Raw genomic sequence first — 72,089 nt, forward strand, 5'->3', positions numbered from 1 at the left:
TGTGCGTGTGTGTGTGTGTGTGTGTGTGTGTGTGTGTGTGTGTGTGTGTGTGTGTGTGTGTGTGTGTGTGTGTGTGTGTATGTGTGTCTGTGTCTATTGTACTTTACAGTATTTATTTGCATTCACAGGTGATGTAGGTGCGTTACCCTCCTGCGGTCCATCTGATGTTAGTGTCCCCACAGATACTAGCAGTGATGAACATATGCATGAGGTACAGGCAGGTTTGTCAAGGGCTGAATCTGTGCCAATGGTTACCATCCCAGCTATGTCCCCCTCTTCCCCGCACACAGTTCTGCTGCCAACACATACAGCATCACCAGTGGCCATAGAGGAAGGACAGTCAGCATCTGTTAGCGTGGAACAGGAACATGTGGTGGCTACAGAAGGTGTGTCTACACACCATGGTGTCAGTGTAATGACTGCAGATGTGCCACACAGGCATGTGGCTGGTGCTGCTCGTAGGAGGACCTCTGGCAGACATACACCTGCAGGACAGAGCGCAGCAGCTGGTATCACCAGACGCACGTTCCAGACTGTAATGGTGGCACAGGCACGTGCTGACTGGCAGAACAGAGAAGGGCAGAGGCTGCAGAGGGCTGCTATCCATACCCTAAATGACAACATCCAGGCATTGGCAAATGCTCAACAGCAGATTGCTAATGTTCTGGATAGGCGATTAGGTGAAATGGTCAGAATCCTTGACCGAGGCATGGCAATCCATGAGCGGGAGCTGTCTGTGCGGGAACATCTGGTAGGAGTGAGGTGTAGGCCACGTGGACGTAGGCCGGCAACACCACCTAGTGTAGGTCGACGTGAGCATGCCACCTCACATGCCCACTCCCATAGTGCCGGTAGCAGTAGCAGTGCAGCTGGTGCTGTGCTGTCAACACCAGGACACAGCAGGCCACGTGCACGTGGCCCTGGACGTTCTCAGTGGGGACATGGTTCCAACGGACATGTGTCGTCGGACAGTAGCCACTCTGTACCTCCACTTGGTAGTGCCCGTGCAACCCCAGGCAGGCACAGGTCACGTGGCCGTGGACAGACACAGTGAGCTGTACAACCTGCTCTGTACAATCTGGGGCTGTCAATTATACCCCGTGTAGGCCTCACAAATGGCAGAACTGTGTACACACATACACGCACACAGAAAACACAACTGTAGGGCTCCACAACATCCACATGCATTCTGCACAGACATGTCCAGTCAACTCACCGGCCCTTACACACACACATGATGTTATCCATTGGTGCAGCCTATGCCCCTGGCAAGCATATCACCCTGTGCATATGATGAAGCCTGTGCCGCATCCCTGTCATCCACACCATCGGTGCAGGGTTATGCACAAATATTCTGATGCACAGGGTGAACAGCATAGTGAGAGGTGTATGTAATATTACCTGTGTATGCATAGTGAGGGATGTGCATGTTGCAGTGGTTGTGTGTGAATACTGAGAGATGTGTATGTGACATAGGTTGTGTACTGTCGGCATGCACCGGTCATACCATGTAGTGCAGGTGCAGCATGCATTGTGATGTGTTCACGGTATGTGTCTCGGTTACATCTGTAGCACCATGTTGGTTGTGATACCCTGGTTCCCTCCTATGGTGTACTTGCATGTGCCTACAGGTAGCAGTGTTTGCAGTCCCCCACATGTAACTGTGGATTGCTCACAGGCACGTCTGGCAATATCAGCATGCTACATGTACCCTCAACCTGACTGTTGGAAACACCAACATGACACAGATGTCCGCACATATACTGCACCTGACACATGTGGTCAGTGCCACAGGCTACACTGGACAGAGACGTGACATACATAGCAGGACACATTACAGGTATGGTGACATGGTGCAGGGGTCGTACACAGCGGTCTGGCCAATGATGTTGTGAGGTGACACTTGGTAGCTGGAGGCCACACTGTGCAGCAGTAGGACCCTGTAACAGTACGGGAACATGGCCACATTCACGGGGTGTACACCACTATAATGCACACCCCATAGTGTGCAGGTGGGGACCCTTGCCTATGTGGTCATAACCCTCACAGTACTATGCACCCACATGACGTGTCACAGAGAAGGAACATGCACAGGTAGCCAGTATGGCTGGGACCTATGGCATCAACAGGGTAGTGCAATGCATCACCATTACGGGTTTGTCACCACGTGGGGTTAGTGATCATTTCTCACCATATATTAGCATACACCCTCACACCAAGCACCACACATACATACAGACACACACACACTGTGGTGACCACACATGTGTATACGGACAGCCGACGTGTGTGATGCACCACACCGGCCGACGTCATGCTTCCCACACTGACGTATGTACAGATCTCTACAACGGTGTACAAGGATGTGTAACAACTGGGACATATTCCCTGCGATATGTGGCATCTCTGGTCACACATTCAGACACACATGGCAGTACTGGGAATTATACACCTGCATATGATGACACGTTTGATAGACATGCAGCGGTATTGATTGCATTATGTGTACCAACGCTATACCTGGAAAATGTGCTGCTATATGCACACGGGAGGTTGTAGGTGTTACAGGTGCCATGTGACATATAGTTGGTAACACCTGACCGCTGTGTATGCATTATGTCAGCACCGTCACGTAACAGCGACATAGCGTACTGTTTGCACATGGCATGATAGGATGGTGTGTGACACAACTGTGAGCCACCCCCTGCACACATACATCTACACAGGTGGTACACCACGTTATGTACACACATCCCTCCATATGTGCTGTTTGTATGTCACCGTATACGGGTGTCAATGATGGGTCTGCATTGCGACTGCATGTCGTTGGTTGGTGCAACTATGGTACGGACATCGGCCACTGCATATGCATGGTTGCTGCATGCACAGTACAGATGTCACATGTGTCTCCTGTTGCCATGTTTGTATGCATTGCTATTGTTGGACATATGTGTTGACATACATAACACATGGACTGTGGTATGATATCATGGGTGTCACAGGCGACCAGTACAAGGGTATGTGTCCCGGTCAACATTGCTACCCCCTGTAGTGTGGGCATTCAACAGACATGGGCCCACCTTCCATTCATGTGTGTAGCATTGATTAGGCCACTGTTATGCACGAGGTACATCACAGGCTATGTATGTATGTGTTGTGTGTGCAGTCCATGCACACATCCACATAATCACATGTATGACATATCCAGACATGTGTTCATTGGTGTACAGCAACAGTCAGGTGTCACAGCTGTGTAAGGGCCGTGGTATGTCTTGAGCCGACCTGTGCATGTATACTGGTATCATTGCAATGCATAACACCTGTTGGATCCCTGTTGGTGCATGTGTACTCTGCACAGCTGGTGTACACCTCTGTACAGCCCAGTGGTCATGTGTCACATGGTGTTGTGGTACTGTAAGGCTGTGTAGTGCTGCACCGACGACATGGTGCTGACTTGACAGCTACAGTGTACACTGCAGTGTGTACGTGTGTGACCTGCACCTTTGACAGCTGTGATGGCAGCTGTGTGTGTACAGGTCGCTGCATGTGTGACCGCCCTGTGTGTGAGGACAGTTATACCTTCCTGTGCCCTTCTGTACTGTGCCCTTCTGTGTATACACTCCATCTGCATGCACGACAGGCCTTTGCAACAGCTAGGTGTGTGAGCATGCCCAGTATGCTGTTGTGTGGATGGACACACAGTACAGTCCATGTACACTGTTGTGTAGATGGACACACGGTACAGTCCAATCTGATACCTTCCGTGTTTCCACTCCATCTGCATGCAAGACGGCCCTTTGCAACAGCTAAGTGTGTGAGCATGCCCAGTACGCCGTTGTGTAGATGGACACACAGTACATTCCACACTGCGCCCTTCCTTGATTAGACTCCGTGTGCATGCAGGATGGCCCTTTGCAACTGCTAAGTGTGTGAGCATGCCCAGTACGCCGTTGTGTAGATGGACACACAGTACATTCCACACTGCGCCCTTCCCTGATTAGAGTCTGTGTGCATGCTAGACGGCCATTTGCAACTGCTAAGTGTGTGAGCATGCCCAGTACGCCGTTGTGTAGATGGACACACAGTACATTCCAAACAGACGTGTGATACTAAGCATGTGGGCATGGCCATTGACATCCTGTATAGCCATGGTGGTCATCCAGGCAATAGATGTCCATTTTCCATGTCACGATGGATGCCTACATTGAACACACTGGTTGCTGTCACGAAGGGTGTACTGTCTGTGGCGCATCCTGTATCTATTTAGTGTTGTAGTGCTCCGTAGATATTTAGTTGGCCCGATGACAGCACTGCCTTGTTTGTCTACGTCTACCTTGGGTCAGTAATATGCTTTCAGACTGCTCACTCTCTAAACATTCCCTATCGGCATCTTTGCCTTTGCGGATGATGTCAACCACCTAGAAGTATGCCTCTGGGAGTACTGTGTTCAGTAATCTCGGTAGCACATTCTGTATATGCGGAATACTGTAGTGTGATAAGGTAGTTAGGTGTATGTTCAACTCCCGGCCCTGCCAAGTGTGTGTGTGTGTGTGTGTGTGTGTGTGTGTGTGTGTGTGTGTGTGTGTGTGTGTGTGTGTTTGCAGCTGCCTGGAGACACAGTAATGCTTTTACATGCCTCACAACACATACATTCCCTATCGGCGTCTTTGCCTTTGCGGATGATGTCACCCACCTAGAAGTATGCCTCTGGGAGTGCTGTGCTCAGTAATCTCTGTAGAGCATTCTGTAAATGCGTCATGCTGTAGTGTGATAAGGTGGTTAGGTGTATGTTCAACTCCCAGCCCTGCCAAGCGTGTGTGTGTGTGTGTTTCCAGCTGCCTGAGGACACAGTAATGCTTTTAGATGCCTCACAACACATACATTCCCTATCGGCGTCTTTGCCTTTGCGGATGATGTCACCCACCTAGAAGTATGCCTCTGGGAGTGCTGTGCTCAGTAATCTCGGTAGCGCGTTCTGTAAATGCGTCATGCTGTAGTGTGATAAGGTAGTTAGGTGTATGTTCAACTCCCGGCCCTGCAAAGCGTGTGAGTGTGTGTGTGTGTGTTTCCAGCTGCCTGGGGACACAGTAATGCTTTTACATGCCTCACAACACATACATTCCCTATCGGTGTCTTTGCCTTTGCGGATGATGTCACCCACCTAGAAGTATGCCTATGGGAGTGCTGTGATCAGTAATCTCGGTAGCACGTTCTGTAAATGCATCATGCTGTAGTGTGATAGGGTAGTTAGGTGTAAGTTCGATTCCCAGGCCTGCCAAGTGGGTGCGTGTGTGTGTGTGCATGCTCCCGTCCGCCTGGGGACTGAGGTTATGCTTTTAGATGCTTCGCACCACGGATATATCCTGCTGACATCTTTGTCTTTGCGGATGTTGACACGCACCTAGTAGAATGCCTGTGGGTCTGCTGTGTTTAGTAATCTCGGTAGCACGTTCTGTAAATGCGTCATGCTGTAGTGTGATAGGGTAGTAATGTGTAAGTTCGATTACCAGCCCTGCCACGTGTGTGTGTGTCTGTGTGTGTATGTCTGTATCTCTCTCTCTCTCTCTCTATATATATATATATATATATATATATATAAAAATCTATTTTCTGCCCATAACTCTGCTCTTGCATGGACAGCTGACTGTTTCATGTATCGCATATTTGCATAGCTTTCACATACCAATGGGGTATGTTGCAAATCCCAACATTGTCCATGCAACGTCCGTGTTACAGGCGTTTGCTGTATATCTTGGCAGACATCTATCCTAGCTGTACTCTCACTGTACTCGTACACGCCGGAGGCTTCATGTATCATGGCCTAGTTTTGCTGTGTGTATGTCTATTTGTGCTGTGTGCATGGCTGTGGGTATGTCCCACTATCATCATTTGTATAGGTGACAGCCCTATAGGTACTTCATGTAGACCGCTGCGTCATTTGACATGTCAGCACATACCTGCGGACAGTACTGAATGTCCTACTGCAGCGCATTTCATACCTTCTGCATTATCTTGCAGTCGATAATGCTGTTTCCTCACACATGTATCTGTTTCTGATCATACCACTCCACCTCCTAGAGCAAACTTCTGGACAAGGCCTTATCTGATAGTGGGACACATAGGGGCAGTATTGACATGTTGCTCTTACAAACGTAGATAGTTGACACAATAATAGGTTTTGCATTAGTATGGATTTTCTGATGGATTTGGTGTCTTAATCACATGTTTGTCATTATTTCATGACTTCAGTTATCAGGAATGTGCCAGAATGGTACTGAAGTTACGTGGAACACACCAAACATATGATGCAGAACTCTGCACATTCTGCGTAAATCTGTACAGTTGCGGAGTATGTGTCTGATACAAGATATCAACTTTCTGACACCAATACACACACTGTATGGCGGCATCACAGGCCACATGCCATTACACTTATATTGCAGGACACACCCACCCAGAGAGTTGTATTCCTCACACAGGCCAACAGCTGCTTATCCACACTAATTAGTCTATCATGTACCATATGTGTGCGCCGGTATTTGCGCTTTCCGTCAGTGGCAGAGCTCATGTACGAGTATGGGGGACTGGACATTGTTACGGTGACACTGCATGACACCCTGAGGGACACATTACTTTTGTGTCTATTAACCTTCCACATTGACATTCACAGGGCATACGTTGTCATTCACATTTGTCGGAGTACATGCGTATGACTTGTACATGTTTTCTCATTTGTCCTGATGTCTTTCTTCTCACCTGCCCACCTAGTATCACTAATTCTGTACATGTATTTTGGACAAGTTACCTTCATACCCCTAACCTGTACACATTATGGGTAAACGCCCTGACGTTTGACCTTTGCCCTTGTTACATTTGTCATAGTAATGTGCCTTTCTGGTAAATTGCTGGCAAGGCATTACGAACTGTGCGGTTAGATAATAGTGACTGACATTTCCATTACATGATTAGTAATGCTCATAACATTCGTATTCCTGGCTACGCCAGTATTCTCACAATGTTCTGACTTTGTCCGGGGTATATCTAATATAGTCCCTATTTGTATTTCATGTACTATGCCTTAGTGCAGCTGTCTTATTCTGACAGTTTGCCAGTTATGGTTACCATCTTGGTCGTACGCATGTCCATCCATGATAATCGCCTACATGACACTGATATAGGGCCCTACATATTCCCAAAATGGTTTACGCAATATCCAGTGGATGGTTTGCCCCATTATTGAGAATATAGGCATGTGCTATACCCACATCACTCCCACTGGGCGGGCCTACGAAATCTCTGCCAAACAACACCTAGGCCCATTTCTGCATACCCATGATTCCCATACCTGACAACCCTCTACAGTAGCCATTACGCATGTTTAATGTGAGTGGTACTGAAGTGTGGAGACACTTATATGCACTCCCCACTCTCCGGTTATCAGTTCGTACGTCATACATTCTATCGACACATGTGTCATCACCCTTGCACCTGCTACTGTTGCATGTACAGCTATATCGTATTTGCTGAGGTCACTTACTTTGCGTCAATGTCGGTTGACACTACGTATGGATCAATTTTTGGGGTCCTGTAATGGACACCTATATGCATGTTTAAAGTGTAGAACTTGCTGGACTGTCACTTTCTGGCCAATGGTTTGGAAGGCAGCAGTTTATTCACCTTTCGTGCATGTCTGTTTGTCTACACATATTAGCTATAACGTGGCCTATTTATGTACATATGTCATATCTACGGGATATATGTCTGTTGTGTATACATATATACATCTACAATCCTCATTTCATAACTTGCTTTGGTTTATGTCTGTGGATTATGTGTATACACATATATCTATATCCATACGATACCTTTCCACTGTACAGATTGTCGCAGAGTGTACAGCTGGTTGCCTCTTTATCTTCGGTGTGTTTTACATAAACCTGTGTCTATTTGGCAATGTAGTGGCATTTCATTTGAGACTTACGGTGGGAAATACTGGCAAGCAGTTCAGGTTATGACTGCATACCCTTCAGAGAATGCATGCTACTGATACACCCATTATTCTATCCACTTTCTATGTTTGTTCTGGCACATATCTGGGGTTTGTCCCTATTTGTACCGGTAGTTTGCATGCCTTTGTCCGGTTTCATACTTTACTGAGTTAACAGGTTTGAGCCATGTATATCTAACGTGGGGGAAATAGCATTCATTTACTATTCTGTGAGCGAATCACACATGCACAGGCGCACTTGCATTTCCTTATTGTGGGTTATGCGCAGGCGCACATGCATATCCTTATTGTGGGTTACATATGTTTACTAAGTCTTTGTGCTTACATGGGCTTTATTACTTGTGACAGTACCAGTAAATTATCTGTAATCCGGTTAACGGACGTATGCGAAACACACGTTCACCTTTACATATTTAACTGTCTGTACAGCACAGACGCATTCATTACACTTTCACATTATATGTGCTGTTGTCGTAGTTGAACCGGGACTGCATTCACATTGGCCGGATGCTGTAACCACTATACTTTTGGTGTTCTGACTCATTTATATGCACACCCATAGTACATAGCTACATTAACATATGCCTCACCGCTTCACTTACGACACAGGCATCCATTCTCCTGCTGGGAAAAATGCGGTTCTACATGTTACACATTCCCTATTCCCTACTGCTCTGGACCCAAGCTGCATATTTAATCACTGCAGGGATATTCAGAACCCCAAGGCTTATAGCCCTGACACATACAGGTCTTTAATTGTCAGGGTGTTCATGTGGTGATCTGAGTTTAGGCTTGTCCGCCTGGTGAACAGAACTGCCCTGACCGTGTTCAAATGTCAGACAAAGCACATGGACAGGGTTTGTCCATTTTAAACATTTTATCTGTGTTTACAGACACAGGTGTTTGGGCACTTGTCAGCAGCTTTTAATGTTGGCAATACATAATATGGGTGGGGGTGGTTACAATACATAATCCACAGTGAGTGGTGTTCCCATTCACATTTGACTATTTCCTGTATTCATTCATACGAGGATTATTATTTTGCACATGACTTAACTATGAATTAACTACAGGTATGCAGTAGTACAGTCAACATATGTGAAGGTTTGTTACAGTATAAATGTACGGACCTCTGTAATACTCGGGGACTACCCCACATCCTTCACAACATTTCATGCTAATGTACATACTATTATTCTGTGAACTTTCGAAGTTTGTGAGAGCAGTAATTACATCTGTCCCTATTTGTCCACCCATCCTTTTAGGCTTTGTCCAGATTTTGTTGCTGTAATAGGTTGAGAGGTGGTGTCGGTATGTGATTGAGTTGAATATATACTGTCGATAATTCAGTGGGGAGTAGGGTTACCACCTGTTCCTCTTTGAGGGAAGTCCCACTTTGGACAGTTGTGTCCTGCGACGAAACCTACGACATGGCAAATGTCCTGTGATTTTACGACAACAGTATATTTCTTATTTTCTTTACTAGTTGCATGATACAGGTATTTTGTATCTGGAACACATAACTATTATTTGGGATAGCATAAGCTATTCAAATGCTATGAAATAAGCTTTTATCTTGGCATACAAGTGTAATTCTGTCCTTTGCACTGGCCGGGGGTATGTTTTATCCGGCAAATTCTCACATTTCTACAACGGATGTCCCACCTTGGGCATCTGAACAGGTGGCAACCCTAGTGGGGAGACCTGCATGGTGGACAGCTGTTCCATCCTGCGTAGTATGTTTTGCATGTCTGTCTAGAAACTGAGCAGTACCATGACTACACATACATGTTTTGTCCAGATGTGTACAGTACTAGACACCGTGGCGTGTAAACAACTCTGAGGTTTCAACAGGTTACTTATCCCACATGGGATGTACACACATTTGGCCGGAACATGAATGCGCGGGCATTTGGATTTACGTAACTGTGATGGGATGTTTACAAACGTGGGATACATATTTGCAATCCTGACACTGCCTAGGATGATACTTCCTACTACATATGGGAAAAACTCGCTATGTGTAGGTGTACGGATGTGCAAGGCTGGTAGCTGGATTTGGTGGACATTCGGACATGGGTGCGGGTTATGTGCTATACAGGGGTTGTTGCGTATTGCATTTGCATGCATGGGTTCTGCTTTTAGATATCCCGGTTCCGCATATAGCATCCTATGTGTATGTGCCGGTTACGTTCCTGTTCATGTGTATAGCACATTTTAATATACATATGTTTGTGTGTGTTTGGTATACAATTTGGACTGTCAGGTTTCTTTACAGTTGTTTTATAGCCACAACTGCCCAGCTGTGTGCTATCACTACCACTGTGGGACTGCTGGTGACCCTGCCCATGGGGCTAGATGTGTGTATTTGTGGCGCGATGACATGATGCGCTTCACTTCCACTGGGTATACCTACTTACAGTGCAGTACATTACCAGATTTTGTTGCTGTAATAGGTTGAGAGGTGGTGTCGGTATGTGATTGAGTTGAATATATACTGTCGATAATTCAGTGGGGAGTAGGGTTACCACCTGTTCCTCTTTGCGAGGGGAAGTCCCACTTTGGACAGTTGTGTCCTGCGACGAAACCTACGACATGGCAAATGTCCTGTGATTTTTGTGATTTTACGACAACAGTATATTTCTTATTTTCTTTACTAGTTGCATGATACAGGTATTTTGTATCTGGAACACATAACTATTATTTGGGATAGCATAAGCTATTCAAATGCTATGAAATAAGCTTTTATCTTGGCATACAAGTGTAATTCTGTCCTTTGCACTGGCCGGGGGGGTATGTTTTATCCAGCAAATTCTCACATTTCTACAACGGATGTCCCACCTTGGGCATCTGAACAGGTGGCAACCCTAATGGGGAGACCTGCATGGTGGACAGCTGTTCCATCCTGCGTAGTATGTTTTGCATGTCTGTCTAGAAACTGAGCAATACCATGACTACACATACATGTTTTGTCCAGATGTGTACAGTACTAGACACCGTGGCGTGTAAACAACTCTGAGGTTTCAACAGGTTACTTATCCCACACGGGATGTACACACATTTGGCCGGAACATGAACGCGCGGGCATTTGGATTTACGTAACTGTGATGGGATGTTTACAAACGTGGGATACATATTTGCAATCCTGACACTGCCTAGGATGATACTTCCTACTACATATGGGAAATACTCGCTATGTGTAGGTGTACGGATGCGCAAGGCTGGTAGCTGGATTTGGTGGACATTCGGACATGGGTGCGGGTTATGTGCTATACAGGGGTTGTTGCGTATTGCATTTGCATGCATGGGTTCTGCTTTTGGATATCCCGGTTCCGCATATAGCATCCTATGTGTATGTGCCGGTTACGTTCCTGTTCATGTGTATAGCACATTTTAATATACATATGTTTGTGTGTGTTTGGTATACAATTTGGACTGTCAGGTTTCTTTACAGTTGTTTTATAGCCACAACTGCCCAGCTGTGTACTATCACTACCACTGTGGGACTGCTGGTGACCCTGCCCATGGGGCTAGATGTGTGTATTGGCGGCGCGATGACATGATGCGCTTCACTTCCACTGGGTATACCTACTTACAGTGCAGTACATTACAGACACACGATTTTAAATATCATTTGTTCCATGGATGGAAACTCATATTGTGTTGCGTGAATTTCTGTTTGGTTCTCCATTTTGTGTGGCCGGGAACTGTCTTGCATGCTTTGCATACGTTTCATTAACCATGGACACTGATAGGTGCGATTACTATTGCAGGTGGACTATAATATTCAGCAGTTTAGGTTGTTCATCGACAGCCGACATTGACATGCCTCCGGGCGCAGCTTAGTAACGCCCCATGCACTCGCGCACGTGTCCTATGCACGTGGATGTGGTGGCAGCGCACCTTCATTAATATGCATATGGCACTACTACACCATATATACGCCGCACGGCCGGCGCAGGCCTTACACCGGCCTTGCGCCGAGCTTCATGAATCCGGGGGTATGTGTTGAACAGGGTTTGTACATTACTGAGCTTCAAAGATATATCCACAGTGTACCCTACTGGGACATAGAAGATTAACTTGCAAAACTTAAGAATAGCTGAAGTTAGGTTACTTTATAGCTGGACCATAAACAAGAGATGTTATCTCTCAGTTTCAGTGTAGAAGCAGACACATGTCCATAGCTAGAAGTTTTTTGTATTATCTTAAAAGAGAAGTAACTACTAAGTTTAAAAATGTAAAAGTGTTTTATTCTTTTCTGACTTTCAAAATCTGCAAACATCTGAGAGATATGCATTTTTCACAAGGAGATGTCAAATGCTACAATGGGGGTTTTAGCCTAGGAACTGAGTTCAGGTGACAAAAAGTGATGTCATCCAAGCTAACCTAGCAGTAATATTTGATATCAATTTAAGAACTATCTGAGAGAGAGAGTCTGGGCATTTTGTACTTTGTCTTTGACCTAACAAGAACATCCAGTTATCACCAACATCTGCACTTGCCTTGCTGTAAGTAAGTCTAGGGTACAGTAATTTATTTTAGATTCAGACAGGAATTTAGTAAAGTATAGATCAGATATTTTATTTATTTGAGACTGTCCTGCAATGTTGCTTTAAAATATTTCCTGTGATTTTGAACTCAGAAGTCACTGTGTTTATTTATTGAATGTTTTCTTGTTCTTTTATTATTTATTATTAAATCTATTTAAAGCTATCTTTGCGACTGATATTTGTGAGACATATTTAAGCTCTAAGAGCACTTGCATATGCATTTGCTAACACTGTACAGGCCAATCCTAAATAGCCTTGCTCTTGGTCAAACTACCATTTGGATTAATAGTAACATTACACAGTAGGATATTCACCCTTTCTTAAGGGCCTTAAGTAGCCGAAAAGTAGTGGTTAGTGGCAGCTGGAACTACCTTATAATTTGGGCAGAAGGGGGCATAGTTAGTAAACCTGTGCCAGCCTTCCCCAGGTGTGTCTGTGTATTTGTATATAAATCAAATCTCAAAGTGTGTGTGTGTCAGGTACTGTGGCAGGGACGCGAAGCACTGGTTGGACAGAGGGGGTGCTGGAGGTCTTAGCTTGACCACTCATTTGAGATCGCAACTCTATAGCTGTGCCATTGAGGAGTCTTATTGGGGATCTGGAGAAAAGGGATAAACCAGCACCAGACTGACTGTGATCTTTGTGTGCTCTTAAGGGAAATTGCACTTTACTGTGTGTGTACTTGTCATCTTCCCAGTGTGTACATCCCCCCACTGTTTCCAGTGGTGAAGATTGAGGTTTCTTGATTACCGGGACAGTGCAGGGCATCACAGCACATACAGGGGTACAACTGTTCTGTTGAAAGGGGAAACAAAGTTGAGTTGCTGTTATGGCACATACAAGCACAGACTGTTCTTTTGGTGCAAGCAAAAGTGAGTTACTTTTATGTATGGCATGTACATGGATACAGCTATTCTGTTGGGGGGACAAAGCTGTGCTACTGTTATGGCACATACAAGCATAGACTATTCTTTTGGGGTGAGCAAAGGTATGTTACTGTTATGGTGCAAACAGGAAAGGGCTGTTCTTTTGGGGGGAGCAATGGTGAGCTGCTGTTATGGCACAAACAAGGATATCCTACTCTTGTTACTCTCCTTGTTTTGGATCCTGCCTGTTGTTTGATCTTGTGAGGGTTGTGAAGTCAGAAACTGTAATGTGTATCATTACTTTCTAACTTCTCTTGTCAATGATTTTCCAGTACAAACACATGGTGCTAAACTGAGGCATGCAGTGATCATCAGTACTTTTGAGAGGTATGACTGTGACTCTTTGATGCCTGAGGCCTACTACTTACTAATGGACACATATAAGTCAAATAAGTCTCTGCTGTCACATGTTACGGCAATGTTGGTACAAATCTCCCACCTTTTACTTGCTTACTGTAACAAGTGATGAAATGAAAGGATATGCCATAATATTATTAAACAATACACTCCATGTTCAGGACTTACCTTGTAAATGCAGCAGTTGCCACAGCACTATTCCAGGGATGACTCTGTCTGATTCAAGCAGTACACAGCCAATACATGGGGAGGTAAAGGTTGTGTGAGTTGCCTGACATCAATGTCACTATATGTATGTGAGTAGGAGGAAGGTTTTAGACCCCTAGGTGGTGAGTGAGTGTGCTATGTAGTGTCTCTTACCCGATGCAAAGGCATACTGAGCATGTTTATGTCAGCCTATACTCACAGCAGCTGGTGGTTCCCCCTCTCACTCTACATCTGCCTTTAACTGTGGTGACCTTGGCATTGGTGGTGTGCAGTGTGCCCCTTCCCCTTGCTGATCCTGCTGCAGCTCTTTCCTCAGGATTATGCTGTGCAGCATGGCACATATTGTGAAGATTTATGTACATGTCTGTGGACTGTACTGCAGGGCTCCTCCAGATGTATCTAGGCACTGGAACCATGACTTCAGCAGCCCAAACACATGCTCTATGACATTTCTGGTTTGAACATGTGCCTCATTATGGCATTTTTCTATGAGTGTGCACTCATTTCTGATGTGTGTCATCAGTCATAATTCCTGTGCATAGCCTACATCCCCCAGTAGATGACCGTGTGGGATATCCCCCCTAACAACCATCTGGTATAGCGGGGAGGTGTGCAATATATGTGAATCATGGTAATTGCCAGGGTTGCCAGCACACACGTTCAAGATGATTCTCTTGGCATTACACATGACTTGTCAGTTGATAGAGTGGTAGCCCTTAATGTTAATTTAGAGTCTACCATGTTCCCCTGGTGGTGCCTTCATTTCTACAGGAATGCAATCTATGGCACCCAGTACTACAGGGTAGTGCACTGCCTGGTAGAGCTGTTTCATATGTCTGGCCCTTTTCTCACAACTACATGAAAACATATGTGCTCACTGGCATGTTGGAGCATAGCATCCAGGAATTGGTGGAGGATCCAGGATGCTAATGCCTGTGAAACCCCAAGCATGTTCCCTGTTGGTCTCTGAAAGGTATCTGTACCTAATATTCTAATGGCTGCACATACCTTAGTTTCCACTGGGATTTGTTCCCCTCAGTTGGGCTCTGGCTCTGAGCTGAGGTCACAGAGTTCCTGTAGTGTGTCCATGTCCACCCTATTGCTTTCTACAATTTCCATATCATGTAGGTTGTAATAAGTTAAACATGGCCTGAAAACTCTTCCCCTTCTTGGCCTAGGTCTGTTGGCAGCAGCAGGTTTGGCTTCAGCCCCTAGCACATATAAGTGGATTAAAGCAGCAGCCCCTAGCTTTCTGTCTGTGTAGACTTTTCCTGTCTGTACTCCAAATGTTTTGACATACGGAGGAAAAACTAGCATGAAGTCTATATGGATGCTTCATAGCTTGTTAAATAGCTCCACTATGTTGGATTGGTTGATTAGCATGCAGTTCAGCCACTTATGCTGTAATTTGCATGTATGAAACACAGACAAAGACAGATGCAATCCATTAATATTCTACACCATTATAAAAGGGCATACGTGTAGCTAGCCAAACTGATGGTGAGGAGAGATGTATAGGTATGGAAGACTGAAAAAATACTTTTTCTTCAGGATATATCTGCCCACAGGAGTAGTGAACTTCAGCAGGTGTGCTGCCATTTTATTACCTATACACTGCATATGCTGAAATGCATTTAAGAATAGTGTGAAGCAACGTCATTTTATCTATATGCATTAGTCAGAAGTGCACTGATGGCATGGGCCTGTTTGTGAAGCCATTTCAGAGGTACACATGATTGACAATACATGAAAATGGAATGCTATGTGATAAATATGTACAAATGTGTCAGGGACAGGTTCTTTGATAGCACTTTTAACATATCAAAGAGGTTTTGTTAGCAACATGGATAATTTGCCTGCTTTTTTTTTTTTTTTTTGTGGGAGGCAAGGTTGAGTTACTGTTACTGCACAAACAAGACTGGACTATTCTTTGGGGGGGGGGGCAAATGTGACTTACTGTTATGGCACAAACAAGGATATGTTTCTTTTGTTACTCTCCTTGTTTTCCCTCCTGCCTGTTAGGATTTCACATCTCTAGACTGTTTTATGTTTCTCCAGTGGGTAATACTGACTGGCTACCTTTTCTGTTTTATCTGGAAATAGTTATTTTTGTAGTTATGTAATACTTTTGTGTGTTATACTTCTGTTGCCTTTTTGGACACCTACAAGTATGTCACTCCATGGAGACCCCCCATTCATTGATGCTGAAAACTAAGTCATAGTAGATGGGTATCAGCAACATGATGCTTTTCACCTGGAAAATGGATATGGAAATATGGCTCGTAAGATGCAAATATGGCAGCAGATTGTTCATGATGTCAATGCCATGGGTGCCCATGGCATTACTTATGAACAGGTGTGAAACAGTGCCACTATCATGACAACATCTGCAAGGAGGCAAGCAGCTGCAGTGGGCCATGACCAAATGGGTATTGAGGGAGGGCCTGTTAAGGAAACACCCCTAACCCCAAATGAACAGTTACTGGTCAATCTGAGAGCTCCAGACAGCTCTCAGGAGAGTGCAGTACAGCATGTCCTGGATGTGCGTAGAACACCTTCTGAGATAGAAAGCACATCCCAGGAGGAGCTTCCAGGTAAGCTTTGATGTCTCAACAATTGAATATTGTTGTATCGTAAAACAATTGAAATTAATAAGTAAATTCTGTATCACATGCATTTTTTTGGGGTGAGTGAATTGAAGATTGCTACAGTTGTAAGCTTAGTTTGGAATTGTCAGCCTCATACTGGTTCAAAGTACCATTAATGCACATATATAGGGGCAAATGTATTACCCCCTGTGTTACTGTTAATTGTGATGATGTTGTCCTTACCTCTTGTTTAATTTTTTCCAGGACCATCTGGAGTGCAGTGCAGTACATCTTTTGTAGATAGTAAGCCAAATATTTTTATGTCAGTACTGCTGAGCAATTTAAATAAATATTGTAACTTGTGATATTGATCTCTGTCCTCTTGTGTGTATTGCTGTACTTTCTGTAATAGTGGCAGCACTGTTTGTTAGCATATATTGTAATATAGAAATGCAGGTATTAATGTATTCCTGTGTTCCTTGCTTTTTTATTACAGGTGATCATGAGAGTGGGAGTGTAGGCCCTGTGCCACCTGATATCAGTATCTGCAAACTGTGATTATGATGGCGGCTAAACTGAAGCACATTTTGGGGGTGCAGAGGCTGAATCTGACATGGAGGTTGATATACAGCCATCCTCTCCATCTCCATTGGATAGAGCCAGTAGGGCTACACCTACCCCGTCCACTGATCCACAAATATTGGACAGGTGGAGCATGAGGACATTGATCAAGGAAGTGTGGCTGCTGTGCCTTCACTACCTGTTGAGTCTGTCCATAGCCATAATGTGAGAGAGGTGCCACACAGGAGGATTGATAGGGGTTCTCAGAGGGGGCCTGCTGTCCATCCTCCAACTGATGCAGGTGTCACTTCCTGTGCCACTCAGTGTATGTTTAGGGCCATCATGGAGGCACAAGCAATGTTCTCATAGGTACTCCAGACAAATGCTCAAGGTTGTGGATGTGGCACAGTCTGATATGCATGACTACCTCCACTATGTTGCCAATTCACTGGATCAGATGAATGACACATTGGAACAAGGGGTGTCTGTGATGAACCAAGGGGTGTCTGTTATGGAACGAGCAGTGTCTGTGATGGAACATCTGCTGGAAGGGGAATGGTGTTCTCATGGGAGTAGGTCAGGCACATCATCTACTGTCAGCCAACATGGCCATTACTGTCATGGTCCTGGGTGTCCCTGTTAAGGGAGCTCATCAAGCAGACATCGGTCACATTCAATAGCAGCACTGCATCTGACCATGGGTGTGGATTTGCCAGAGCAACTCCTGGCAGAGCCAGTTCTCGTGGTCAGGGATGACAACAACGAGCTGCCACCTCTACTATGCATGGTTCACACCTGTCTGACAGACCAAGATGTAGATCTAGAACAGAGCTTGGTTGTGTTCATGCAGATACTCACACTCCAATTTTACCTGGAGGACACCTACACACAAAACAGTTACTCAGTTTGTCTTACTGGACATTTGTTGTTTTATCCCAATGTCTGCCATCTTTTTCTTCCTACTTACACACACACATCTACCATCTGTATTAGCTTAGCCCCCCCCCCCCCACACACACACACACCACAAGACCCTGTGCAAGTAATAACTGTGCCACATCATTGTTTTCTATCTTCTGGATTCTGGAATACAAAAGCTGAGTCTGATGCTCAAGGGGCATAGCCAACTTATTGCTTAGTATATCTGCATTTGTGTTGTTAAAATGGTCATTGTACCTTTGACTTATATTGGCTTTGGAAAGTTAGACAATTGATACCATCAACATTTCACAATGTTATAGTGAATGCTCTTGTAAGGATGTTGAGGTCAGAAACTGCAATGTGTATCATTACTTTCTAACTTCTCGCTTTAATGATCTTTCAAGTCATTATAAGTCACACCATTATATTCAGATCTTAGGATTGTGTGACAGCACTGTAGTCAAACCTCGGCAGAACAGTAATGCAGTATAATGCTGTCTCCTACACATACCTCTACAGACACATGCAGCAGCTGGAGAGACCACAGGGCTTTCTCAAGAAGTTAACGCAGGACCTATAAACCATATCATGATTTATGTGGATAGATCAAAAGCCATGTCACTGTTGTCTGTCATCTGTCTGGTATAGGATGAGGTGATGTCTGCCTGGTATCCAGACCAGTGTCTGACCATGGTCTGCTGGGGATGGCTGCATATCCAGACATCTGATATAGCTGAGGACATCATCAGTATTCATTGAGAATATGGTAATAACAGTGCCCCACATGCTGAGGTAAAAGGCTCTTATAATGTCAAGCAAGAGCACACATGCACACACAGTTGATTGCAGAAAGAATAAAACCTCTACCTATCTAAGTACACAGGCTGCAGAACGCAGTAGCTAATGCAAGCACTATGGCACAAGTGTGACTTTTGCAAGACTGCAGCTGAACCTATAGTAAATGACAACAGCAGCCAATGCGTGAGACAAGATGTTGGCAGGCCTGCATAGGTTCATAGCTTCAAAGGCTCATACAAGGCTGCTACAATAATGGCCCTATGTTCATAGGTTTATAGGAGGTCATTAGGCTAATGGCCCAAGGGCCTTGTCAAACCTACCCAGGTTGTACCATTGTTCCCTTATAGACCAAGATATGTAGTCCATAATGAGAATCCATGATCAGCACTGAGTGACATAGGTGTAACCCCCGGGGTATACCTACAATTGCCTGTCCATTTATCCCAGTTACACTTAAATATGGTCATTGAGGAGCTCAGTTTCACATGAATTGGGAGTTTGTTCCATAGGAGTGGCAATCACTAAAAGACATATCTGTCTGCCCAGCATGTCCTGTTGATGTCACAGGCTAGGTTAAGGTCCTTGGAGTGAGTGAGTCTTGTCCAATGTGATTTGCAGAGGTACAGCATTTACATTAAGGTAGGGTTCAAGAGTGCTGTGTAGGCCAGCCATAAGTCACCTGTCAGCAGTCTGTATGATACAGAGTACAGTGACACGGCCTTCAGTCTGTCCATGTAGATAATGTGTTGAAAGTTTCTGGATTTTCTTAGTGAGAAACTTGAGGTCTCTCCAGCTGCTGCAGGTGAAAGGGAGCATTGTACTCTATTATTGGTCTGATGAGGGATGAGTACATTGGAGATATAACATCCTCAGTCTTGGAAGCTATGTCTTCACTTAAGAGGTGTGCAATTTAATGGGCCTTCACTACCACCATTGACATATGATGATCAAAGGTGAGGGTGGCATCAACCTGCATTCCCAAATCTCTCACCATTGGGTTAGAACATAGAGAGGTATTATTAATAGTGTAATTTGCTGGGACTTCTCCTTTGCCAAAAGGGGCAGTAGTGCATTATTTTGGGTTATCTTTAAGTCTGTGGCTTTGGCAACAATCATTTATGTATGTAATCACATTGTGTAGTATGCTGACATAATTTGGGGATTCAATGCTTGCACCCAGTTTGCAATTGTCAGCAAATTTGCTGAGCCACAGGGCATCTTTTTATACCTGTTTTTTCTGAGAAATACATTCCAAACAGTAGGGGGCCCAGAACAGACCCTTATGAAACACCACTGGTAATGGTCTGCTAGTAGAGGTGGAATTCCCACCTATGACTGTATGCATTCTTTTGGTGAGCAGGTTGGCTATCCATCTAATGACGTACAGGTTAATCCCCAAGTGGGCGAGTTCTGCAATGATGCCTTCATGGAAAATTGTGCCAATATTTTCGCCAAGTTGAGATAGGTAGTATGTACTGATTTGCCTTCATCCAGAGCTTTGGCGACACTCTCAAAAAATTCCACTAGGTGTAACAGGCATAATCTATCCTTGTTGAAGCCAAACTGGGTCAGGTAAAGAGTTTGAAGTTCACCAATGTCTGTTGAAAAGGTCCAAGGTGATTCCCTCCATGTCCTTGCAGACAAAGCTGGTCAGGCTTATGGGTGTATAGCTCCCTGGGTAGGTTGAGGGACCCTCTCTGTGCAAGGGTGTTATGGTTGCTGTTTTCCCCTCTGCTGGGAGAAAGCCAGTACTTAGACTGTGGTTGAAGAGAGTACTCAGTGGTTCTGTTAACTCTTGCTTTAGCCTGTTTAGTAATCATCCTGGGATGTTATCTTGTCCTATATAGGCTGTATTTTTGGCACTGATGAGTGTGGTTATGACCTGTTGTTTGCACATAATAGGTAGAACACTGTTGAAAGATATTCTATGGGGTATGATCTGTTGAGACAGGGGTGAGAAATTGTTGCCAAAGCCCGGCCTTCTCTTTAACATTACAGACATAGGCTGAAGAATGTCTTGTGATTATCCTTAGCTATGGATGCTAATTTAGTTTTATAATTAGCTTTAGAGCACTTTATGAGATGTCTAATTTGCTTTTTCAAGCTATGGAGGGTGTTCTTCTGCTGAGACTGTTCCCTCTTATTCCTGGACATTATATATTTATTTGCAGTTTGTTTGCCAGGATGGTTCATTGGGCCAAAACAGTCCATTTCAATGCGGTCCTGGGGAAAAAATCTCCATAGACACAAAGTATACAAAAAAAAATAATAATAACAGGATATTATAGTAATCAGAAGCGTATGAAGCGTACATGTAAAACAAAGCATTTGATAATACAATCTAGAAGATAAAGAAATTATATAACAATTAGTGAAGTTTGCAAATATATAGTTCCTATCATTGCTACAAAAGAAGTTAAGTCTGTTACATTAAGTAGGTATATCCATGTCAATTACAACTGTCAGTAGCTATTTACAAGTAACTATATTCCCACATGGAAAATATGAATGGTGTGAGGGGGGGCTATATAGGTTAAGTGAGGGATGAGTTAGGGGAAGAAGAGACAGAGAGGAAAGTGGGGAGGTAGATATTTGAGTTAGGAAAAAGGAGAAAGGATAGGAAGTAATATAGCTACATGGATGTTATGCAGGATGGGAACATGAACATTCCCAGAGTGATGCCAGGTGTAAGTGGAGCAGAGATTTGAAGGTGGTGGGGCAGCTGGTAAGGTGAATATGGGGTGGAAGGGAGTTCAAAAGACGTGCTAAGGAGAAAGAGAGTAGGAGTTTGTCTGCTGGGTGGGCTGGTCTTTTGGGTAGGTGCATTGTAAAGGTTGAGGCTAGAGAAGGGCATAGGGAGGGACTGAAAATGAGTTTTTGAGCATAAACTATTTGGGAGTAGATAAGATAGTTGGGCAACTCTAGCCAATGTAGTTTGTGGAAGGCAATACAGTGATGAGTGGGGGATCTGTGGCCAGTGGAAAATTTGGTGATTTTGTTGTAGCAGGAAGAAAGTTTTGTCTTGGTGGAAAATGATAGGTTGGTTAGGAGTGGGGCACCATAAAGGAGGGAAGGGATGAGATATGTGGTGGAGAGAAGAAATCAGGTAGATGGAGTGAGGTAGCGATTGTGGCAATAGAACATGCCAAGTTTCTGGTGTGTTTATTTAGTATTTGTTTATATGTGTGTATCAAATTTAAGTTGATCATCAGTGAGGACACCTAACAGTTTAGTATTGGATACTATTTCAAGGGAAATGTTATGTACATCATTTTTTTTCTCTTGTTGTATAATCTATTCATGCTAGATGCCCACCAGGGTGGCATGTTTATCATGGGCAAATTTTGATCTGTTCTGGTACAGCTAAGTTTATACACTTGTAAAGGTATTTATACAGGGCATTTGTGTACACCTCCATATAGGTGCCTTTACTGTCAGTGGTGTCAGTAGGTTTGAAACTATATATGCCATAACTTAGGAGGGTATAGTTTGCTCTTCAGGGATTTTTCCACCTTTTGGATCCTGAGGGGGCTCAGGTAAGATTGTTATATTGAACGTGACTGATTTATGGTCAGACCTTACCAGGAAGGGTCTCACATATGGGGTGGTGCAGCGATGGCAAGGTATTCTTCTCTTTGAGTACTAGGTCAAGGGCATTCAAGCCCCTTGTTGGAGTCCAGACTAACTGTTCCAGAGTATTCATGTTTACAACGTGCAGGAACATCAGGGTGTGTGTATTTGAGCTCTTATATGTATTCCAGCCAATGAAGGATAGTTAAGTTGCCCATGCCTAGGATGTTTGGCTGTATTATGAGTGATTCAAGTAAGTCCAAGAAGGCAATGTGTGGTTTTCACTGTGCATGTTGGTGGACCTGTAGCTAACAAAGACATGCATGGAGGGTTCTACAGTTAGTTGGACTTGGAGTAACTCTAGGGTGTCATACTGCTTAACCAGTCTTGAGGTGTACTTGTCTTTTATGAAGATGAATACACCTTCTCTTTTGGTTCTTTCATGTTCATTTTGCAGCCTGAATGTGTGGAAGACATTATAGACTTTCATGGCTGCAGTACTCTCTGTGGCCCTAAACCATGTCTCTGTGACTGCACAAACATCAACATCTTCCCAAGTAAGAACTTTCTTTTGACTGTAGTTTCTGATTTAGACTCCTAGCATTAAGCAGTATATCCTTAAGTTTGTCTTTTGAGGATATGTTTATGTCAGGAACTTTGTTCTTATGACATTGCCTAAAAAACTAACTAAGGGGGAGGCAAGTACCTTGGCCAGTAACCAAAAGGCAGGAAGTGACAGATGAAGACCATCCCTGGCAAAGCAGTGTGGCCTGTTGATCATATTATCCCACCCTGACAACTTCCGGATTCCACTGGACACCAGTAGCTAAACCAATTGTTGAAGTTGATAATTCTTTTGTTTGTATTGAGGTATCATCCTGGGTGATGATAAGCTTAGGACTATGGACATACCTGTCTGGGACACATAATCTTAGAGGTCAGTCATATCTCTCTTCATATAGTCCAGTGAGATATGTCTCAAGTCATTTACTCCAACATGGAGTATGACAGAGGTATAGCTGTGACTGTTGTTCATAGGTTCATAGGTGTGTACTAGGCTAATGGCCCTGGATCCTTTACAAGTCTAGCTCATAGAAGTGCCCTGGCATTGTGCCACCCAATGTTAGTTCCCAGTGCCTCTATCAATCAGAGCCACTGGAGTGATCCCCATGGTGAAATTTCTATTACCCATCCACTCATCAAGATTTCTCTTGAAGAGGGACAGTGAGATTCTCTGCTTGACATGTATGGGAAGTCTATTCCAGAGCATGGGCAGTCTCTGCGTGAGAAACCTGTCCTTCCAGCATGTCTGTTTGATTGTGGTAATGAGGTTGAGGTGTCTGGAGCGTGTGGTGTGTAGGGATTGGGATTTCTTTAGATGTAGCATTTATAACAATGCTGGGTCAGACATGGCTTTGTAAGTCAAACAGATCACCTCTATGTAGGTAATATGAGACAGAGAATAGCTGGAGTCTCTTGAGTTTGTCCATGTAGGACATGTGTTTAATGCCTAGGATCCTCTTCATGAGGTACTTCTGTGGCCTCTCCCGCTGTTGTAGGTGTCTAGTGAGGTGCATGCCAAATGGGGCATTATACTCAATGATTAGACTAATGAGGGAAGAGTAGAGAGAGACAATGATCTCATTCTACCTGGATGCAAAACCTTTGGTAGTGAGATGTGCCACATATAAGGACTTTCTGACCACAGTGGCAATGTGGTGGTCGAAGGAGAGGTTGCTGTCAACCTGCATCCCCAAATCTCTTATAACACCTTCAGTGTTCAGTGGGCTCCCATTGATGTGGTAATTAGTGGGAACTGAGTTTTTCCCCAAGGGGATGATGACACATTTTTTGGTGTTAAGTTTAAGGCCATGGTTTTGACATCAGTCATTGGTCTCAGTGAGGCCTTTCTGTAGGATGTCTGCATCACTTGGGGAGTTACTAATCGCTCACAGCTTGCAGTTGTCTGTGAACTTGGTCAGATAGAGTCCCTTTGTGTTGGCCTGGACTTCTGAGAAGTAGATGCCAAACAGGAGAGGACCCATGATCGATCCCTGTAGGACTCCACTTGTGACTGGTCGGCAGTCTGACTTGGAGTTCACTACTTTCACACAGTGAGAGACTTGAACGCATGCTTGACTTTACAAATCATGGCACCTGACAACAAGTTGACCATGGGTTACTCCTCATACAACTTGATGAGGGGGATATTTGTGTGTCTCACTGTGGATTTGTCTATGTCCAAGACATTGGTTTTCAGGTTTTTTGCCTTAAGGGCTTAATGGGAGAGACACTTATATGGTTGTTTTTATGTGAAGTGGGTTCCCTTGGAAACATCACTTGTGCCGAAGGTTTACATTTCTGAGGTCTCTGCTCTTTCAATAAGCTTCTCATGAGTACCTCTTTGTATGTGGGTTTATATGTTGTGTACTTGGTTTGTTGAAGAGTTGATGTATGTGTGCTGACAACCTGTGTGATATCTGGTTTGTTGTTACCTGAGAGAGATCATTTATTCTAGATTCATTGTATACTTGGTTCTCTTACATATTGCACTGGTAAGTTTTAGGAATACATGGTTATCACTATACGTGAGGCAATAAAAACCCAGCTGTGTAAAAACAGGGTCTATGTTGGTGCATCAAATACAGATTACAATGAACGCCTTATAATTGGACACGAAACAGCGAAACTTTAATGTACTGAAAACACTGACCATTGTAAGACAATTCATTGAATGGCTATAGCTGGCCAACATCGCAAACATAATCAAATAAGGTGGGGGATTCACCCCCTCCCCAAATGTGTGTATGTATGCATGTATGTGTGTGTATATATATATACATATATATATATATATATATATATATATATATATATATATATATATATATATATATATATATATATATATATAGAGCAACATGACACATTTTAATGATAGACTTTAATGATGTGATTTATACATGGCTAATAGTTGGACTGAATGTGATACAATTCCACTTTAAATGAGGGTGAGGTTATTATGGATATATATATATATATATATATATATATATATATATATATATATATATACATGCCAACTCTGAGATTGCACTGCAGTGGGGAATAGGGCAAATTTTAAAAAGGCTTCCTTCACTTACCTTATGCATTGTGGTACTTCCTGGTTGTTGGCCACCTATATCCATTCGATGAATTATTTTACAATGTTAAGCATTTTTGATACTTTAAAGTATTGCTGTTTCATGTTCAATTATAAAGCATTTGCTGTAATCTGTATAGACCCATAAAAACACAGGTGCCCTTATTAAGCATTGCTAGATGATCACTGGGAATGGATACTGAGACATGTTCTTTGGTATGAACATTGCCAAGGTTGCTCTGAGATTTAGGGTGTGTATCAGAGGTATGATGCTGCGATATTGTGTCTGATACAGGGAGAAGATGTCTACAGTTTCTCTCCCAGATTCCACTAAGTAGGATCTTGGATTGGTACATATACCCTTTACCTGACCAATTTGATCAAAGCCTTTCACCATTTGTATCCTCACTGTCTCTCCTCCTTTTAACAGATGAAGAAATCTGCTCAGTTTATCATAGCTGGACTTCTGAGAAGAATGCTTCTTAAAAAGTTGGGCTTTGATTGCTCTGTTGTTTTTAGAATTAGGCACCAGCAAACTACAACTAATAGGCAAGGTTGCTGTGGTTTGCCTAGATAGAAGTCTCCAAGCAGGTGAGCCAAGTAGGTTGTCACGAGGTATATTTCTGAGATAATTCAAGAAGATATCAGTATTGTCACACTTTGACCTCTCTATTAATTGCTTTGCAGTCTGTACTGCCAGATCAGCACGACCATTTGACTGTAGATATTCAGGACTGCTAGTAACATGGATAAGGTCCCACTCTTTAGCAAATCTCTAAAACAATTAACTGGTACAATGAGAACTGTTGTCAGAAATAACTTTGTGGAGACTACCATGGACTGAGAAATGATGTTTCATCTTAGTAATTACAGCACTGGACATTAGGTTAGGTAGCAAATCAATCTCAAACCAGTTCAAATAAGAGTCTACCAACACTAAGTAATGGTGACTTTTCCACTCAAATATGTCAGTAGCTACTGTTGATCAAGGTAGTTCAGGAATTTAGCTTAGCTGAAGTGTCTCTTTTTGCAAATGAAGCTTAGTACTATTGCATACTGAATAAGAAGAAAGCACTTTATCAATATATTTCAATAGAGAAGGCCAAAAATACTAGTCCTGTCACCCTTTTTTGGCAGAGTCAAAACCTGGGTAGCCATGATGCAAAATTTGAATGTATTCTTGCTGTAAGGAAGTAGGAACAGCAACTTTTGGACCTTTGAAAATGATACCATCTTCCATCAACATCTCATCTCTGCATGGAAAGTATGGTTGTACTTCTGGCACTACTCAGGAATGCTTTGATGGCCATCCTACATTGATGAAGTGGTTGGGCTTTTGCAAAATTGGATCAGTCTTTGTATAATCTCTTAGCTTATCAAGATTCATGGTAGAAAAAATATGCACTTTCATGGCATCAAAGTCAAAATTCTCTGCATCAAGCTGTTCTGTAGTAATTCTGGGTGATTTCGATAAGGTTATCAGCCAGATAAAGAAGTTTACCCCATATATAGACCATTTTGAAATTGTGGTTTTGCAATTTGAGCATCATTCTTTGTAGTCTTGCCAGAGCTAAATGCATAGGCTTCTTTAAAAGTTTGATGGTCAGTTTCTGTCTGGATTGCTCACTCAAAAATATAATTGGGTTCCTATAACATTATCGAAAGATAACGTAATCGAATGGCCAAAACATCGAAACGGACGCATTTCAAAGTTTGAATTGTTGGATCACAGTACAGTGAAGATTGGGATATTTGCCCTTTCCTCACTGTAGTGCGATCTTGGAGTTGGAATATATATTTAGTGGGGGGGGGGGGAACAGCCCCCCACAATAAAAGTTTTGAAATGCGGCCGTTCGATTACATTATCTTTTGATAATGTAATATGAACCTAATATAATTATAGAACTTCGAACATGCAAACACATTGTCAAAAGTTCCTTCTTAATTTGAACATACTGCATCTCAGTCTGGGTAAGAGTTCTAGATGCACAGGCAACAGGTGAGCCCTCTTGAAGAATAACTGCACCAAGATTGAACTTTGAAGCATCACAGGAAAGAACTACTGGCTTGTGGGCATCATAGTATCTTAATGTAGGAGGGTTAGCAATTTGCTTTTTGAGGTTATCAAATGCTCTCTGGTGTTGTTCTAACCATGACCATGCAACATTTTTGTGTGTCAGCTCTCTTAAAGGTGGTGATAACTCACTAAAGTCAGAGATAAATTTGACCAAATAGGTAATCGTACCAAGAAAATGCTGTAAAGCTTGGACATTGTCTAGAGTTGGCATCCCAAGAATGGCTGCTTGTTTAGGAGGATCTAGTCATAAGCCTGTACTGATAAATAAATGACCTACAGAAGTAACTTGTGGTAGTCTGAATTTGCATTTCAGAGGATTGAGCTTTAAATTCACTTCACTCTCTCTGTCCAGACCTTTCCTGAGGTTTCTGTCATGCTCTGCTTCACCATTACCTCCAACCAGTAAATCATCAACTATTATTGCACATGGGTAGCCTGAAAAAAATTGCTCCATTGCATGCTGAAAGACTTCACTGGCAGAATTTATTCCAAAAGACATCCTGAAGAATCTGTATCTACCAAATGGGGTACTGAGTGTAGTCAGCACTGAATTTTTCTGATCAAGCATTACTTGCCAAAATGAACTCTTTGCATCTAAGACAGAAAAAAAATAGTGGCATTTGGCATGAGGATTGCAATATCCTCGACTGTATGCATAGGATGATGAGTTCTTTTTAATGCCTTGTTCAAGTCTCTTGGGTCAATGCCTATTCTACTCTCATCTGAATTTTTCTTATGAGCAGCTACCATAGAAGACACCCACTCAGTTTGTTCTGTGACTGGACAAATCACACCTTGTTGCAGCATTTAGTCTAGTTGGACCTTGACTTTGTCCTGCCTAGCTATTAGAAGTCTACTTGCTGGTCTAACCACTGGACTGAACTCTGGGTCTACTTTCATGGAGTACATAACTGGAAGTTTGCCTAGCGTGTCATTGAAAACATCAGCATACTCTGAGAAAATGGCATCAGTAAAGCTGGAACTGGGACATGCACTTACATGATGGACTTCTTTAGTAAAAGAAAGAAGTTTCTTTCTCAAGCTGTCTCTGAGACATAATAATGACTGCACAGGTCTTCTGACTACATACAATTTCAAGCTGTAACTGTTGCCAGCCGAATTGCATGAAAGCACTACTGAGCATTCAGTTTAAATCTCTTCACCTCCATAAGCAACAAGTTTCACACAACTGACAAAATTAAGTTGCTCACAAGCCCTCACTTTAGCAAATGTTTCTGCTGACAGTACATAACACTTTGAATCAGTATTTACTTTGAGCTCTGTGAGTATACCATTGATCAGGACAGTACACAATACTTAATTTTTTACCAGCATGTCTACTGCATTAACCTTTTCACTGACCACTTATACACCATCTGCATAGAATGTAGGGTTGCATATTTCTATATGATCAACTTGCTTTTTTAGAGTGACCTTTCTTAATAAGTGAATGAGGCTTGCTTGATTTATAAAACTTTAGAAAATGGTTCCATTTCTTACACTTGTGGCATTGTTGACCAAATGCTAAGCATGTCTGTCTTTTAGATTCATGTTTGGCTCCATAATTACAACAGTTAACAATAAGACTTCACTTGGGTTATGCTGACTCACTCTTATACTGTACTGAGCATGCTCTTCTTACTGACCAAGTCTTGGAACATGCTAGAAAGCTACGAGGTTTCCATGCAGGGGTTGCTGCTGCCATGTGCTTATGTCTGTTTCTGCTTGCCACATGTTGCATACTGTCTATGTTTGTTCTAGAGGCTGCTGAAACCATGCTCTTATCACTTGTAAGCATATTTGGTGCCTTTCTGTTACCTCATGGATTTGACAAATCTCTATGGCCTTGCTTAATGTTTAATCACTGTCATGAAGCAAAATCTTTCTCACATCAGCATTATTAATACCACACACAAGCCTGACCTTTATTAACCCATCTTTCAAGTCACCAAATCTGCATATTTTAGCCTTGTTTCTCAAGTCAGTGATATAAGCTGCAAAAGTTTCACCTGGCTTTTGGTCTCTTGCACAAAATAAATGTGTCTCTAATGTAACATTTGTCTGGGGGTTACACATTTCCCTAAATATATGTTTTAAGCATTCAGGGTCCTCCCTTGATTCAGCCGGTACCACAATATTGTGGTTTCCCCTTCTCCTGCATATACTTTTGGTGCATACACAAATGAACGCTCTCTCTCAATAGCTTCTGACCCAGCTAAGTTGAGCAAAATGAATGTCCTTGTATGTGCATCTTTGTCAGAAAAAGTTGCTTGCATGAAAATATTGTATTCCTGCTCAAAGACTCTGCAATTCTCTGCTATAGTATGATCAAATGGGTCTATATTATAGTTTCAAAAGTTTCAAACATCGAGCACCATATGGTCGACACCATATGAGCGATGTTTGAAATTTCAAAATATAATAAAAAATAAAAAAATAAAAACTATACTTACCTAAATGCTGTAGGTAAGGGGCAAGCCCCCCTGCATCCCCAATGTGGGGGGCTGCACCCCCACACCCCCGCTACTTAAATATTCTTATTCCGAGATTGCACTGCATTGAAGTAAAGGGAAAATATTTCCTACAGCGATTTCCATGTTATGCGCATGACATTTCGACATTTCGACCAATCTGGTTCGCTCAATATGCTTTCGCCATTTACAATTTTCGATCACGCGATAGGAACCCTGATCAAACACAAATGGACTTGTCTGCAAAATGCCTCTGCCATATCAACACATAGTAGTGAAGGTGCTTGAAATCATATATGAACATACACACAAATATATATGCCAGAACTTTATGCCAGTACTTGTACTTATGCTCAATAGGACAACAAACTCTTGAAATAACTGCACTTTGCCAAATAAGTCTCTGTAGCACAAAAACACTTTGAAATCACTGTACTTTGGGAAACCACTCCTTATCAGTATAAGAAATACTTCAAAATGATTGTACTTTGTGAATAAACTGTACATGACAGAAGAAGCTCAGAGTAAGAAACACTTCGAGATGAATGCACTTTGCAAAAAAACTGTACACAGCACAAAAACTCTTTCAAAATGTCTGTATGTTATGAAATAACTATGTACAGTGTAAGAAACACTTTGAAATAGCAGCACTCTGTGATTAAATGCACACAACACAATAAACTATTCAAAATGGGTGTACTTTGATTGCACTTTGCAATATAACTGAACTTTCCACACAGTAAACTCTTTGAAATTATTGCACTGTAATAAAGCACACACTCTGCTAACACTTTGCACACTCTGAGATACTTCAAACAACTCTAGTTATGCTTTGAATGGCTTTGGTCCATGCAAAAAAGTAGTTTATGCCCAAACATGGTCCTTTACTAAAAAACATGCAGTTGCTTTGCTCTTTAAGCTTATTTTGCCCTTTTTATTGTACTCGTTATGCCCTTTTAATCTTTTATCATGCTCATTACACTTTTTTTTTCTCCGTTTTACTTTAAACATGCTTGTTATGCAAAGCCTAAGGTAATTCTGAGCCCCCTTATGAATATTTCTGCTAGTTTTATGAAATATCATGGTTTTAAACATTTTGTTTAATCAATAATGCGGTTTCTACCTTTTGTTTGCTTAATAATACATTTTGTGCTACTCATTTGATTAATAATGTGTTTTGTGCCTTATAAATACGCCATTTCATATTCTTTGTCAAATAAATAATTTGTGCAGTTTTCTTTACCTTTAGCTCGTTTCTGGCCCTGTTTCATCTGTCTGAGCTCTGTTCTACTCAACCTGCATAGTCTGCCTTCACTTCATCTCTGCACCTCATGGTTTATAGAAGTTGTTCTTTTAATCACAGTTCTGACACCATTTCACTCATCTGGTCAGGATAAAACAGATGAACATTCGTGGGTTCAATTCAAGCAGTCTTATTACATAAAAAACACATCAGAAATGAGGCTTTGTAACTTAAACTTAAATAAAATTTTATTTTATTTATTTAACATTTGTTAACTGGGAAAGTCCGACTTGGAATGAGCCAATTTTCAGTGGAGGGCCAGGGAAAAATGCTCCAGACACGTGTCTTTGTAACGTGGGAGGAAACTGGAGCACCAGGAGGAAACCCATACGAATGCAGGGAGGACATGCATACTTATAAACAAGCTGACTACCACATTCATACATGTTGGCACTCTAGCTGTTTTCTCAAAAGGGCACTGTTTCCTGCATCTGTTCAGTATTTATATGCATGTGCTACATCTGGAAATGCTTCTTAAACGATATACACATGCTCTGACTTCCACACTCCACATCACATATGTAATGTCAAAGGCATGGGATTAATGGTAGTATTATTCAGATATTGTCCATGATTGTGGTTGATTCTTGTAATGTTTGCCATGATCCTTGTCCTGTGGCTACCATGCTGCAGACCTCCATTGGGAGTTCACTGATATTCAGGTATATCAGTTTGCACAGTTTCCCAGTATGCACCCTACCCCAATTGTATATCAAAACCCTGATAGATGTCCTGCGCATTATTTATGTAAGGATGCTTATTTCACATGCACATCCTTCCCATTGTTATGTCACCTTTTGTGACAGTCACAGACAACAAATTTTCATGGTACAGTCTGTACTGTACCATATAGATATGTGTTTGCTGTTGCTGCTACAACCATCTTCCATTGACATGCCCTCCTCTGCTGTACATGTGGGAGTTTCATCTGTCCTCTTCTCCTGTGTTCATTCCCGCAATTCATCTGTGTGTCCCTATTCAATACACACATTTCCTCTGAGTGATCATTTTACATGGCAGTTCCACATCCTGTTACAGATCATTAACACAGCTTTAGTGCAGAATGCCAAGAATGGGATATTGCAATACTCTGCACTGCAGGTACACTGTGCTGTACTGTGTTTGGACCATATACTTCACATACAGCCTGTACAAATACCTGGCATTCTGTTAGTGCAACATATCTGCAAATAGGCCAACTTAATGAGAGGGCAAATAATTAGTAATAGGGACATATTTGACATAGATGTCATATGGGAATGTTTTTTAATGTAGCACTCAACCTCTTAGAGATAGAAATGTGGACACAGCTATAAAAATGGGAGGACAAAGGGCCAGAAATATGGGCAGATTGTTCATATTCCACATCCAAATGAAGTTGATAGAATATATAGGTTGTACATTAGCATGAACTTTTTGAAGAGCGTGAAGTTTGAAACTCAAATGTCAGTCATCAGTTAATGACTACACTCTGCAATGAAATGGCAATGATTTGCCAGGAAAACAGCATGTTATGAGGAAAAGATCACAAATATGAGACAAAAACTGGACATTCTGCACAGATCAGAACAGCTGAGAGGTATGCACTCAAATGTCTGTAATATTGAGTCACATCAGTCCAGAGATCATATATGGCAGAAAGCTACATATTTGATAAAGAAAACATCTGGACATCCTGGGAATATCTGGACAGTTTAGAGGTATGTTTAATAGTCATGTTGTTTTCTTGTATTTGTATGAGCTGTCTGCACTTGAGACTGAAGCAACAACATTTCTTTTAGCTTACACTGTTGTATGGGTCTGAATGACAATAAAGTTTACCTTGAATTTGACTTCACTTGTGTACAGCCCTAGTGATCATTGTGGCATGCTGCACAAATCCGCAGACTGTATGTGCTCTCCTTTAAATGAACTGATACCCACGTTCGCTTACAAGGTTTTGTAACCAGCGATACTGTTGTGAGCCTAGTTTAAGTGCACTGTGCCTCATTAATATGCACTGTGCACTGCTGCTCGCTGAGTACCGTTGCAGCAACATGTAAACTCCATGTAGGCTCTGCATGAAGCATGCACGGAGTTTACTGAATCCACATGAATAGCTTTCAGGTAGTATGGTTTGTAATTATCACTGTAGCTATGAACAGGCCATATTAAATGTCTAGAGTAGACACTTGGCTGATCCTTCAATAATACCTGTAGATATCACCAAAGTTTTATGAGTTAAAATGAAAAAAACAAAAATACTTTACTGTACAAATAGATACTAGTGGGAAGAAACATAAATCATGATGGTCTTAATTCTTTGACAAACATTAATCCCTGATAATTGGTAATGGAAAATACTTGCCGAGTATAAGTAAGAGTAATATCTCACTTTGTCTTATATGACTACAAATATTTGCTGCACCATTTGCAAACAGGTATATTCTTGCTTTGCAGTCCAGTAACATTTTAAAATGTAAGCAATTTTTTTTCAGAAGGATACCCATAGGGAAAAAAATATGCAAGATTACAGTCCTGATTATAACAGCCAAAGATAAGCAACAGAAATAGTTTAGATTTGTTGAAATAACTGCTGAGCAGTGATGCACTGCATGTTTTTACCATACTAAATTGTAATCCCATTATAATTATCTCCTCACTACTAAAACAATAGTAATTCAATTATTTCCTAAAATTAACCGACTCTATAATGTTTTACAATTAATCTACCTAATATTGTCTTCTTTCAATAAACACATTTTCTACAATATGATATGTCTAAAAATCGCATCTTATTATGAAGAAAGAGTGCTGCCATGCTTACTGATGGGAAAAAATGAATATCAAAACAGCTTATATAGATTAATTTATATGTAGCTGAATTGAACCCACTCAAGGTATCGCAGGCTGCAAATCACCACACAGTTGTAGAATGCAGAATCCACTTTATTAACATCAGACAAAAAATCCAAGGATGAGCGCTTTCGTCTAGAAAAATCAAGACTTCATCAGACAATTTACCCCACATAGTTACTTCCTTCTTATACAGTCCAAACAGGAAGTTCCACCCAGTTGTAAACTAATCAATTATGTCATTAAAAGCACAATATTTACAGTCACTGAATTTAAAAAGTAGACAAACTATACAAACTGAAAAAAGTTCATGAAACACACCACCCTAAAAACACACTATATATAAACACTGCTTCATAAAAATGACAATTTACAATAAATATTTAAATATGTTGAATGTGTTAAAACAATAAATATGTGTGATTAAATACTAAATACACAACATAAATACTGAACATGTGATATTAAAATGTTAAAATGTTAAAATGCATAATGGAGAAATATATATATATATGTACATATATATATATATATATATATATATATATATATATATATATATATATATATATATATATATATATATATATATACACACACACATTTTATCTTTCTAGTGCCTTTAGTTTTAAAATTGGGCTAATTGAAATATGCTCATTCAGGCCTGGCCAGTTCCCTGCTTTCAAATGTAATTGCCAGTATAATTCTCTTTTCTCAAGTAATAGTGACCATGCACCACCCCTCATGTTGGTACTGATATTGTCTATAATAAAAAATTGGAACTTATGGTCCTTATACTCCATAACATGTTTGCTAAGAGAATTTGTTTCTTTTTTATTCCTTATATCATACAGGTGTTCGTATATGCGATTTTTTACCTTTCTATCCATCTTGCCTATGTAAAAGCAAGAACAGGTGGTACACATGGCACAGTAAATCACTTTCTCTGAATTACAGTTGTATTTCTGATTAATTCTGATTTCAATATTATTAATGTCAAAAATATTGCCTTCTTTAATGTAACTGCAATAGTTACATCTGCCACATTTGTTCATAGAACCTGACCTGTGGTTTGGGTAAGAGCTACTACTCTCAAATATGTTTTTCATATTCTTGCCTTTCTTATATACCATAATAGGTTGCGGTCCTATTAGTGGTCTGATGTTCTTGTCATGTCTCAAAATAGACCATTTTTTTGTTAAGATGTTTCTTACCATCTATCTTCAGTGCATACAGTGATGAAAGAAGTCTTATAATAATTCTTACTTGCAACATTGTCAGTTTCTTGATTACTGGTGGAAGGACCACTGTCAGTCATACTACAAGAAAGTAAAGGTACATAAAACCCACGCTCTCTCTTGTTAACCACTAGTAGGACCGCAACCTATTATAGTATATAGGAAAGGCAAGAATATGAAAAACATATTTGAGAGTAGTAACTCTTACCTAAACCACAGGTCAGGTTCTATGAACAAATGTGGCAGATGTAACTATTGCAGTTACATTAAAGAAGGCAATATTTTTGACATTAATAATATTGAAATCAGAATCAATCAGAAATGCAACTGTAATTCAGAGAAAGTGATTTACTGTGCCATGTGTACCACCTGTTCTAGCTTTTACATAGGCAAGACTGATAGAAAGTTAAAAAATCGCATATACGAACACTTATATGATATAAGGAATAAAAAAGAAACAAATTCCCTTAGCAAACATGTTATGGAGTATAAGGACCATAAGTTCCAATTTTTTATTATAGACAATATCAGTACCAACATGAGGGGTGGTGCATGGTCATTATTACTTGAGAAAAGTGAATTATACTAGCAACTACGTTTGAATGCAGGGAACTGGCCAGGCCTGAATGAGCATATTTCAATTAGTCCAATTTTAAAACTAAAGGCACTAGAAAGATAAAATGTGTGTGTGTGTGTGTGTGTGTGTGTGTGTGTGTGTGTGTGTGTGTGTGTGTGTGTGTGTGTGTGTATATATATATATATATATATATATATATATATATGTATATATGTATCTATATACATACATATATATATATATATATATATATATATATATATATATATATATATATATATATATATATTTGTACATATATATATATATACATATATATATATATATATATATATATATATATATTTCTCCATTATGCATTTTAACATTTTAACATTTTAATATCACATGTTCAGTATTTATGTTAAGTGTATTTATTTCTCTTAACATTTTCTACTATATCTAGTTTTTAGTATTTAATCACACATATTTATTGTTTTAACACATTCAACATATTTAAATATTTATTGTAAATTGTCGTTTTTATGAAGCAGTGTTTATATATAGTGTGTTTTTAGGGTGGTGTGCTCCATGGACTTTTTTCAGTTTGTATAGTTTGTCTGCTTTTTAAATTCAGTGACTGTAAATATTGTGCTTTTAATGACATAATTGATTAGTTTACAACTGGGTGGAACTTCCTGTTTGGACTGTATAAGAAGGAAGTAACTATGTGGGGTGAATTGTCTGATGAAGTCTAGATTTTTCTGGATGAAAGCACTCATCCTTGGATTTTGTGTCTGAAGTTAATAAAGTGGATTCTGCATTCTACAACCGTGTGTTGATTTGCAGCTTGCACTACTTTGAGTGGGTTCAATTCAACTACTTCTTCTGGCTTTTGTGTTTATCTGCTTCAGTTTGTGCATTGTGACTTTTTTTTTTTTTTTTTTTATTAATTTATATGTAGCAGATTCCTGATTAAGGGGCTGAAACTCAGAGTAATTCAATATTTACCATTATTCAATTCAGACGTATTTGCAGGTGATTTTAATTATATAATGAACAAAGAAGACATTACAGCAATTGGAAATCCTGGAATTTATTATTAAAAACTGGACAGATGCTGTTGATCAGGAATTTGTATGAAAGTAAACATACCAGTTCTTGATAGTTTATATATTACATATACATATTATTGTTAACTTTTTTGGCATGCAATATAGGCTAGACAGAATTTGTATTTGTAATACATTAATTTCTAAAACTAAATCTTATAAAATACTGACTTGTGCCTTATTAGATTGTGATATGTTATAAACAATTAAAATATCTAGTGAGAAGTTGCTTTTAACTTGGTATATATAACATATTTGACTTGATTAAGGATTTCAGTGTCTTACTTCTAAAGAGCTGGATTTATGGGGAACATGTTCAGGAACGAGCAGCAATGCACAGCTAAACTCATCGGTTCTACTCCTTACCATCCAATTTTATTACATTAAGAGGCCAGCTCCACTAATTTCAGTCTTTTGCTATAGCACAGGTTTTTTGGATATTCTTGGCTGGCTATCTGTCTGTTTTTCTGCCTTTCAACAACAAAGTTGATATTTTTATACAGTGGAACTGAGTGACTTGTATTGTATAACTGTAAAATCCTTCTACATGGGGATCTAAGATGGACAAATCCCTCAGAATAAATGTGGAGGATGTGAGGGCCCTAAACTTGAGCATGGATGCTCTTGCTTCAGTGTTAGAGGTAGTAATACAAGACATGCAGCACATTAAGACAACTACCAAAAATCAAGAGCAAAAGCTAGGGGTGATAGAAGAAAACATCTTCCATGATCAAGATGAGTTTGACTCTCTTTATTTCATGTGATACTTTGTCACATAAGACCTAGAGCAGCAACAGTTTTATTAACTTCTTAGTGGTAACTGTGATGCCCGTGCACTGGCCCAGTAATCAAGGAGTCTCAAGACTCACCACTAGCACCAGTGAGCGGCATGCACATTGGGAGGATAACAAGTACACACACAGTAAAGTGTAATTTCTCTTAAGAGCACACAGAGACCACAGTCACTCTGGGGCTGGTTTCTCCCTTTCTCTCCAGATCCCCAATAAGACTCCCCACTGACACAGCTATAGGGTCCAGATTTCAGCCTAGTTGCCAAGCTAAAACCCCCAGTACTCTCTCTGTCCAAACAGTGCTTCATGTCCCTTCTCAAGCAGCTGACACACACACTTTAAGATTTGATTTATATACAAATGCACAGACACTCCTAGGGAAGGCTGTCACACATTCTCCAAATATGCCCACTTTCTTTCTAGACTATAAGATAGTACTGACTGCCAGCAACCACTATTACCATCTACTATAAGGCCCTTCACCAAGGGTGACCAATGTCACTTTGTAATGTTGCTGTTATCCAAATAGTAAGTGTGACTGAGCAGCAAGACTATTGAAGTGGCTTGGATAGTATCACCAAATACATGCATGCGCTCCTTAAGAGCTTAAATTATCTCTACACAAAACAGCCACAGCTGAAAGGTTTCAAAATATTTAATAATAAATAATAAAAACACAAGACAAATCTCACCAATTCCACACAGAGCTAATTAAGAGTTCAGAAATCACAGGAACTTTACAAAAATATTGTAGGATAGTCTGACATAAATATAGAAAACAGCTAGACTAATCTGACTAAATTCTTATCTAACTCTAAGAGAAACTATGTCCTAAATAACTTTACTTATGAGACAAATTGCTGGTGAGTTGTTTTCAGGTTCAGACAAAATCCAAAATGCTCAATCTTTCTCTCTGAGAAAGTCTTAAATTGATATCACTCAGTACTGCTGAGTCATTTAACATTACATCATTTTTATCCCTTCTCCTTTAGTTCCCAGGCTAACAGAAACTTAAAATTTACATTTCTTAATAAGCTGCAACTGGCCAGGAAGCCACAGCAATAAATACACTTTTACATGTAAAATCTAGCAATTATCTCTGTCTTAAATCAATTAAAAGAATTTACTGGTCCAAACATCTTGTCTCCGAGCTGAAGATCAAACACAGTTGTAACTCTTTACTTAATAGCTTTCTTCCAGCAAAGTGCACTGTGGTTACATTTTTGAAGTTCGGCATATAACACCGTTTTCTTACATTTAGTCTTCTTACATTTGTAAAAACAAGCCTGTGGATTATATTAATATTTACAATGACATAGAATTATCTACAAAATTCTATCTAGCTAGGCTGGCAGCTTTCACAGTAACATTTAATGACCCTTCTAAAAAGAACAAAGATAGTTATTAACAACTGCATCATTAAAAGTTAACAATGAGGCTTTCAAGACCCTACGTGAGGAACCTAATTTTGTTTATAAAACAGGTAGGAACTGTAAAAACCTACTTGAGCATTCAACTAGTTACAACAAATATATGGGGACAGTGGTACTGAAAATGTGGAGCACACATATTTGATCAAGATTATATTATTTTCGATACTTTTCTACATAAAATTCCCTTGGCCTCTGGTAATTGTGCCACTAAGGGATGGTATGTATAGGAATTTGTATGGAATGTTTCAAATGGTATGTAGGAAAATCTGAAAGGCAATACAGAAAAATAATTTATGAGCACATTTATGCTATTTTGAAAAACAATACTAATAATGCCTTATTTAAAAACACACTGCAATGTAAAACATCAAAATTCAGTTGGGTTTTTGGAAGTAGTACCCCATAATTTAAGAGGTGGGTCTTTGGAAGTTAAATTGGAATATACAAGCTGATCTGGAAACTTTGTTGGAATGCATATTTTGGTTGAGTAGGTCCCTATTGCTCCAGTACTTAAGCGTAGGGCTATCAAAATATAATATAAAAGTTTTTTTTAATTAGCAACTGTTTCGATCATTTTTGTATTTTGGTAACGTATTTTATTTACACATTTTAACCTTTGATTAACTCTATATGTTATATATGCATGTCTTTTGTAACATTAATTTTGATTGGGGTTTGAAACACATGTGAATTGATAGAAGGACTATTTAAACCATGAAGGTTTTTTATTTTATGGTTCTGATAAAGTCCCATGATTTTATAGGGACAAAAGCACTTAACCATTTAACTTATACTATCTTTCTTCAATAACTTTTTGTATGTTATCACTTCCTGGTTCGAATACCTTGGCAACTGGTATTAGTGAAATCAGGTTGAACACCCATTTTGCAATGAAGACACTATGTGAGCCATTTTGTGTGATGTTCTGAGTTTGCTTTTGCTTTTTACTCAGTTGTTCGGACATATGCTGAGTTTGTTGTTTTACACAATTTGCAGTTATCCACAAAGCTGGTTAGACAAAGGATGTGTAAGTTTGTTTTGACTTATGAGAATGAAATGCCTAAAAGGAAAGGGCCTAGTGCAGAACCTTGAAGTATGGACCTGATCACTGGACTCCAGCTAGAGATGACTTCACACACTTCAACATTATGTGTCCTGTTTGTGATCCATTTGTCTTCCCACTTGGTGACGTAGGTGTTTATACCCACTTGAGACAGTTTCTCTGTAGTATATGAGTGTGGATTTGTGTTGGATTCCTTGGCCATGTCAAGTTATGCAGGAAGACAATCTTTTCCTCATGCATGCCCTTGGTGACCCTCTTGAAGACTTCAAGCAGAATTAACAGACATGATGTAGCCTTAAGAAATCAAAAATGTGTTTGGTACACAGTCAGGAGATTACCTTTGTCCTTTTTGATAAGCTGCCGGTCTGCATCACAGATGAGGAAAGTCAGAATTATGGGTCTGTGAGTCCCTGAATCAGGTAATGGTCCCCCCTGTTCAGACAGATGACTGTTGCTGTACACCCTTCTGTTAGAGCAAAGGTTGTCTGGAGGCTGTGTTTAACTAGGTATCCAACTGTGTCTGCTAGGTCAGGTTCCAAGACATGGTATAGGTAGCACAAGCCTGTCTTTTCATAGTGTCAGACAACACTTTATAGCTGATGACATCAGCAGTGTATGTTTGTGAGAAGATGTTAGGAGGCCTGATTGAAATGGTTGTGTAGACATGTACGAGTGTTAAAATATTTGTTCTCCATTAGACTTGATTTTTAACCATAAGATACAGACTCATATTCTTCTGACTATGCACACACCAATTGACTACAGTGACATAGTACCTCTGCTTAACTAGCAACATAAGCTAGAGAACACAGTATTTAATGCAAGTTCCACATCACAAGTCTGACTTCTGCACTGTTACCCAACAGCTTATAGTGGATGACATCATAAGATGCCGGGAGGCCTGCATGAACTGACTGTGTAGGCATGTATGACTGTCAAAAAAAATGTCCTCCATGGGACTAGATTGCTGACAGTAGGATACAGACACATACTGTTCTGATTATACACACACACCCATTGACTCCAGTGATAATAGAACCCATACCTTCCTAGTTACACAAGCTAGGGAACTCAGTATTTAATACAAGCACCACTGCATAAATCTGACTTTTACCCTACTGCTGGACAATTCATAGTGGATGATATCATCATTGTATGGTTGGGAGAACTGTATGAAATATCTGTGTAGGCATGTATGACTTTCAAAAATATTTGTTTTGTATGGGACTGGATTGCTGACAGTAAGATACAGAGTCATGTCTTTCTGACAATGCATACACACATAAACATACATAGAGGCTGTTGTGGTAAGTTAACACACATGTAAGTATTTTGTTCCCATCCACAGAACATAGTAGTTAATAATTGCACCATCCCTGAAGTATGTTTTTGCCTTGTTGTGCTTGCCTTCATAGATGAGGCCATCATCATTATATGATGTGGGCAATATATCCTTTTATAAGAGTGGTGTGCAAAGTGCAGAATTTGGATTTTCTGTTGTGTTTCCAAAGTGCATGTATACTTTAAATGGCAGGTTCACAAACTAGATGCAATAAACTGTCATGGATTCATTTTCCAGAAGTGAGACATAGGCACCTGTTTCTCAATATGTTGTGTACATTACACACTTACAATCACAACTTGACACACACGTTTTGTGATCAGCATGGATGTACCTGTATATGAACACGTGTTAATCTTTGTGTTGAATTGATGTCCACATTAATCATGTATAAGAGATCTGAATGTGCATTGTCAATATAAAGCTTTACATGATGCAACAATGCAGTTATGCTCTTTATTTCTGTAGTGCGGTTGACCTTTGTGAACTACTACTAACATATCCATTTTCAAGTGAATGGTTGCAGGGCATACATGGGACTGAGTAAATATACATTCAGTCAGTAACAGGTTCCTTCCCTTTGGTTATCTTTCTACATAGATTACAGTGTGATGAAGACTAACTGTGCAGTAATCATGCTAATACATGCTGATAATCTCTTTACATTGCACACTGCTGAGCAACTGGTTTGCACGATCAATGACAAAGTGTGCAAGCGAGATTCACATTGAATAAATACAACTTGAACTTGAGAAGTACTTATGCATATAGGATATGTTAGAAAGAACTGACAGATACTATGGTGTTCATAATGTATTTTATATTGGAAATGTGTCATAACTTTTGTAACATTAAGGAATGTTCATGTTACCTTTCCCGTTTGCATGGAGTTAAGCAGTGAGCAAATATGGGTCTCTGCTTAACTCGCAAAACAGTAATAAATTCCATTGGTTTGCCTTCCATCGCACAAGCACACTAACCTGCTAAGTTACTAAGGGACAGGATCAGGGAGCATGTTTACCAAATTAGGATTGGGTCTATTGTTAATGCTTTCTCCAAGCATATTTCAGCCACGGATGATACACATAGGTTTAGTTTTAGGGTCATTGAGAAATTTTCCATGAACCCTAGGGGTGGTGATGTGAGAAATAGGACTGAATCCCAGGAGTTTAAATGGATCATTAGACTAAAGGCAGACCAACACCCAGGACTCAACGACAAAGTACCACTTAAGCCCTTTATGAAATCTAGAGGGCTTAGATATATGCATATGATTTATTGTTCGTGACATTAGTTATGTGTTTTCATGTAAAAGAGATTACTTTATATTTGCTCATTTCATTTTTAACTTGTTTTTATATAATTGATGTATGTTACTATTTTATGCACAGGTTATATATTGCAATCAATGGATGAATTTTGCTATGGGGCTGTCTTTTTAAGAAGCTTTTGTTTTGGTGCCTTTTTCCCTTTAAAAGTTTAACAGTTTACCTAGAGATTATTATGGTCTGAGGAAGCCCTTATGGGTGAAAGTGCTTACCATTGTTCTGTGCAATAATACCTGCTTTTATCATTTTTAATCATTGTCATATGGAATAAAACCTGTTTTTTATCTTGAACTGGAGTTCGAGTTTGGATCTGCTGAGTTTTGATGTACTTTATTTGTCCTAGCCTTGTGTTACTCTTACACCAGGTTTTATTTGTTATAATTGTCAGTATACCTTTAGTCATACATATAATTCATATGATATTCACTGCTATACATTGTTATTGTTATGTAAAATTATTTTTATATTGTTTTTTAGTTTTAAAATTGAGTGGATCATGACTAATAAAATTTGGATTGTACTAGATTAGAATCCTGGCTCACCTATATTGTGGCCATGAACTTATACCAGTTGCTACAGGCAACACTGTGCAACAGGTATATGTTTTTACAGTCATTACTGTGCAGAATGTTCATTGCAATTGAGTACCTCTTCATCACACATGTTCATTAGTTATATATGCACATTAAAGAGTTTAGTGATTAACCGTGTATGTGTGTAACATGAAAGCTGAGAAAAGAAATGTTTAACTGTAGACCCATCATTGTACAGATAACCACAGTTAGACATATAATATATATGATGTCATGTATATGCTCAATCCATGTGCTGTACATTGTTATTTTTATATAGAACTATTTTTATATTGTTAATTTTAATATAAATTACAGTGGAACATTATTAATAAAACATGGAGCTTGCTGGATTAAAACCCTAGCTCACCTGTATTGTGGTCCTTACCTTATACCTGTTACCACAGGTAGAGTTAGGCAGCAGCTGTAATTTTCATATTCATTATTATGCATGTATGTTGACCTCCGCTCAGTGCCACTTAGCATGTTTGCCCAATGAAAGACCACACATGTTACAATGTATCTTTTTAGAAACTGACAAGTCTGTATGTGTTGTGAAAGCATTCTGACAGCCAGGTAACACCATTTAGTTTTCTTGTGTGATGGAAAACATTCCCCAACATTCCTACTCAAAAAATACCTATACCAAGCTAAACCTGTCATCTACCATCAAATACGTAAAAAACTAAATGTTAACCCACTCATATTCATCTCATCCCTCAAAGAATGTAACTGGCATCCTCTAAAGTACCTCAGTCTTGATGACACAGTTGAATTTTTTAATACTACCTTCCTGAGCATGCTTAATTACCATGCCCCCATAAGACTTTCCAGAACCAAAGCACAACCCTCCCCATGGCTACAGGAAAACCACTAAGTCAGAAATGAAAATAGGGATAAAGCCTGGGAGCACTGGCGCAAAACTAAAACTCCCTCAACTAGACAGAAATTCCTAGAACTACACAATAGAGTCAAAAAGCTAATAAAACAGGACAAATTCCAATACTACCAGTCTGCCCTAGACTCCTCACAACACAGCCCCAAACAATTCTGGTCCTCCATAAACTCCATCCTCCACCCAGGTAAAGTCAGTACCCCTCCTTCTAACATCCCTCACTCCTCAGAAAATATTGCTACCTCATTCAACACACACTTCACCCAAACCATACTATCACTAGCCAACAACACAACCCCCCTCCCCTCCAACCCACACCTTCAACTAGTAATCTCCGCACTGCCTTATCTTTTTCTCCTGTACCTACCTCCAACATGAAAAAAAAACTCTTAACTAAACTTAAACCCACCAAATTAGCAGCAGACAACCTCCCAAGTGAATACCTACAAATCGCAGCTGATGCTCTGGCCTACCCAGTATCCATCTTGATTAAATGATCTCTGTCAGAAAGTTACGTTCCCACACTGTGGAAAGTATCACATATAATTCCCCTCCACAAAGGTGGACCCTCCACAGAGCTAACCAATTACTGCCCCATAGCTATTCTCTCTCCACTGTCCAAAATACTAGAGAGATGCATACACTCTCAGGTCTCAGACTACCTCCTTACTAACAACCTCCTTTCCAGTACTCAGCATAGTTTCTGACCAAACCATAGCACCACCACTGCCTTACTCTCCTTTACTAACACTATCCTTCAGCATAAAAACAATGGCTATCTCTCCTGTGCTACTTTCCTAGACCTATCTAAAGCATTTGAAATGGTCCCACACAAACAACTCATCTCTGTCCTCAATAACCTATCCTTCTCTCAATCAGTCACCATCTGGTTTCAGAGTTACCTGTCTAACCGCCAACAATCCGCTGTATGGCAGAATGACATATCACCCCAACTACCTGTCTCCATAGGGGTTCCCCAAGGATCCATCCTTGGACCCCTACTTTTCTCTGTTTACACCAATAATCTAGCCTCTGCCACCAAACATGGTACACTCATACAATACACAGATGACTCAACCATCATCTGGTCAGCCCAGTCCCTACCCAAACTGCAAAAAGTCACACAGGAAGCCTTTTCCTCTGTTGAAACTTGGTTGTCCAATACCCAATTAATACTCAACCCAAACAAAACAAAACTACTCATCTTCCAACCCACCAAACATACTCAAAACAACTCTCACTTTAACATTGCAGCAAAAGACAACACCACTAAATACCCAAATGAACACACCAAATTGCTATGAGTGGAAATTGACAATAGAATAAAATTTGACATTCACATATTCATGACCATAAAAAGTCCACAAAAAACTAGGAGCGCTATACAGAAATAAGCAACTTCTCACCAAAGCAGCAAAGATTTCAATAGCAAATTCCCATCTTATCTCCACCCTACTTTATGCCACTCCAATATATACCAACCTAAGGCAATGTGATCTAAACAAGCTAGAGACCTGCTACAACAAAATTGCCAAAATCGCCATAGGGGCATCCTGCCGTAGTCACCACTGTCTCTCACTTGCTGAACTGGGCTGCCTTGAACTCCCTCACCTCCTTCAGTGGTATCAACTCTCATTCGCCCACAGACTAGTAAACCATCCTCTAAATGTCCCATCCCTCCAGAATCTACTCCAACCCTATCGCACCGCCAGACTGCTAAGATCCAGCAACAAAAATCACTTGCAGATCACCAAAGCCAATAACTCTGCTGGTGAAGCACTATTCTCTTGCACCATAGCCAAATTATAGAACTCCCTCCCACCGACAATTACCTCCATACCATCATGCACCCACTTCAAAACTTTACTAAAAGCACACCTAAAAACATGCTGGCTATGCCCTTGCAACTCCCACTCTAATATCACCCACCCCGTCCAACCACTACCTTTCTTTCCACTCCACTAACTACCTTGATTATAGCAAGATCAGATGCTCATAAGCCTAGTACTTATTATACAGCAGGAACTTCTTATTGTAACATTTGTTAATGTCTGTTATGTACTTCACAGATAAAGATTCTAGTTGTCTACTGATGTACTATGTTCTTCATCTGTAAATATGTTGTAAGTAATTGCTAGGTTAAATTGTTAATTGCTATGTAATCCAGTGTAACTACTGTCTGTTTATTTTAACTGTGGAGCTTTTCTCCCCGGGCCTCCGCTGAAAATGGACCTACATCCAGTCGGACACTCCCGGTCAACAAATGTAAATAAATAAATAAATAAAAGATGTAACTATGTATCTTTTTGAAACTGACAGTATCTGCTTGTTGCCTGAGGCATTATGCTGTGTTTATAGGAAGGTGAGCAATGCAGAAATGAGACTGTCAAAGCTCAACATGTATTATTTTTGTGAAAAGTGTGTATTAGTTTTCATCATGATCTACAAATCTTATGTTCTCTGTACTTTACACAGGCACATACACTTGATGCTTAGCTGTAATTATCATAGAAGCAACTTCTTCCATTAATTTTAATTTATTTATCCATATTTGCATTAAGCCCTGCACCAAGCCAATATTAAAATTAAAAAAAAGAAACATACACAATATTACAAAACACATTTTAACACATCTTACAGATTTTTACACAATTCTGGATTTGAACTATCATACTAATGAACCTAAAACACACACTATGGCTATCTTATCTCTATTTGCCACAGAAACAACTTTGCAGTATGAATGCAAATCATTGTGCATACAAGTAAGTCCCATTTGTCTATACACACACTGAGCAGAGTGGAGAAGGGGCATTGACTACAACTCTGATCTGAGATATATAAGTATCCTGTTTTTTTGGATTATTTATACAGATTATTGTTTCTAGCAATTTATATATAGCATTTTTTATTGCCTGCTGCATAGTTTTTAATGCATTTTATTGAAATTAACTAATCTGCATGGGTAACTGATTTGTTTGCAGTTAAAAGCATTCTGTATAGTCTCTTTGCTCCTTTATCTGTTTAAAAACTTTCATTTTGTGGCTTTCTGTAGTGTTTACTGTCTAAAGAGTGTAGGCTAATAGCTTTAGTATTTTCCTAGTTCAGATTTGCTGGCTCTGGGCCTGTTTGTCACTGATTGTTCAAAGCACATGAACAGGCCATCTTGAATTAGCAGAAGCCTTTCTTTACCTTGGCTATATTGTGTTAATTGGCTGCTGACTAGTGGGGGCTGGTTCTTTTGTGCTTTTTTTTTCAAAAAAAGTTGTCTAAGGTTGTATCTTCTGGTATTTAAGCCCTAACTTTGAGAGGATTTCTGTCTATACACACTGAGCAGAGTGGAGGAGGGGCATTGACTACAACTCTGATCTGAGATATATAAGTATCCTGTTTTTTTGGATTATTTATACTGATTATTGTTTCTAGCAATTTATATATAGCACTTTTTACTGCCTGCTGCATAGCTTTTAGTGCATTTTATTGCTATTAACTAATCTGCACGGGTAACTGATTTGTTTACAGTTAAAAGCATTCTGTAGAGTCTCTTTGCTCCTTTATCTGTTTAAAAACTTTCATTTTGTGACTTTCTGTAGTGTTTACTGTCTAAAGAGTGTAGGCTAATAGCTTTAGTATTGTCCTAGCTCAGATTTGCTGGTTCTGGGCCTGTTTGTCACTGATTGTTCAAAGCACATGAACAAGCCATCTTGAATTAGCAGAAGCCTTTCTTTACCTTGGCAGCTTTGCAGTTGCCCGCCCCTACTGTAAATTTGATCTGGAACACTCCTCCCAGTCTAGTGTCATTAGCTCATTCTACCTAATACAGAGAGAACATCTGAGAAGGCCTTCTGTTTCTCCTTTTTTCCTTTAAAAAAAATTGCCTGAATCTCCTTGTGTTCTGACTGTGTTTCTCAAACATTTTGCAAATATAGAGTATATTTTAGAGCATTTATTATAACTGTAATTGCCTTAATATTGCTACAACTCAAGTGCTCTAAGATGCACTGCATCCGAATTATTTGTGTGTTTTAGCTGCTTTTCTGTATATATAGACTAGCTACTTATTCTGCTGTATTACTGCCTCTTAAATTGTTTTTCAGGTGTGCACTTGCCTTGCTTCATTTAAAAAGTTTTAAATTGCTAATTTTGTAGAGTTTTAATTGCATTTACTGTTTAGGACTACACACTCAAGTGTGTTAGCCTTTTCTGTGTTTATTTACTGTATTATTGCATTGTTTAGCCTGTTTTAACAAAAAAAAAAAAACACTGGTTTGCTTGTTTCCCACCTTTCCTAGCCAGTCCATATCCCAGGCTTTGCTTGTCTCAGGACTTTATTTCCTGTGCTCAGAGCTATCCAGACCTTGCTGTGGTAGAGGGAAGTCCTACTGCTTACCAGTGGGAGTGGTGAGCATTGTACTGCCTAACTAACACTAGAGGAGTGGTTTCCAGCTCTGAAATTGTAATTTTATTAGCCTTTTTGGGCTGATTTCTATCCCTTTCAACTTTCTGGCTTAAAACGCATGTGTTTGCACATTTTTCGCATCGTGCAGCACTACAAGGCTACAGTTAAACTATTCCAGGTGCCAGAAAGTCTGCTCTTCAAAGTTTCCCTTAGAACTAGTTGGTTTCTCAGTAGTAGCACTAAAATCTGAACCCCTATGACTAGCACTTGCTCTAGAACCTGCTGGAAAGAAATAGGAAGCCTGAAACTGATACAAGCACTCAACTCTCCTTGTCAATAAGGAGAAATTAATTGTAGGCACTAAACAGCCTATAATTGCAAAGTACCTTGCAAAGGTAAGGGAAATCAGCTCTTATACTTTACAAAAAAAGCACCTAAACAGGCATGTCCAAGGGTCAGCCTCCGGTGATTTCTCCTGTCCACCTGGTGAATCTGGGCATACTGGGGTAATGCGGCAACTGCCACATGTGTACAGACAATCCTCTCCTCCTACCACCCAACACTACAACCTGCAAGAGATGCACTCACATAGACAAAGTGGAAGCAAAGCTCTCTCTGGCCAAGATTGTGTTAGTCAGTCAAGAGGAGAAGGTTAATACCGCACTACACCTCAAGCAACTTATAGCCCTTCAAAACCCACACCATCAACACACACACATAGCAACACTAAAACCACATATGCGGAGGCCCTTAACATTAAGCTGCCCAAGCAACAAGGACCTCTGAAGCTGAAACACAAACACCAGTCACAACCAAAGTGACACATAGCTCACAACACCAGTGTGCCACCCAACAACATCCCCTAAGGCAAGACAATGTACCCAACACTTTAGTCATAGGTGACACTATAGTCAGGCACACTGATGTCCCACGCACCAGGCTGAACAAGGAGAAAATTATAGTCAGCTGCCTGTCAGGTGCCAGGATCCGCCACATAATGCATGCACTTAAGTCACTCCACAACAAGTACAAATATGACTCTGTCATTGTCCATGTTGGAGTGAATGACTTGAGACGTACCTCCCTGGACTACATGAAAAAAGACATAGAAAGAGCTCTCTGATCATGTGGCCCAGGCAGGTATGACCCTAGCCCTGAGTAGCATCCAGCCTTCGCCCAGAATGATACCACAGTATAAGGACAAAATGATTCACTTCAACAATTGGCTAAGCTTCTGGTGTAATTCAAAGGGGATCCAGTATCTGTCTGCCTGGGAAGACATGATCAACAAACCACAATGCTTTGCCAGAGATGGTCTGCACCTGTCACCCCTGGGATCCAGGTTACTGAATACTTTGGTACCAACTCCTTTTCCCAATGGTTCTTGGAATTCATAAATTCCAATGCATTGGATCATCTAATCCATTGTCCCACCAGGGGCTCCAATATCCTAGACCTGGTCATTACCAACATGGGAGATAGATGCTCCACACCAGTGGTCACCCCCTCATTGGTCAGATCTGACCATAAGCAAATCACCCTTGACATCCACATCCCACCTCCAAACCCCAGTAAGGAAACCTCCTTAAAAAACTTCTCTAAAGCCAAGTTCATGCTACTGAAGTCAGATGTGACAAACTTCATGACACCCATGCCGATGGGATCTGAAAGTTCGACTGCAGATTCCTACACTAAGGCACTGTACGAGCACATCCACTCGTGCATGAATCGTGCCATCCCAAATAGAATCAAGATGCTATTCTCCAAAAAAGGAAGCCAATTTGGTGGTCCCCTGCTATAAGCAAACTATACAACAGAAGGAAGAAACTTTTGCAGAAAAGAGGAAAACCCCAGGATGCAAAAAACTCCCTCACCAGCCTCAGTCAGAAGCTGAGATCCCACATAAAATCCTCAAAAGCAAGTTACGGAAATAAAATTGCCAAAGATTCCAAAGACAACCACAAGGCATTCTATAGTTATGTCAAGAATCTAAATGGCAACGCTCAGATCTGCTCTGAGCTACAACAGAATGACATTAAATATACTGATCCCAAGGATATTGCCAATATCCTGGCAGATCAATTTAGTGCCAACTTCACCCCCCTCTCACCCCCTAAAGGGCCCATCTCAGTACCAAAAGATTGCCAAATTCCGGTAATCACGGCCACACAGGTAGAAACTGCACTCTCCAAAGCTAAGAATACAGTATCCATGGGACCAGATGACATCCCATGTTGTGTACTACATGAACTACAAAATGAACTGGCACCTCACCTAAGTGTCATGTTTAATCATAGCCTCATCTCAGGCTTCGTGCCCACTGAGTGGTGCACAGCTACAGTTATCCCACGCCACAAGGGGGGATCCGCCTTGGATCCCAGGAACTACCGTCCCATCAGTCTAACAAGCCTGATCTGAAAGGGCATGGAACGCATTATCATGGAACTTATGAACAAAGACATTGGCAACCTTCAAACACTGGACCTCACCCAGTTTGGGTTTGTGAAGGGCCGATCTTGTCTTCTGAATCTGATTGACTTCTTTGAATCAGTCTCCAGAGCTGTGGACGAGGGTAAGGCGGACCACAGAGCCTATATGGACCTCACCAAGGCCTTCAACACCACCCTCTCACTTTGGAATCATCGATAAACTTACTAAGCTGGGCATAAATCCCTACATCACTCGATGGGTTGCCAACTGGCTTACTGACAGAACCCAGACTGTAAAAGTAGCCAACTCCAAATCCAGCTCCAGACAAGTGACAAGTGGATTACCTCAGGGTTCAGTCCTGGTACCACTCTTGTTTGACATCTACTTCTCTGAAGTACAGACCAACACTAAGGGACTCTGGCTAACAAAGTTCGCAGATGACTGCAAACTGGGAGCCATTATTGAATCCCCAAATGATGTGGATATTCTACAAAAGGGCCTTACATAAACAGATGCGTCGTGCCAGAGCCATGGACTCAAACTTAATGCCAAGAAATGTATAGTTATCCCCTTTGGAAAAAAATATGTACCCATGAATTACCACATATGTGGCAGTACACTAAACATCGAAAGTGTGATGAGAGATGTAGGGACACAGGTGGACAGTGGTCTCACTTTCGATAACCACATCGCCACAACAGTCAGGAAATCCTTCTGTGTGGCACACCTTATCACTAAGGGCTTTTCATCCAGAAAAACGGAGGTCATTGTCACACTGTACTCATCCCTCATTAGACCCATTATAGAGTATAATGCCCCATTTGTTATGTACCCCACAAGACATCTGCAACAGCTGGAAAGGCCACAGAAATACCTCACTAAATGAATCACAGGCCTAATGCAGATGCCATATGCTGACCATCTAAAAAAACTCCAGCTCTACTCTGTGGCATATTGTCTACTCAGAGGTGACCTCTGCTTAACATACAAGGCCATGTCAAACCCTGAGCTGTTGGGCATGCTCCACTTAAAGAAATCCCAATCCCTCAATGCCACACGCTTCAGGGATCTAAACCTTGTCATCACAATGAACAAAACATGCTGGAGGGATTGGTTCCTGACCCAGAGACTCCCCATACTCTGGAATAGACTGCCCATACATGTCAAGCAGAGTGCCTCCTTGGCCCTCTTCAAAAGGAACCTTGATGATTGGATAGGAGATAGGAAATTCACCCCGGGGATCATGTCAGTCACCCTGCTAGACAAGGATCCAGAGAAGTAAATATTGTGGGAGGAAATATCCAGGGAAATGTTATGTTTAGGCTTGTATAGGCCCTAGGGCCAATAGCCTAGTCCCAACCTATGAACCTAAGTATTAACAAAACATATACACTTAAGCATTCCTGGTTGCTTGTACATGTGTTGCTTACAGATTGATTGCAATGAGTGATCTCACAACCAGTTATTAGTATTGTTTTCACCAATGCTGCTCTATTTTCTGTTTGTATTGTGTTCATTCTTCTCTTATCTGTGCTGTCAGACATGCAGTCTGTAGGGTATTTTGTTTTATTGTCATTTAAATCTATGAGAAAATCACATGACAGTGAAAAACAATTTTCAGCAAAGGCAGGAAAGTTTGGGTATTAGTAAACAAAAATGAGATGTGTACTGCTCACTTCCTTTTAAAAGTCTGCTACAGTTACTTTTATACTTTGTAAGTGTATCCTGTGTGATGCACCCACTGCAGGTAAAGTAGTCTGAATTAATGTGTCTTCCTTCTCCCTCCAAATAATGATTCACAGTTGCAATCCATTAGCAAATAACACTGAGGTAGTGCTTATACTATGCTTACACCTGCTGCAACAAAATCAAAAGTTTGGGATTCAGCAATTTTAATGAGTTTACACCTCATTTGCATCTTCACTATGCTCAGAGGCCTGAATATGCACTATAAAAAGGTAACCTTGTAGCTAGAAACTTAAATATGAGGAGACTTGTGTATTTGAAGAACACAGAAGATTAATATTCCTTTTGATTTATCTGTAGAGAAGGCTTCTGATCTTGTTAATGAATAATTGTATTTTTCAAAGTACATTCTAGATTCATTTACATGTTACAATGAAAATGTTTATATATATGCATTACAAAATAGAACTTTTCTCTGTATGCACTTCTTATAGTTCACTGTTGGCATAAGCATTTCTGGCAGGCATTTACTACCTTGGGTAGACAGGTTAATTTTTATCATGAGTGTTATTGTTAAAACATGTTACCTTACAATCTTCTATATTATTTCAGGGAAATGTAATATAATATATTGTCAATGATAAAGGGTTGTTATGCTTCTATGGTGGCCCATAGAGACATCCAGGGGAGTGATGGGCAAAGTGAGAGGTGACTATCAAGCAGATAAAATTGACTTTTCTGTTGAAAATGTGTACACATTATGTGAGAATTGTGTTGAAAGCATATACAACAATTGAATTATGTGGTATTCCTTGTTTTTTTACAAACTTTTTGTTTGCCTGTTGTTTTAAGGGTGGGGAGCCAAGTACCATTTATTTATTGCCACAACAAAAGTTGTGTTTCAAGAGGTTTCCTCTTGAAACTGTGTAAACATCCTTTTATTTCCATGGGAAACATACATTACGAAGGTGGTATTCTTTGTTTTCGATCAAACATTGGTTTACATAACCTTCAATTTTAGTAATTGAAATGTGTGTCTCCAGTGATTAATGTTGAAAATCTATATGCATATGAGCAGAAATTTAATTATGTGATATTTATGTGTTTTATGCTTATCTGTTTTATGTCACATAAGATTATGACACCCAAGCACACAAATCCATGTAAACCCGCTTTCAGTGACTCTGAAAATAATGTCATAGTGCAGACATTCGGGTGCCATGGCACCTTTCTGCTTGACAGAGGACATTGGGATATGACTGACAGAATGCAGATATGGAAACAGTTAGTGAAAGACTTCAGTGCTGTAGGAGGATGCATCAGGACTTATGATCAGGTGCATTATAGGGCCACTTATATGATTTCATAAGCCTGGAGGGCAGTAGGTGCTGCAGTTTGTCAACAGCTGGCTATGGGGGGGACTGCTACAGCTATCACTGTCACCAAATGAAGAGCTCCTGTCCGCTGTCAGATATCTAAAGGGCTAAGTGGAAGCTGCATAACATGTGATTGATGTTGGTGCTGATGTTTCTGGGAGAACAAGTATGTGCAACGTGAGATTCTATGCAAGTTTGCATTTGTCAGTTTGTAAGATTTAAATACAGAAAAATGTAACTACTAGTTCATGTGTGTTTTTTTTTTTTTTTGGTGAGCCTATTGATAAATTAATGGACTTAACACCACATTTTTGCTCATTACATATGGGCCTCAGGTAGATGTGTCAATGAAGTTTCAGTTAAAATTATTTTTAACGGACATAAAAAAATGTGCATTCACTGTCCTCTTGTGTTATTGGAATTGGGGTGATTGTGTCTTTACCTTGCTTCATTTCTTGCAGGATCATCCTCCTTACCAAATGTGGAGTCATCTGCATATGGTAAGCCAAACATTTTTCTTTGATTATTGATGAACATTTGTCAGATATATGCATTTTTCTGTATGTGTGAGGTGGGTGTAATGAGAGTGTGTGTACTGGTGTACCATCTGTGATAGTGTGACCAGTGTTAGTTTGTCATCATATAAATTGCTTTAAATATTTAGTGTAGGTATTCATTTTATTCTTGTGTTTGTTATATTTAGTGTATTATATTTGTTCCTGTGTTTGTTGCTTATTATCACAGGTGATCCTGACACTGAAATTGTAGGACTCTTACCACCTGATGTCAGAGTATTGGCAGACTCTGAAGATGATGGTGGCCAAACACTCACAGTTGGGGGTGCAGAAGTTGACTCTGGCACTAAGGTTAACATTAAGCCATCCCATGTATTTCCTTCAGACATAGTCAGTAGGTCTACACATACCTATTCCACTAAGCCTTCAGATAATGGACAGGTGGGGGGTGACACACTTGATCAGGGTACTGTGGTTACTATGGTTTCAGTGCCAATTGACTCCATCCATAACCAAAGTGTGGGTGAGGTGCCATGCAGAAGGGTAGTTAGGGGTACTCAGAGGAAACCTGCTGATCCACCTGATCCTGGCGTGTCTTTATGTGCCACTCGACATATGTTTAGGGCCATCATGGAGGTACAGGTATATTCCACTATGGCTGCTGAGGACATGCTTAAGATTGTAGATGTGGCAAAGGCAGACATGCATGACTCCCTCTGCCATATGGCCAATTTAAGTATTGGATGAATGACACGATGGAATGGACAGTATCTGTGATGGAACATCTGCTGGGTGGGGAAAGCATCCATGTGGATGTAGGTCAGCAGCATTATCTAATGTTAACCAATGTGGCTGTGCCCGATCACCCTCCTGTGATGGCACTACTTTCACTGTCCTGTCAGTGATTGAGGTGTCCACACCCAGACATGGTAGGCCATGGTGTAGTGGTCCTGGACATACTCATGAGGACAGCTTGTCCAGCAGATGTCAGTCAGGTTTAGGTAGCAACAGCACATCTGACCATGAGCATGAACATGCCAGTGCAGCCCATGGTAGAGCTCATAATAACAGTTGGGTGGGTGATGATGATAAGCTGTTACCTCTACAATGCACAGCTCACACCTGTCTGACATACCAGGATGTAGAGCTAGCACAGAGCTTCTCTGTCTTCTTGCAGACTATCCCATACATAATTCCACTTGAGTGCCCATACAGAGACACACACACACATAACAGTTATATGGGTCATTTGTGAGATTTACAGCTCATTCAGTCTCAGTGGACATTTGATACGTTATCAAAATTTCTGCCTGCCTGCCTGTCTGTCTTACTCACACTCACTCACTGCTTTTTTGCATCAGCCTTGGTCACCTGCCCCCTCCAAATAACACTCTGCGCAAATGATGATAACTGTGAGATCTCCTTGATTTTATTTTTTGGATTCAGGGATACATAAGTCTTGTGTCTGATACACAGGGAGCATAGCTGACTGAGTTCTTAGTAAATATATGTGTTTGTGATGCTATTTTTAAAATTGTACTGCTTTCTTACAGGTTTTTGTAATGTGTGTGTCTTTGATGCATGAGGCCTATTAGTTGATAGAGAACGCATCTATTGTCACAAGTCAGTGCTGTCACATATTGATGTCATTGCTGTAAAAAATTACCCACCTTCTACTTAGCTACAATTGCAATTAACAGTATAAAAGGAGCTGCCATTCTATTAGCCATTTATTTTTCTATTTCAGGTTCAACACTTACCATGATAATCCAGCAGTTACAAGTGTTTTCATTTGAGACTGGCTCTGTGTGATGCTAGCAGTACACAGCCATTACATGGGTAAGTAAAGGCTGTGAACATTAGCTGGCATGCATTTTACTGCATGTATATGCATAGGATGAAGGTTTTATCCCCTTAGGTGGTGCGCATGGAGGTTATCCATTCTGTCTTGGTGTGCAGTCTATGTCACCCGACACTTCAGGGAAGTGTGCTACAGGCAAGAAATCCTGCATAGTTGTAGCTCTGTCCTCAGGTGGACAAGGAAAATATATGTAGGCAATGGCATGATGTGATATAGCATTCAGGAATTTATGTAAGATCCTCGATGCTGATGCCTGTGACAACCCTAGCATATCTCCTTTTTGTCTCTGGAAGGTTCCTGTAGCTAATATTCTAGGTGATACTCATACCTTAGTCTCCACATGTATTGCTTCCCTTTGGTTTGCCCTTTCAATTGAAGATGACAGAGGTTACAGAGTTCCTGTAGAGTGCTCTATCCATCCTGTAGCATTCTTCAATTTCCACCTCATGCAGACCATGAAAAGTTAAATGGGGTCTAAACTCCCTTCTCCTTCTTGGCTGATGGCAATTAGCAACTGCAGCAGCATAGACTTGGCCCTGTTGCACGTATAGATGTATAAGAGTAACAGCAGCCCCTAACATTGTTTCCGTGTAGAGTAGTTTCCATGGCTGTATTCCAATAGGTTTTGGAATTCAAGACCAAAAGCTGTACTGAGTGTACATGATTGCTTTATAGTCTGTTGAATAGTACCTCTATCTTGGATCGATTAATTATCATACAGTTCAGCTGCTTACACTATAATTAGCATGCCACAGTGTTTACTTTGTTTCCTCAGCTCTATATGGCATGTAGAGCTGCTTACTGAATACAAATCTGCATGCTACTGTGTACAAGCTGTGATATGCACATGGTCTTGGCACACAGTATCGACTTTATTGAATATAGCCCAAGGTCTCTGACAATCTTGTTCTGTTAAAAGTGATTGAGTTTTATTAGCATTCACCCATTTTTCTTTGGAAAGTAGACCCCTTGCATTTTAGGGAACAAGACAAGACCCAGAAACATTATGCTTGGTTAAAAAATTATTGGGACCCATGAGGACTACAGTATGTGCAGGAAAGCTACTTGGGAATGTTTTAAAAGAGAGGTGGGATGGCTCCTGATTAATTTGAAGAGACAGACTTATAGTAGATTGAAATTTATTCTAGATGACTTTATTTATTTATTTTACATTTGTTGACCGGGATAGTCTGACTGGATACATGTCCATTTTCAGCAGAGGCCCGGGGAGAAAAGCTCCGCAAAACAGTTAATACATATCAAACGTTTTAAACACAAAAACCATATCAAAACATTTTAAACACAAGCTACAAACAGACAACATCTGCCAGTATGTACAGTCACACTTATGTAATTTGGCATGGGTAGATTGCTAAAAAAAAGTTTAGGAAGGAACACTTATTTTAGTGGAGATGCTAATCAGGTTTTGAGCAAGGGCAGAGCCAGTATAATTTAAAGTATTTTTTGAGGCCTTTTTTAAATGGGGGTAGTGAAGTTTCCTCGGTAAGCTCAGCAGGAAGTAGATTCCAAGTTTTAGCAATTGAGTTGGCAAACAGAGCATCTCCTGCAGAGTTGTTGGATTTTTGGGTCAGTACCATTAGTTTATTAGATGAGCATAATGACCTGAGGGCACTATGGGGGCTGATAATGTTTTTAAGGGCAGGGGTGTTTTCAGGTTGGTTGAGGACTTTGTGCGCTACTATAAGCTGGTTGAACTGCAGAAGGGTAGGAAATTCTAACCATCCTAGAGCTTTTAGGTTTTGGCAATGATGAGTCCTATATGCCATGCCAGTAGCGAATCTAGCTATGTGGTTGCAACAGCAGGATAATTTGTTGAGATCGGTTTTGGACAGGTTGGTGAATACAGGGGGAAGCATACATAAGGACAGAGAGAAGATGGGAGTGCACAATAGCCACCCTAGCAAGAGGGGTGTGGAAAGGTTTGTGCTTGTACAGGGAGCCGAGTTTTTTGTTAATGGACTTAATAGTATGGTTAACATGCATATCAAATTTAAGGCTGTTGTCTATTAATACACCTAGAAGCTTAGTGTGGTCATCTGGGGAGATAATGTGGTCATCCGGGGAGATAATGGTGTCATTGTTAGATTTAATGGTGAAGAATGTAGGGGAGCACCAACGGATAGGGGAGAAAAGTAGCAGTTTGGTTGAAAGTATTCTGGGTTAGGGACAGTAGGTGTGTTGGAGAGGAGCCAGAACATATCAGTGTTGAGTCATCTGCATATTGGATGCAAGTTGCATTTGGGATGGTGGTGTGAAGATCGTTAATAAAAATTGAGAAAAGAAGGGGACCTAGTATGGAGCTCTGTGGGACTCCTAGGGTAATAGGCAGATGACATGACAGCTTATTCTGTCAAATGACAGTCTGCTGTCTAGAGTCTATATTGAATCAGCGAATGCTGATTCATCCACCCTACTTAAATGAAAGCTTACAATTCCGAACACTCGGAACAGCAATTTTTTTCCCAAGGAAAAAAATTGCTGTTCCACAAAAAAAAAAAAAAAAAAAAAAATCTTAAAACACTATAAAATGTGGGGGGCTTCACCCCCATGCCCCTTACTTAAATATACCAACTCTGAGATCGCACCACACTGGAGGAAATGGCAAACTCCCAAAACCTGCTCAGTGATTTTCTTTCCCTGGGAAAAAAAAATCGCTGCTCCGGGTGTTTGGGATTGTAAGCTTTCACTTACATCGGATTGATGAATCTGCATTCGCTTTTTTAAGCATTCGCTGATTCAATATAGACCAGCTGTCTACTGAGTAGGTAGGACTGAAACCATTGTTTAGCATAATGGTATAAGCCGATGGATTCCAGGGTATTGAGCAGTAGCTGATGATTGACCATGTTGAAGGCCTTTGAAAGATCTAGAAGGAGTGCTGAGTACTGAAATAAAATAAATAAAATATAGTTTTGATAGAGGGACTATATATACACAAATATCGGCTAGGAGGTTAATAGAGGGAATCTCATATTGGCACACTTAGAGGAGATCAAGGAAACGTAATATTCAGTCCCAGTGAAATTGTTCGGGTGTTGGTTGCTAGACTTACTAAGTTTTATAGTTCTGTGATAATTTTGAATGCAATTGATCTGAATACTTTTAATTCTAAATGCATTATAATATTGATTGCTGAACTGAGACAGTAATTGATTCTCTTACCCGGGGAAACTCTTGGTCATGATGGAGTCACAGCTGATTGGCTTAAGAAATGCAAATATTAGTTGATGCCAATCTGCTTTGAACTTTATAATAAGAAGGAATCAGATATGTGTTTTCATGATGCACTCTATAATGCTCTAGTTATTCTTTTGAACAAAGAGGTAAGGAGGTGACAGATCCTGATTCATATTGACGAATCTCCCTCTTCTGAATCTGGATTATAAAATTTATGTAAAGACTCTTGCATTGTGATTAGAAAATTTAGTTACTTATTTGATTCATGACAAACAACAAGGCTGTATTAAGGATCATGGGTCAGCCTTGTTCATTTACTGTTAAATTATCAGCTCATCAGTGAACATGTTTAGGAACCTAGAGCAGCTTTGTTATTAAACTATTGGAGTACCTTTTATTGGCTGAATATAGCTTTATGTGGGAGATTGTGTTCAAATATGGCATTCTGAATGAATCTGTGAAGTGGATTCAACTATTATAGTATTCTCCAAATGCCATAGTTAATTTAAATGGGCTACATTTGAGCCTGTTTGCCCTAGGACAAGGTGCCAGGCAAGGATGTCTATTGTCCCTGATCCTATTTGCATTTGTGATAGAGTTGTTACCTAATGTTATTGACTCAGAGCTTAAACAATATTCTATACCAACACAGTTTCATCTCATCTTCTTGGTTTTCCAATGACATGGTAATCTGGCTCAGAAGCCCTTGACAAGTCATCTGCAAATTATGAGAAATTTTAACAGGGTTTGCTAAGCTTTCAGGCTTGTGTATTAACTGGTCAAAAAATGAAACATTTCCTCTTAGACAAGATGAACTAAAAAGTGTTTTAGCTGTTCCACTGCAGGAAGGCATACATGTGGTCATGTGACACATTATTTAGGCATAATTAAGACCTTCCCATTAAAGAATTTACTGAAAGTGAATTGTAAATCTCTACAAAGGTGCCAAAATTCAAAGCTGGTGGTACGTAAATTTACCATTTTTACATAGACTCGAAGCTAGTAAAATGTTTTTGTTGCCAAACGCATTGTTTTATCTATGGCACTTACCCCACTTGCTAGATCCAGTTTTGTAGAGAAATTTCAAAGATCGCTAATAGGTTTCATGTAGAAACCAAAACCAAGGAGTTGGTAGATGTAAACTGTTTCTACCATGACACAGAGGGTGCCTAAGGATTCTAGATTTCAGATTATATGCTGAGCTGAAATGTAATGACAATTTATAAGGTCTAGAAGAAACCCCAGGCCTTTTTTTTTTGATTTGGGATTGAATTGGAGGTCATTTTTAAAGATGTCAGAGAAAGACATCATAGAGATGCCAAAAAGATATAGAACTTTGGGCCCAGGAACAGTGGTGAGCTAAGGTATTAATCAAGTAATCTGGGGAGCTGATCAGGATTTTCTTAAGCAGACTCTGACTTAGCAAAGCCTTTTTGACTGGTAAAGCCTGAATCCTTTGGCTTACATGGATTGGAGCCAATGTGATTTACATGTCAAATTTGTGGGACAAAAACTTTGTACAACTTAAAAGTGGAAACTCTATTTTCTTGACAATATTTGCAGTTGACCTCTATGTTGAGGGACAGATTTTCCTAGTTGGGAACTTAAATCAAAACTTTTTCAAACATTATAGTATCATGAACAATGGAAAAGTCAAATAGATAAACAGTTCCTTGATAGGCAATAGCTACAAAAGGGAGTCTGCAGCTCATCCTCCAGATTTTTAATGGACTGTGACTAAATGGTCAGTATGGACAAAGAAGGAATTTTCTGCAATAGTTTGTAAAAAGGTTTTAGAACTAATCTCAAACTCAGCTCCATAATAATTGGTTTTCTTTATCTTCTTTAAGGTGCTTAACTGACTGACTGGGGAAAAAATGTCACAAGCAATTTCTACTTGCTGGAGATGTTTACTACCCAGTGTGGAATATTTTAATATGATCTGAGGGTGTACTAGATTACTAAGTTTATGGTCCCATGTACATGAGCTGTTACCTTATGCAATATCCCACAATTTGCCTACCTTATCCGATAGTGCCTTTTGCCTACTTGACTTTTGGAAAGAAAAGGGGTGTTTTCCTAGGAATTGGTTTTACATTATTAGGGAGATGGTGGAATTCAATTTAGCATTAATATTTAGAAGCTGGAAAACACCTACTGTGGAGTAGAGCAAGGAAATGATTTTCTGTATTCACTGATACACTAGAAATATATATGGTAGGACATCAGTCCAGGAGAGAAATCCAGTTTGGGCACACATTTATTCAATGTTTTTCACTACTGGGTGAAACTTGCTCTTGATTTATGTTTGATTCAATGTTTTTTGCTTTGATTATTTGTTATTATAATTAACACTATTTTTTCTTTTTGGTTGATTATGGTTATTGTCTTAATACAGTTTGTTAATTTATCTTTACTTCCATATTGATAATGGTTGATTTTGTTATACTATTTTATTGATTTCACTGGCATGTATTCATATAGGACATTTCTACATGATTAAGAAAAAATATAAAACAGGGATAAACATTTACTAATTTTAAAGTGAAAAATAAAATAATGTTATTTAAATATCTAGAAAAATCCCTAAAACTTAAATTCTAAGAAAACCTGGCTTGTAATACAGCTATTTATTTAAAAAAGCTAAACCTCAAAAATATTTATTAAGTCACTAAGATATGCTTTGATATGTTGGAAGACAAAACTATGGCTAATCAAAAGTATCTATCTGGTATTATAAATAAAACATAGTTCTAGTGAAGATTTATATACTAATGAAGAAGGTCATAACTTATATTAAGTAGATAAGGGAAAGTGAAGTGAATGACATTTATATTAAAAACTTGGGGGACAGTGAAGGCAAAAAAAATATCTGTATTATCTCATAGTGGGAGTAAAGCTTGAGTGTCATTTATACTGATGGAGATGAAGAGCATGTGGTGATAACTTACATATTAAGTTGGTCAGAATAATGAAATGAGTAACACTTCTGTTAAGAAGGAAGAGAGAATAGCAAAATTGACTATTATACTAATAATAGATGTATTCTGAAATAACTAACATTTACATTAAGGAATGGGGTGATAGTGAAGTGGTTAGAATTTGTTTTAAGAACACATGGGACAATTATGTTGTTGCCATTTAGATATTAAGGTGATATGAGACAGAGAAATAGATAGCACTGTTATATGAATGTATATTAAGAAGGAAGGGCACTGGGAAATGGATGATGGGTTGTATTTATAGTAAAAAAGCAGGGAGATAATAGGAAAATGGATGGAAAAAAAGGATGGAGAGGTATGGTGCTGATTTTTTTCAGTCTATCCATGTTACCTCAAATTGTTCCTCATTTGTTAATTCCATCTGTTTACTACACTGGTAAATCTCTTCAAGCAAAATTTCCCACAACTACCCTTAGATGACCTGTATTTATTTTAAAATTTGTCATCCTAGTTTGTGCATAATTAATTCTCTAAGAATAACATTCTGAACTTTCATAAGTGGCTAGTCAGTATGAGGCCCTGAAGACTAAACAAAATTTCCGCAGAGCACTATCTGGTTAAGTGGCTTGCTCAGAGTCTGAAAGCAGGCAAGCAGAATCTGAAGGAATCAAATGCTGGACTACAGAGTGCAGCTTCTTAATCCTCTGTACCAGTTGTAATTTTATTGACTCATTAAATACATTTGAATGTTTCTGTCATGTCTTACCCCTCATTTCTTTATGATCAGTGTGTTTTGTTCCAGTAACCATCTTTAATAAGACTTCTGCCTCAGACCTCATTCACTCTCAGTGACTATCCTTAGTTTTGGTCATGGGCTTGAAGAGCAAAGGGATATGACATTTTATACAGTGTGCACAATGCTCAAAGTGTTGTCTCAGCAGTTGTTTATACACAGGAAACATCTCGTTTTTCTACTAAGTCACCTTCTAAGCATCCTAACATCTTGCCAACAATTTTATTGCCTATAAAATACACTTTTTCCATGAAAGTTACCTGAAGTAAATACCCAGGTTGTGTTTCACCACTATCATTGGCAGTACTTCATGTCAGGGTGCAGTCCTTCTCTGTATTTATACATATTTTTGTCTGCATCATGGTGATGCCCACTTGCAATTCTTTACATTAGATCAAAGCTCCCAGACATTAAATTGCATCTTCAGTTTTGCCACATCCTTTCTTTTTCTCTTCATTCTTTCCTGGACAACTCAATATATTCAGTATGCAAGAAAACTTTCCACTCCTTTTCCCCCTGTAATGTCACTTAAATAAATATTGAAGTCTTGTCTCCAGTACTGCTTTTAAAAGACCCCAGTCTGCTTTTGTCATTGTGTACATGACTTGCCAATACTCAATGATCCAGTAAGTGAACATTTTTTTACTACAGATTGTAATGTTTTATTCTACTTAAAAGCTGTTCAAATTCTGTACTGATATTTTTTGTGAAACCATATCAATTGTCTTGCTAAGGTGTATAAATGCAATGATTTCTGTCTTTGTCAGATTTATAACAGTCAAAAAGTAAAAAAAAAAAAAAAAAACTGTCTCTGACTAATGTGATATAATGCACTCACTGTGAATCTATGAATTCTGTCCTGTGCTCAATAGGTTCCCAGGTTTGGACATTTCTTTCCTTCTTATGTATTCTTTCATTTCCATATTATGGGGGCCAAAATGAGAGACCTTGCCAAAAACAATGAAGAAGTGCATGTTTTTCATCATGTTTTCATATTTGCTGCAGCAGTAATGTTTCTGACCCACTCAAAGTGATTATTGTTATTTTTGTAATTTATTATAATTCTAAACATCATGTTGGGGAAACTGCAATTGTGTATTTTTTTGTTTGTTTTTGCAACTGCAGTTCTTACTTCCATGCTGTCATTTCATGACAAACATAATGCAGAGAAGTGAAGAGACTACTTCCCATGATAAGGTCAAGAACATTAATTTGTTATTGGGTTTTCTGTAATTAGATCTAACCTCTTTGAAAAGTTTCTATCATGATGCCATTTCCCTGCATGTTGCTATTATCAGGAAACATACATAGCTATGTGTGATGAAATATGTTATTAATTTTGGTGAAGCTGTACAACAAATAGCAACTACAGTAAAATACATGATAAATCAAATGCCAATCTTCTTCTTTCGGCTGCTCCCATTAGGGGTCGCCACAGTGGATAAACTGTTTCCATTTCTTCCTGTCCTCTGCATCTTGCTCTGTCACACCAACCACCTGCATGTCCTCTCTCACCACATCCATAAACCTTATCTTAGGCCTTCCTCTTTTCCTGTTACCTGGCAGCTTCATCCTTAGCATCTTTTTCCCAATATACTCTGCATCCCTTCTCAGCACATGTCCAAACTAACGTAATCTTGCCTCTCTGGCTTTGTCTCCAAACCTTCCAACCTGGACTGATCCTCAAATATACTTATTCCTAATCCTGTCCATCCTCGTCACACCCAGTACAAATCTTAACATCTTCAACTCTGCCATGTCAAGCTCTGACTCCTGCCTTTTTGTCAATGCCACTATCTCCAACCCATATAACAGCTGGTCTCACTACCCTCTTGTAGACCTTCCTTTTCACTCTTACTGGTACTCGTCTGTCACAAATTACTCCTGACACTCTTCTCCACCCACTCGACCCTGCCTGTACTCTCTTCTTCACCTCTCTTCCCCACTTGCCATTACGCTGAACTGTTGATTCCAAGTATTTAAACTCATCCACCTTCGCCAGCTCTACTCCCTTCATCCTCACCATTCCTCTGTCCTCCCTCTCATTCACACACATATATTCTGTCTTAGTCCTGCTGACCTTCATTCCTCTTCTCTCTAGAGCATATCTCCACCTCTCCAGAGTCTCCTCCACCTGTTCCCTACTCTCACTACAGATCACAATGTCATCTGCAAACATCATAGTCCACGGGGACTCCTGTCTGATCTTGTCTGTCAACCTGTCCATCACCATTGCAAATAAGAAAGGGCTCAGAGCTGATCCTTGATGTAATCCCACCTCCACCTTAAACACATCCATCACTCCCACTGCAGACCTCACCACTGTCACACTACCCTCGTACATATCCTGTACCATTCTTACATACTTTTCTGACACTCCCAACGTCCTCATACAATACCACAACTCCTCTCTAGGCACCCTGTCATATACTTTCTCTAAGTCCACAAAGACACAATGCAACTCCTTCTGACCTTCTCTGTACTTCTCCATCAACACTCTCAAAGCAAACATCGCATCTGTAGTGCTCTTTCCTGGAATGAAACCATACTGCTGATCACTAATCATCACCTCCCTTCTTAATCTAGCTTCCACTACTCTTTCCCATAACTTCATGCTGTGACTGATCAATTTAATCCCTCTGTAGTTACTACAGCTCTGCACATCACCCTTATTCTTAAAAATCTGTACCAAAACACTTTTTCTCCATTCCTCAGGCATTCTCTCACTTTCCAAGATTTCATTAAACAATCTAGTTAAAAACTCCACTGCCATTTCACCTAAACACCTCCATGCTTCCACAGGTATGTCATCTGGACCAACAACCTTTCCATTCTTCATCCTCTTCATAGCTATCCTTACTTCCTAATTGCTAATCCACTGCACTTCATGATACACTATCCACACATCATCCAACCTTCTCTCCCTCTCATTCTCTTCATTCATCAACCCCTCAAAGTACTCTTTCCATCTGCTCAACACACTCTCCTCGCTTGTGAGTACATTTCCCTCATTATCCTTTATCACCCTTACCTGCTGCACATCTTTACTAGCTCGGTCCCTCTGTCTAGGTCCTTTTCTCCCTCCTTAGTGTCCAACCTTTCATACAACTCTTGATAAGCCTTATCCTTAGCCTTCGCCACCTCTTTCTTTGCCATGCACCTCATTTCCTTATATTCTTGTCTACTTTCTTCATTTCTCTGACAATCCCACTTCTTCTTCATCAACCTCTTTCTCTGTATACACGCCTGTACGTCTTCATTCCACCACCAGGTCTCCTTGTCCTCCTTCCTTTTTCCAGATGTCACACCTAGCACCTTTCTAGCCATCTCTCTTACTAGCTCTGCTGTAGTTACCCAGCTATTCGGTAACTCTTCACTGCCACCCAGTGCCTGTCTTAACTCTTCCCTGAACTCCACTTCACAATTACCCTTTTTCAGTTTCCACCATTTGATCCTTGGTGCTGCCCTCACACTCATCCTCCTCTTCTTGATCACCAATGTCATCCTACAAACCACCATCCTATGCTGCCTAACTACACTTTCCCCTGCCACCACTTTACAGTCTCCAGTCTCCTTCAAGACTGGCCCTTCGACATAAGATATAATCCACCTGTGTGCATCTTCCTCCACTCTTGTATGTCACCCTATGCTCCTCACTCTTGTTGAAATACGTATTAACCACAGCCATGCCCATCCTTTTTGCAAAATCCACTACCATCTGACCTTCTGTATTCCTTTGCTTAACATTATACCTACCCATCACTTCCTCATCCCCTCTGTTCCCTTCACCAACATGCCCATTGAAATCTGCTCCAATCACCAGTCTCTCACACTTGGGTACAGTCATCACCACTTCATCCAACTCACTCCAAAATGTATCTTTCTCATCCATCGCACACCCAACTTGTGGAGCATATGCATTAACAACATTCATCATTACACCATCAATTTCCAGCTTCATAAACATCACTCTATCTGACACTCTTTTCACCTCCAAAACACTCTTAGCATACTGTTCCTTCAGGATAACCCCTACGCCATTTCTCCTCCCATCCACACCATGATAAAACAATTTGAACCCACCTCCGATAGACCTAACCTTGCTCCCCTTCCATCTGGTCTCTTGCACACACAATATACCAACCTTCCTTCGGTCCATCATATCAGCTAGCTGTCTCCCTATACCAGTCATACTGCCAACATTCAAAGTTCCAACTCTCACTATCACAGTCCTAGCCTTTACCTGCCTTCGGGCATGCCTTCCCCCTCTTCTCCTCCTTCGGCCAACAGTAGCTCAATTTCCGCCAGCACCCTGTTGGCCAACAGTACTGGTGGCGGTCATTGTTAACCTGGGCTTCGACCAATCCATTATGTATATCTGTACTGTTGTCCGCATGTATGAGTTGGTAAAATTTTATGCTGGATGCCGTTCCTGACGCAACCCTCAAATAAATAAATCAAAAATAAATAAATCAAATGCCAATAAATAAATAAACATAGACAGTACTATGGTATAGAAAGATAAAGCTCTGACTGTGAACCATGCGATCCTGATTCAACGAGTAGTTTGAGAATCTGAGGTGGCAACATAGGATGATGGATGTCATTCTCTTGGTAGAAGGTGTGACTTCAGATGCACACCATGATAGATGTCCAGTGGAGGTTGGAGATGCACAAGGTGTCACTGTCTCAGGGAGGTAGAGACAGTTGCTTTGTCAACTCCGAAGTGAGATGATAAGTTAGCACTACCCACTGCTTATCTGTAACTTTGCGTTTATATATAATTCAGCATGGGAACAGTCAGCACAGGCTGCAAGGGTCCAGAAAAATGTAGCAAAACAATAAAATCCAGCAGCCAAAGACCATAAATGCAGTATCAATGTTTATTAAAAAGCAGCAACTGTTTTTTCTAAAGCTTCCTCAGTGGGTAAAAAAGTTTTTTATGCATGTTTACCCACCGAGGAAGTTTTAGCAAAACCGGTCTTGGTGTGCTTAGCTAAAAAGCCAATGACAGTCAGGATAGTTCACCACTTATTGCATTTTTATGTCTCTCAAATGGTCTTGCAGCCAGGTTTATAGCATCTCCAGTACAAAACAACATACAAGGGCATCAGAGAGCAAAATGCTTTCTGACAAACAATTATAATGTCCAACAGATGTAAACTTAGTGCTATTGACTTTATCAAAAGAAAGCTTCTTCTTTGTGGGGTGACTGTATGGCCATAATTTCCATTGGTTCTTTATTTCAGCTTGCTGATGTTCCATCCCTTGGTGTATTGTTGCAGCAGCCTCTAACAATAGTTATTATCCTCTTATAAAGTTTTGACTTCCCTGTGAAGGTCCTGGAGTTAACCAGTAAGTAATTTAATAGTTGTATGTGTTTACATTTTCAAAACTATTGGTATCCATTTTATAACTTTCCAACCAGATTCATATTTAGACTTGAGTTATTACTGAAGCAAACAGCTATATTCCACACTACATTCACAACTCAAATTCCTTTTGGCATAGTTTCCAACAACAGAAATACTCTTGTTCAAGACTGCTCTGGATTACATAGGCGCAGGCCCCCAGGATTCAATAAAACCTACATGGTCATTTTTCACCATGTTGCACACTGGTGCAAAAAGTTTTAGATTCATTAAGTGCTGTGTAGAGGCACGCACCCCACTGCAAACAAGGTAAACACTGTGGTATGATAACTACAGCATAAGCAGCTGAATTACATGCTAATTAACTAATCTAACATGGTGGAGCTATTCAAAAAGTTATAAAGCATCTGTGTAGACTCTGTGCTAGTTCGCTCTGCAAATTCTAAAACTTATGGAATACAGCCATGGAAAGGAGTCTACACAGACAGAATGTTAGTGGCTGCTACCGCTTTAATTCATTTGTATGTGCTACATATTGAAGCCAATGCTGCTGCTGCTGGTAATTGGCCTAGGCCAAGAAGGAGAAGAATTTTCAGACCCAGTTTGACTTTTCACAACCTACATGAAGTGGAAATTGTAGGGTGCTACAAGGTGGGCAGGGACACACTACAGGAACTCTGATCACTGCTGTTCCCAACTCAGAGCCAGAGCCAACTGAGGGGAACCCATCCCAGTGGAGATAAAGGTCTGTTTATCCTTAGAATCTTAGCTACAGTTACTTTTCAGAGGCCAAAAGGGGACATGGGGTTGTCACAGGCATCAGCATCCAGAATCTTCCACCAATTACTGAATGCTATGCTCCCACATGCCAGTGACTACATATATTTTCCCCATAGTTCTGAGGAGAGGGCCAGAAATATTCAGAAGTTTTACTTTGTAGCACACTACCCTGAAGTACCGGGTACCATAGATTACAAACATATAGAAATGAAGGCACCACATGAGGAACAAGGCAGGCTCTATATTACCAGAAAGTGCTACCACTCTGTCAACTGCCAAGTCATGTATAATACCAGGGGAATCATCTTAGGAATATATGATCATAGGATCATAGGAGGTCTCTAGGCTAATGATCTTGGGGCACTTACAAGCCTAGCCAAGAGTTTATCCCCAAAAAATGAACCTCTGTAACACCTGTCACCCCATCAATGAGGGACACAGGTAGAATCCCTGGGACCAATTTTTGGTTTCCCATCCACTCATCAAGGTTTCGCTTGAAGAGGGTCAGTGAGGTACTCTGTTTGACATGTATGGGAAGTTTGTTCCAGAGATGGGGCAGCCTCTGGGAGACAAACCTACTCTCCATCAGGTTTTATTGATGTCACATATTAGATTTAGGTCTTTTGAGCTGGTTATGTGTAAGGAGTTAGACTTATGGATATGGAGCATCTCTAGTGGGGCAGGATCCAGTATTGCTTTGTAGGCAAGACACAGATAACCTCTGAGCAATCTGTACAATACCAAGTAGAGTCATAGTGATTTGAGCCTGTCCATATAGGACAGGTGTTTGAGGCCATGGATTCTCTTTGTGAGGTATTTCTGTGGCCTTTCTAGTTGGTGCAGGTGTTTGGAGAGGTACATACCAAACTAGGCATTATACTCAATTATTGGCCTAATGAAGGAGTACAGAGAGGTAATTACCTCTTTTTTCTGGATGCAACCTCTTTACTTATGGAAAGAACCAAGTAAAAGGCTTTTATAACCGCTGCTGATACATTTTTGTGTCTACTGGCAACCTTGGCAGTTACCCCGAATCACATATCTGGTACACTTCCCAACTGCAGCAGAAGTTTGCTTGGGGGGATATCCCACAGGGTCATCTACTATGGGAAGCAGGCTATGCACTGGAACCATGGCTGGAACCCATCAGAAATGCACACACACACACACACACAAATGGAAAAATACTATAATAAGGCACATGCTCAGACCAGAAATATCATAGAGCATGTGTTTGGGCTGCTGAAGTCATGGTTTTGGAGCCTAGATACGTCTGGAGGAGCCCTGCAGTACAATCCACGGACATGTATAGAAATATTCACAGTATGCATCATGCTTCACAATATCATCCTGAGGAAACAGCTTCAGCAGGATCAGCAAGGGGAAGGGGCACACATCCCACCACTAATGCCAAGGTCATCCCAGCCACAGGCAGATGAGGAGTCAGAGGGGGAACCACAAGCTGCTAGGGTGTAGGTAAACATAGGTGTGCTCAGTATGCCCTTGCATTGGCTAAGAGACAATGCATAGCACACTCACACTCCACCTAGGGGCCTAAAACCTTCCTCCTACACACATACATATAATAACATTGATGCTATGCAACTCACATAACCTTTACCTCCCCATGTATTGGCTGTGTACTGCTTGGATCAGACACATACAGAATCAGCTCTGAACTACAGCCATGTCAATGGCTACTTTTAAAAGGTATGTCTCTAACCTCGAGTGTATTGTGTAATAATATGAATGAGTGGCATATCCTTGTATCACACAATTTAGTGCTGTAAGCAAGTAAGAGTTGGGCGATTGGTATTGAAATTATCTTAAAACGTGACAGCAAAGATTTGTGTGACTTATATGTGTTCATTATTAAGTAGTAGGCCTCAGGGATGAAAGATTCATACAGTCATACCCCTGAAAAGCAGTGTTGGTCACTGCATGGTTCAATTTAGCACCATACATTTGTAATCAAAATTCATTAAAGAGAGAAGTTAGAAAGTAATGATCTCCTTTGCAGTTTCTGACTTCACAACCCTCACAAAATCATTCACAATAAAGTTGGGAAATGTTGATGCTATCATTTGTGT

The sequence above is a fragment of the Protopterus annectens genome, chromosome 5.part1 (assembly GCF_019279795.1).
Source record: "Protopterus annectens isolate FY-2018-M chromosome 5.part1, PAN1.0, whole genome shotgun sequence".
Classification (NCBI taxonomy): Eukaryota; Metazoa; Chordata; order Ceratodontiformes; family Protopteridae; genus Protopterus; species Protopterus annectens.